At 46.5% G+C, this 72,089-nt stretch overlaps 1 protein-coding gene across 3 annotated transcripts; it reads left to right on the forward strand.

Moving 5' to 3' along the window:
• Window positions 1-4,008: 4,008 nt before the first annotated feature.
• On the forward strand, window positions 4,009-40,313 carry LOC139048464 (cytochrome P450 3A43-like). 3 transcript variants are annotated; one of them, XM_070522856.1, is made up of 6 exons: window positions 4,009-4,070; window positions 4,964-5,072; window positions 16,472-16,560; window positions 21,339-21,479; window positions 33,883-34,048; window positions 40,204-40,313. In XM_070522856.1, the coding sequence occupies exons 1-4, from the start codon at window positions 4,042-4,044 to the stop codon at window positions 21,475-21,477; spliced, it is 366 nt and encodes a 121-aa protein (XP_070378957.1). In that variant the 5' UTR covers window positions 4,009-4,041; the 3' UTR covers window positions 21,478-21,479; window positions 33,883-34,048; window positions 40,204-40,313. The 3 variants fall into 3 exon arrangements, with proteins under 3 accessions (XP_070378957.1, XP_070378959.1, XP_070378958.1); XM_070522858.1 differs by lacking the exon at window positions 4,009-4,070 and adding an exon at window positions 4,610-4,662; XM_070522857.1 differs by lacking the exon at window positions 4,009-4,070 and adding an exon at window positions 4,617-4,666.
• Window positions 40,314-72,089: the final 31,776 nt, after the last annotated feature.

Raw genomic sequence — 72,089 nt, forward strand, 5'->3', positions numbered from 1 at the left:
GACCATCAGGGCAGTCGTACGAGAGGAGCTTCAAAGGAGCTTCCCTTCATCGCAACCTCACGTGGCCACAGTCGCCGAACTTGTCAAAGAAGTTTAGCGATTGTTCGGAGTTCCCGAGTTACAACCACAATCATCGCAGCCCCAGCCAGAAGCGATGACCTACGCCGCCGTCGCCCGCCATCAATGTCCCCCTCCACGACCGCGCCAGGGCCCTACAACCCCGCAATTCCGTCGACCACCGCCGCCGCCGCCAGCACGCCCACCCGTCGCCCAGCGCAGCTACTCGAGGAAGACAGACGTTTGGCGCGCTCCACACCACCGCCCGCGCTGCTATCACTGCGGAGAAGCCGGCCATGTGTACCGCCGATGCCCATACCGCGACTTGGGACTCAGAGGGTTCGCCGTCAACGCGCCGCGTCCACAGCTTGGGGAGCGCCCACGTAAAATCGCCGATTACCTAGCCGCCACTCAGTGGAACTCTCGACGACCGTCCCGTTCGCCATCACCAGGCCGCTACCTGTCACCGCAGCGCCGACCATACACTGGTCCAGCTCGGGGCCGCTCTGCGAGCCCATATCCGGAAAACTAAAAGCAGCAACCGATGGAGGTGCGGTTGCTTTTCGTCGAGCTGACGAAGATCCTCCGCCGCCGACGAAGTCGACGAAGAAACCATCTCGACGACCTAATGACGACACGCCGCCGTCCCGACGAAGTCAGCAAGCCAAGACTACACCGACGAAAGACGACTTGACGACGCGACATCCCAGCTTCAGTTCAACACGACGCAGCCGTGATCCGACGCCAAGACCTAACTGCAACGCCAGACAAAGAACCACCGACCTCGACGTGCTTCTCGACGGCCACGCAGTCACTGCCTTAGTCGACACAGGGGCCGATTACTCCGTAATGAGTGGACACATCGCCGCCCAGTTGAAGAAGGTTAAGACTGCATGGGAGGGTCCCCAAATTCGGACCGCTGGAGGACACCTCATTACGCCAACTGGAATCTGCACGGCAAGAATTACCGTTCATGACCGGACTTACCCTGCCACCTTCGTTATCCTCCAACAGTGTTCGCGAGACGTCATTCTCGACATGGACTTCCTGAACCTGCACGGCGCAATCATTGACCTGAAGTCGAAGTCCATAACGCTGTCGGAAGATCGAGCGATACCGCCGGAGAACTCTAGTAGTCACCGTGCCTTAAGTGTGCTCGAAAGTCAAGTCAGCATCTCGCCTCGCGCCAGTATTGTCATTTCCGTAGGCACCAAAACGCCTGCCGACGTAGAAGGCGTCATCGAGGGGGGACCAACGTCTACTGCTAGACCGTGAAATTAGCGTCGCAAGAGGGATCGCTCGACCGCATGGAGGGAAAACTGAAGTGTTGCTGACAAATTTCAGCCAGGAGTTCAAGCACATCAACAAGGGCACGACGATCGCGTACATCGACGAAATTCTGGAAACCAGTAATGCGTTTGTCCTGTCGGATTCCGCCGCATCTACCCCGACGACCATGGTTCCCGAACCAGACTACGACATTAATCCAAGTCTCTCCGGGATTAAGCAACAGCAGCTCAAATGTCTGCTCCAACGATACAAAGGCTGCTTTTCGACGTCATCGAGGATTCGACAAACACCAGTCGCCAAGCATCGCATAATAACCGAGGAGAGCGCTCGACCACTGTGCCAGAGCGCTTACCCAGTTTCGCCGCGAGAACGTGAAGCTATAAGACAACAAGTCGACGAAATGCTGCGCGACGACATCATCCAGCCGTCGAAAAGCCCGTGGGCATCCCCTGTTGCCTTGGTGAAGAAAAAGGACGGCACCTTACGTTTCTGCGTCGATTATCGTCGACTGAACAAAATCACAAAAAAGGATGTATACCCCCTACCACGGATAGACGACGCATTAGATCGGCTCTGCAACGCAAAATACTTCTCGTCGATGGATCTCAAGTCTGACTACTGGCAAATAGAAGTCGACGAGAGAGATCGCGAAAAGACCGCCTTCATCCCGCCAGATGGCCTCTACGAGTTCAAGGTCATGCCATTCGGACTCTGCTCGGCGCCTGCAACATTCCAGCGCGTCATGGACACGGTGTTAGCAGGATTCAAGTGGCAGACCTGTCTTGTTTACTTGGATGATGTCGTCGTCTTCGCCGAAAATTTCGACGATCACCTAAGGCGGCTTGCGACACTACTAGAAGCCATCAAGTCATCAGGGCTCACTCTGAAGCCAGAAAAGTGCCGCTTCGCTTACGATGAGCTTCTGTTCCTAGGCCACGTCATCGGCAAGTGTGGAGTTCGCCCCGACCTGCAGAAGACAGCTGCCGTTGCAAAGTTCCCGCAGCCCATCGACAAGAAGGCAGTGCGTAGCTTTCTTGGCATGTGTGCCTACTACAGGCGATTTGTCAAGGACTTTTCACGTATCGCTGAGCCGCTGACACAGCTAACTAATTGTGACGTCGAGTTCAAGTGGGAAACGCCGCAGGCCGACGCATTTCAAGAACTCAAACGACGCATGCAGTCGCCGCCCGTACTTGCGCACTTCGACGAGCACGCCGATACCGAAATCCACACTGACGCCAGTAGCCTGGGTCTCGATGCCGCGCTAGTACAGAGAAAAGATGGTCATGAACACGTGATAGCTTATGCTAGCCGGTCGTTGTCAAAAGCAGAAGGCAATTATTCTACAACCGAAAAGGAATGCCTCGCCATCGTTTGGGCTGCAGCGAAATTTCGCCCGTACCTATATGGCGACCATCACGCTTTGAGTTGGGTAGCGAATTTAAAGGATCCTTCAGGACGGCTGGCGTGGTGGAGCCTAAGACTGCAAGAATATGATATCACTGTAACCTATAAGTACGGACGAAAACACTCTGATGCCGATTGCCTATCGCGCGCCCCCGTTGACTCGCCGCCGCAAGATGGAGAAGATGACGACGCCTTCCTCGGCATTTCAAGCGCAGAAGACTTCGCTGAACAGCAGCGAGCAGACCCGAAGTTGAAAACCCTCATCGAGTATATCGAAGGGCACACCGACGTTGTCCCTAGGGCATTTAAGCGAGGATTATCTTCGTTCTCGCTTCAAAACAACCTACTCGTGAAGAACAACTTCTCACCAGTGCGCGCCAACTACCTTCTTGTTGTCCCGTCAGGACTGCGTCCAGAAGTATTGCACGCCCTACACGACGATCCAACCGCTGGGCACCTTGGATTCTCCCGGACGCTGTCGAGAATACAGGAAAGGTATTATTCGCCGCGCCTGACCGCCGACGTCGCCCGTTATGTCAGAACATGCCGAGACTGTCAGCGACGCAAGACACCACCGACAAGACCAGCCGGATTACTAAAGCCAATCGAGCCTCCTTGCCGACCATTGCAGCAGATCGGAATGGACTTGTTGGGACCCTTTCCGACGTCAACAACCGGAAATAAGTGGATCGTCGTGGCGACGGACTACCTCACCCGCTTCGCTGAAACTAAAGCACTGCCGAAAGGTAGCGCCGCCGAAGTAGCGAAATTCTTTGTCGAAAACATCCTGCTGCGACATGGCGCCCCAGAAGTCCTCATCACCGACAGAGGAACGGCCTTTACAGTGGAGCTCAGCCAGGCCATTCTGCAATACAGTCAGACAAGGCACAGGAGGACAACTGCCTACCACCCACAGACGAATGGTCTTACGGAGCGGCTGAATAAGACGCTCGCCGACATGCTAGCAATGTACGTCGACGTCGAACACAAGACCTGTAATGCCGTCCTGCCGTACGTAACATTCGCTTACAACACTGCGGTGCAAGAAACAACACATTTCACGCCGTTCAAGTTGGTTTACGGAAGGAACCCGACCACGACGATCGATGCCATGCTGCCGCATGTAACTGACGAAGAGAATGTTGACGTCGCTAGCTATCTCCAGCGCGCCGAAGAAGCCCGAGAGCTCGCCCACCTGCGAATCAAGAACCAGCAGAGGATGGACAGCCGGCACTACAACCTCCGACGACGCTTTGTCGAGTACCAGCCCGGCGACCGCGTTTGGGTATGGACCCCGATACGCCGACGAGGACTGAGTGAGAAACTATTTCGACGCTATTTCGGACCCTACAAGGTCATCCGACGTATTGGCGGACTGGCCTATGAGGTCGTGCCAGACGGCATTTCGCATTCACAGCGACGTCGCGCACGACCTGAAGTGGTCCACGTGGTGCGTCGTAAACCGTTTTACGGACGCTAACGAACTTTCCTTATTTTGTTTTTTTCTTTGCTACGAGTGCTTATTTATTACTTTCGTTTGCAGCATCGGGTCGATGCTTTTTAAGAGGGGGGTATTGACACGTGTACTTGTCTTTATCGGGCGACACGTTTCACCGCCTAAGAAATGCTATCGCACAGCGCAGGACGCGCCTGTATGTGTGGGAAGTTTCTGGAATTTTGTCAAGGGTTCCATCCGCTGTCTGTGACCGAACCTTGTGTAATCTGATTGCATGTGGGCGCCACGCCAGTAATGTAGAACTTTGGGGAAGGCACGCGGGTCCCAGCGATTACTCTAGAACATTCGACGACTCACGTATAAACGCCGCCGCGCTTGACCCGATCATCAGATTTTCGACGATCACCGACCTTGTTCACCGCTCTTGTAGTGCTTTAAGCGTAGCCTGTTTTGTGGGTACAGGTTTTCCCAATAGCAGCTAGTTTTGTCTTTCACTGTATTGGTACTGTGTTCTTTACCGTCACTACGACATGACAATATATTATAGCGTTGACAGCTTTCTTTCAGTTTTTAACTATTTTCAGTGTTCGCGCTACTCATTCTTACTCCCTTGAGTCTGATTCCAGGAAATTCGTTCCTTAATTTAAACATTGCTATTCCAATGATGCGCTTTCTCAGGCGCACAAGATGTGCTCATTCTAACGCCGCGTTAAATACGAAATTGCGTTGCACACCATCCTTTGTGTCCTGCAGCATCGACAACATCGCTACACCGCTGGCCTTCATGTCGTACCTGCTCTCTGAACACCAAGAAGTGCAGGACAAAGTTCGAGCAGAGGTTCAAGCCCTACTCCAGAAAGAGGTACCCGCTTCTTACGAGTCATACCTAATATATTCTTCGCGTATTAAAAACACACTATGTGACAGTACGACCGTGATGAGGTAGTGGGGACTCAGGAAGCTCGTATATGTTTTAGCGATGATTCATAGAAATCACTCCGTGCCCATAGTCTTCATTGCACTTATGTCTATCTTTGAGAGTGCACAAATTAGCTCAGTTCTCTTTATTAACAATTCACGTAATTTTCACTTTCATGTGTGTAGCCGCGATGTCTATAGTAACTATACTGACATGAAGACGGAATTCAATTTAGGTTATTCGACTTACAAATTACTCGCGCGCTATATACATATGTCAGGTAAGGGTATTGTCAAATTCGGCCCTCACATTTATGCTTTGTCAGTTCCGCCGAGTGCGATGGAACACAAATAAGAAATCGCTGCCGAAATGTGCAATCATTGCTGATTAATGAGGTAATTACCAGGAAAGTTACTTTAAATATTCTTCTGAGCGTGTTGTTTTGTAGCTAAGAGGCCGGCTAAAGTTTGTCATCTGATAAAATCTGTATTCACGAGTAGGTTCTCGTGCTACAACTGTTCCTCATATCAGATGATATTTAGTAGTGTTCAAGGCATATCATTGGTGATGGTGTCTGGACAATGACAAACAGCACTTACGAAGTAAAATCTTTGTGAGTCCGGCCCCGAATTTCTTCAAGTTGAATGCGCTATTACTTATCGTTTTCAAAGCAAGAAAAGCAAAAAAAAATGGCAAGCTCACAAGCTCGCAGGTTTGACAGAGCGAAATTGGTCATTTAGGAGATATTCCGGCTAGAGTTAGGTTGTCAGTCGGCTGCTCCTAGATTGAAACTTTGGGTCAAGTAGTTGCATCTCGTCGTGGTCGCTGGCCTCCGGGAAGATGTCTCGCAGCATACATATGCCTTGTTCACGTTTCTCGACAGACCGAACCATGTCGAGCGTCGGTATGTTCGAGTCAAACCACAGTCGATCGTACACTGGGCAGGAACGTCCAAACTCCAGCGAGAGGAACTCACTTTGAAACTCAGCGTTGGCCCCCCCGGTGTGAAGCGCGAGTTCGGCGTCGCTCGTACTAGGCCTCCGGCACTGCAGGGTCTTGGAGCAATCGTCGATGCTTCGCAGCGCTCATGGCTCTCTCTCGACTGGCGTATTCTGGATCTTCCCGTATTCGCCACGAGCACGTGATACTTAGATTTCTCCTCTATTTCTGCGCATGCGCGAGGAGCATTAGTTGCGAGAGAGAAATGTGGGGACTTTCGGTGCTTAATATTTCATTTCGCCTAGGTACTGCGGGGAAGAAAGTTGTTAGCTCCGTTTGTCCCTAGCCCAGCTGGCAGCACATAATCGGCAGAATGTGTGGCCGGCAAGGCGAAGAAGCCGTGTCCGAGGTGAATTGTTATTTTGTTAAGACGGTAGCATATTAAATTTCTTTGTAGTCGCAGGGGGATGCCGTTGGTAGTGAAGTGTCTTCTCGGATGACTTTAGCGGCAAAGCATTACATCGTGCCGGTTCATTGTTTATTAGTGTCGTTGAGCGAGGTCAGCCTACCCCACACTTCATGAAATTCTCGGGAATAGAGACAGCTTATGAATCCGACTGCCATTCCAATGCGACTTTGATGCTTTTTTTCGGCAGTAGCATATTAAATTCTGATAGTCGCAGGGGAATACGTTTGGACGTGAGGCGTTTTCTCGGATGACTTTAATGGCAAAGCATTACGTCGTGCCGATGGATCGCTCATTACGGTCGTTGAGCGTACCCCAGACTTCAGGGGGATCGTGGGAACGGAAACAGTTTATGAATTCAACTGCAGTGCCGCTGCATTAGTTCTTAATGCAACTGAGCATACAACAGGCTTGGAGATTCGTGGGAATGGAACATTTTGCACTCTGTATCTGAACGTCAGGCACGTACACGGGGAGGAGGGCCTGGGGAGCCCCCCCCCCCCCGACGCCTACTCCACCATTCCTCACACACATTCCTAAAGCGCTCACAAATCCATCTATTCGGCAGTCAACATTTTGCTGCCTGTTACAGCGAGAGCTGTATATGATTAAACTTACATAGTTTTTTTTTCGCCATCCGTCAACAGAAAAAAACATCATGTGGGCCCATGCTGGTGATGGCGCAAGAAGGGACCAAGCTCAATGGCACATACCCATGTGGGCTCGGGAACTTGTAACGTACCCTTCGAAATCTTTGGGATGGACCCACGTATGGGGAGCACTCGACGCCAGCTTCACCTCCACCGCGGGCCTACCCAGCATTTCACTATCTTCGGTATCGGCCCACGTAGGGGGAGTGCAGGCGCCTCACCTTCACGGTGGGTCGGCCCGGCACTGCAGTGTATACCGTCGGGCAGACCCACGGAGGAGGTGAAGCACTTTGGTTTTCGTTTGAGAGCTTTGACTGTCGTAAGCTCTCGCTGCCATTCCATCTTCACAGAGTGAAATGGTTGTCAGTTTTTTCACTCCTTTTGAATGGTGGTAGTTATCGTCATCTCCTGGGGTGTGAAGGCCAGTTTCTCATCGATTCGGTGCCCGCGCGATTAACACGAGATGGGTTCAGCTGTCACCATCTATTCAACGATCACGCCCATCGCTGCTGCTTTGTTAGTCCAAGCTCTGTTTAGACTGATCCAAGTACCAAGGAAAGGATCCAGTTCGTAGTCAGGTGATTCCTATGCTAGTGGAACGAGTTGCGGCCGGGGAAAACGTCAATTGCGTTAATAGTTTGTATTTGCTTCATTATTTCCTCGAGTGACTGCTCGCCACGACGCCGACAGACCCTTGGAAGCATATGCCCGCGATATGGTTTGGATAAGGTGGAAAATAAAATAATGCGATACAGCGTCCATCTTCAGACCCTGCAATAACCGTTAAAAGCATACGCAATATGATTGTCACCCATTACTTCGTCTGGCTTTTCCCTACTTGAACGGCACTTTTCGTGCAAAATTGGCTACAGGAAAGAAGTGCCGCAAGCAGTTGAGAAATTAAGCGCTCAAATAACGGAGAGAGCCAAGACAACCGCCGAACAGGAAGAAAATGCGAAAATTAACAAGGCTAACCATTATGTGGAAAATATATTTATGGATCAACATCTCTTTATTGAAAAAGGAAGTAGAGAAAACACCGCAGGAAGTGGAAAACAATTCCATGTGTTTTGAATCACGCTTCCACAGTTATCAGTCGAGCCGCCTGACAGCGCTCGACTGATAATGCACCATCTGCTGTGCTAATGTGAGTGTTTTCCTAAGCTTCCGGCGGTGGACGCAGTACTTCTAGAACCGCAGCGTCCTGCGCTCAACGGGGTTTTACTGGAATGGGGACCATGCGTCGTTACGCAACTTCCCAAATAACAACACGAGTCGGCTTTGCACTTAAATTGGTATAGCAGTAAACGAGGGATATAAAATACCTGTGATTGTTCCGCAAGCGTATGTATTTATCTTTTATTCTTCCAGGACTAATTAAGAAACGCTACTAGAAATCTTTATACTTTCGCTTGCTTACTTGTTCCTGGTGGCGTTCTTCCTGCGCTTCTATCATGCGCGAGTCCATTTGATGTTGTTCTTTGTTTGCCAAGTAAAGGAGAGCTGCATCTCATAGGCGTACCTATGAGGGGCATTTTATATCAATTCTCTTTTGCGGGTTTACGCATCTATATGACGAATGGTGGCCATTATTCACATCTTTACTTGTAAAGCACCCGCCCCCCCCCCCTCATTTGCATAGATAGAGTTACCTTCGGTTAGCACCCAAACTCCCGCAAAAATATTCTGTGTACGTGCCTGGTGAAAGCACTAAAATTTGCGTCGCCATGCAATCTAAGCCGTAAATCGTTGTGAGAGCTGTACAGTCACACTGGCAAAACTCTATGCCCTGCGGATGAATACGGATGAATGCTAAAGAAAAATGGTCGCCATGCAATTTCTTAGCAGTAGACCCTTGCGAAAGGTGTACAGTAACACTGATTTTGGCTACGTGGTGCGGATTCGTAACGATTCTGAGGTGCTTGTGCGCAATGGTAATTAATGAAGGAGCGCGTATTACTAATCCCGGCTGTTACGATGTCTAGCTCATATACAGGCTGCTCTATGTGGGCCAAACAAGGGCTCAGATCGCTAAAACCGCGTGCGAAATACACTTGTCAGTACACTTGTTCGGCGTCTCCATGCTTGTATTGCGACCGGAGACGTGATGGCAGGCGGGCACGTATATCACACTATATCCTCCGACAGTGGCCGCTTTCCACTCTTGGTATACTTGCCTTGATACACGGCGCATGCTTGAGTGCGCAACAATGGTGCCTTGTGGCAAAGCTGATTTTAGGCAAATGGCATTATGCAACGCTCGAGTCATCTTCTCCGTCACTGCGGATAGAAAACACATACACGTTCAAGCTATTTGAGCTGCATCATTTTGTCGATGTTGACATCTCTTTACTAAATAAAGAGGATAACGTACGCACGTGTGGGTGATATAAAAGATTGATAAAAAGCCTCGTAACCTATGTGCAATTATTCAAAAAACACTATGCATGCACTTGTCAACGCTCCTCTAAAAAACAAAATCAATTCAGTGATGACCCTCTGCACGTGGATCCGCTCCTTTATAAGCACAGCCGGCTCATCAGTGCCAAAATAGTAGCTCAAGAGAACTTTTTAATGCTCATTATGCGACATTGATAGCGATTAATTTGTGGTCAGTGTAACGGTTACAAGCGCATGAGACAGGAATCCGGACCGACGCACCAAACACATTTATAATATATATCACACCGATAAGTTCTCGTCACATTGACATACTTCCGCAACAATGGTTACACTGAGTTTGATCTATCTCGTTCACACTAATATCTGTCGAGAGTTCTAAAATCGTCTCGCAAGTCCTCACGTCCTAATAAGTAACGTGCGGTGTGGCGCATACATGTCCGAGTCGGTGCAGCTCCTCCGCGTTGCTCGGTACACGACGGGCATCTCTGCTGAGGGCTGTCTCCGCTGAACAGGTCGGGCTTGAGCGTTGTCATCGGTGGGGGCGAGGTCGTACCCGCAGCATAGGACGGGACCGTTATCGTCGGACGACGCCTTTTCTGGCGACCACGGTGCACAGCCGCGGGCGTGGAGGATCAAACCCGGCTGTTGCAGGGCCACCGGTGTCCTCCTCTCGCTCAACTCTTCGATCTCGACGTCCTTGGTTTAGCGCCTTCTACGCCCGGTGCTTTAGCTGACTTCTTCTTTCTCCTCCTCTAGGGGTGTTCTGTCATTTGGCACCTCGCTCCTTGTAGGCCCCATCAGCCTTCTTCCTCTTCCTCTTCCTTCTTCTCTCTCTTCTTTTTCTTCTTCTCCTTCAGCTCGCGACAGTCAAACAGTGAAAAACGCATTGCACTAAACAGTGAGTCTTCGTCTTTATCCGCAATGCTTAAGTGGCGAACAGGAGAGCAAAAGGTGAAAAAAAAGTTTTCATACTAGGCAAGTGATCCATGTAGAGAAATTGCGCTTATAATTGGTTTATATCTTGACGCGCTTACTTTCTGAAGTCCAAATTTTACTGCAACTTAGTTTCTGTTGGCGCAGGTGCTTCTATTGCAAACATCCAAACTATGATTTATCAAATCAGGTAGCCGTCTTGTAGCTTTAGAAATGTTTCTCTGGTCCTAAGTCTTTTTTTAATCTGGAAGAGCTGGATGATTGCACAAACCACGTAGCCAATATCAGTGTTATTGTACAGCTTTCCCAAAGGTCTACTGCTATGAAATTACATGACGACCATTTTTCTTTAGCATGCGTTTCTTCCTTATCCATCCGCAGGGCGTAGTGCTTTGCCGGTGTGGCTGTACAGCTCTGACAACGATCTACGGCTCAGATTGCATGGCGACGCAAGTTTTATTACTTTCACATGCAGAGTACAAAATGTTCAATTCCCAGGAATCTCCAAGTGTGCTGTATGCTCAGTTACTTTAAGAACTAATGCATCGACATGCCAGTTGAATTCATAAACTGTTTCCTTTCCCGCGATTCCCCTGAAGTATGTGGAATGCTCAGCGGCACTAATGAACAATGCACCGGCAGGACGTAATGATTTGCCACTAAAGTCATCCAAGAAAGCGCCTCGCTTCCGAACATATCCTGCTGCGACTATAAAAATATAATATACTACCGTCGTGACAAAATGGCAACGAATTCACCTTAGACGCGGCTTCTTCGCCCTGCCGGCAGCGCATTTTCTCAATTCTGCTTCCAGCTCGGCTAGGGATGAATGGAGCTAACAACTTTGTTCCCCGTAGTACCTAGGCGAAGAGAAATCTCAAGGACCGAATGTGCCCACGCTTCCCTCTCGCAACCGCTGGACCTCGCGCATGCGCAGGAAGAGTGGAGAAATGCAATTATGATGCGCTCGTGTAGTCGCCATCTCTTGGCTTCGGCATCTCTGGCCAAGTAGGTCAGACCGGCCCGTCCTTGCCATTGTTTCTCCCGAATCGCAGCAATTCTAGCTTCTCGAGGCACAGCCTCTTCTTCGGCACTACGAACTTTCCTAGGCCGCCCCCATCGCAACCTCACCGAGCGCCGAGGAGCACACGCTTTAATATTAAGCGCATGTTCACTCCTAACCGTTATCACCGCGCATATGCAGAGCTCGGTGCGGCGGCGAAACCGGCTGCACGCAGTGTCTCCGGCGGTGGCCGTCGGTTCGCGTTATCACGACCTCTTGGCTTAGGCCTCTCTCGCCAAGTAGGTCCAATCGGCCCATCGTTGCCGTTGTTTCTCCCGTATCGCAGGAAGTCTAGCTTCGCGATGCACAGCCTAATCTTCGGCAGTACGAACTTTCCTAACCCATAACTGAGGTTTTTTTTACCGCACGAAAAGGGACGAAGGACAGTGGCAAGACGTGGACACAGCGCTGTGTCCCCGTCTTCCCACTGTCCTTCGTCCTTTTTCTTGCGCTAAAAAAACCTCAGTTATGGAATACCAACATGCCCTGACCTACGCTCTTTCCTAACCCGCCATGGTTGCTCGGTGGTTAGGGTGTTAGACTACTGAGCACAAGGTCGCGGGATCGAATCCCGGCCATGGCGGCCGCATTTCGATGGGGGCGCAATTCGAAAACAGCCATGTACTTAGATTTAGGCGCACGTTAAAGAGCCCCAGGTGGTCTAGACTTCCGAAGTCGTCCACTACGGCGTGCCTCGTAATTATAAAGTTGTTTTGGCACGAACAACCTTATATTTTTTTAACTTCCCTAGGCAACCCCATGGCGTTAACTGACCGTGCGCTGCGGAGCACAGGCTTTTATATCAACCGCACACTCATTACTGTTTTAGGCTTGTAGGGCAGCTCGGAAAAGCAAAAAAAGGAAGGAGGTAGGGGTAATCAAAGGGAACGGAAAACAGAGTGAGCGCTATTCTGTGAGTGAGCGCTAAACAGAGTGAGCGCTATTCTAGCGCTCACTCTGTTTTCCGTTCCCTTTGATTACCCCTACCTCCTTCCTTTTTTGCTCTTCCGAGCTGCGCTACAAGCCTAAAACAGTCACGACATACCAACTCGCCCAAACTGCCACGCTTTTGACGCACACTCATTCCTAACCGTTATCCCGGCACATACGCAGATCTCGGTACGGCGGCCGAACCGGCTGCGCGAAGTGTCTCCGTCAGTGGAATTTTGTGATACGTGGTCCATTTAACCCCCACCAAGAACAGTTCGCTGTTAAAAAATCCTAAGAGCACAGTCACAGGTCTAGATGAGGTTCCCGTTTAGCTGATTAATGTACTCGAACCAAAAAGAGGGAAAGTTCTGTTGAAAGCAGTTCGAAAATATCAGCGTCAAGCCCTCCGTACAGATGCTCGACCAACGAAGCTGAAACGTGCGGCCCCGATGTTTATCACTGGGTCAATTCTGAGGGTTCATGAAATGAAGGCTTGGTAGGCTGCGGGATCCTCGGTACGCAGTCGCTCCTTGTGCTCGGCTCCACGACCCTGTTCTTGCGCAAGGGCTGCAACATCGGCACAGCGCAGACAAGCTCGTTCCCGGTTCTGCTCGCGGCGTTCGTGATCAAAAATTGCCTGCTCCTCAGGAGTAGGTATGACCCGTGACCAACCCATTTCGGAGCCGGAGAGAAACTGCTGCACGCGCTCTTTATGTGTGACGGAGAGCAACGACGTCACTATTCGCGCAGCTAATCCAACACCACCTAGAGAGCACATGGCATTTTCACTATGATCCATGTTTGGCCTGGCCGAAATGCCTAGAATCTAATCGTGATGCTCTCGAGTAGGCAGCAGGGATTTTGACGTCACCGCTTTCATCAAGCCAGCCTTGCCAACAGAAATTTTCGTCCAGGTCGCGGGACGTCATGGATCGGAGTAAACAGGCATTGCGCTATCTAGGTGGTGTGGGTTAATCACCGCGCCTCTCTTTCTTCTTTATTGCGCATGTGCATTTGGTAGCGCCGGAAGAGCTTTCGGCGTGCAGGCGACTGACAAATGGATGAACGGATGGACGAACTAATCGGCTAGCCACAGAAGCTTCGCTGTAATAAAGATGCACGACAAAAGCCACAAGCTCAAACAATGCCTGCACTTCATCGACATACATGAACGCTGATGCAGGCGTTGTTTCCGCACAGATTCTATTTTGTCGCTCCAACCTTTTCTGTTCTTCTGTTTGCCTACTGTGTCCTCGCTTTTACACTCACGTAATGCATTTTGGTAACTACTGCGCCTTCTCATAGAACTTGGCATGACGCTGATACTTTCATAACTGTGATATTTAAGATATTCAGGAAAGTTACAAATGATTATCCGGTATAGTTTGTAAGTTGTATGCGCACAAATACTATGGCATGAGATTCTTATACGCGACAGCAGGTATACAACACTGTGAAGAATGGCTGTGAGTGTAATGAAAAAAGAGAAATTTTAAAGTAAGCGTAACGACCGAGAGGTGTGCGTACCAGTGTGATTAGAGGCAATTGCTTTGTGGAAAAAGTCAATTAAAGAAGCTGCAGCCCACCCTTGCTCTGAAACAAATCGTGAAGCCTCTCTTTTCATTTTATTTTATTTATGTCATTTATTTATCACCTCATAGCTAACGTTGCCATCGACAAAAACACAATCCGAAGCACTTCTATCATTACTTGAAATTTTGTTCTGTGAAACACTTATGCGATTTTACGGACTATAGGTGTTTGCTTGTTCGCATATGAGAGCTCTGATTTGTATAATTCAAGTTCATGAGGATATACGGCTCCGCATGGAAACCAATGAAATATGCGGGAATTTGCATGGCGCAGAATATTGAGTAATGCTTCCTTTAGCAAATATTGAGCGCAACCGCAATATTCACGTCAACTGTGACTTTTGCGTGCGATGTGGCCTCGACAGGGGTCATGCGAGTGCTTACATCGCGTTCCACTGGATGGCACTTTCTCAAAACACGTTTTATTCAAAAACTCAGCAGTCTAGTACCTTCTACAAGGGCGAATTCTCGCTAGGAGAAAATGCAAAGTTCCTGGCATTTATGTTAGCCAGGATATCTCACCTAGCACCCGAATAGCCTGTAAAAGCCTGATATAATTAAAATATCGCAGCTTTTGCATCGAAGATTCGCCATGGTAGACCTCCTGCTGTTAAAGACACATACGCATTTGACCACGCTAAACACGAGAGAGAGAGATCGAGAGAAGAATACAGGAAGGCAGGGATGTTAACCAGTCAATAGTCTGGTTGGCTACCCTACACTGGGGGAAGGGAGAAGGGGAAGAGAAAGAAGGGGAAGGGAAAGAAGGGAGAGAGAAGGTGTAGATACGTGTACGGACAGCACTTCAGTTAAAGTCACTCGAGCAAACCAGAAGCTCTGAGAAAACACAAAAGTGCCTTCATTGCCTTCTGAGCCGATGATCGGTCGGGACGGTGCTCTAATATTGTCTGTTCACTCAGAGGACGATCGTCTAGTTTCCTCAATGTGTCGGACAAATAGTGCCTTTGTGCTTGAAATTGAGGACAATGGCACAATATGTGGTCAATGTTCTCCTCGCATGCGCAAACATCACATGCAGGACTATCAGCAATTCCAATTAGTGCTGAGTAGGAATTCGTGAATGCCACTCCAAGCCACGAAGTTCTAAAACAAACATAGCAAGTGAAGCAACCAACCCGCTCCGTGTAGACAAAGCCTTATCATTCCTGTGTACTCACATTAGGAGGGTAATGTCTAAGCGTGAAAAATTAGGCAGCGTGAAAACTACTAGAATCCAAAACACTAACCCCACCCAAATCAGTATAAGCTAGTTCAATATGAGTTCCTCCTAAACTCATTCTAAGAAATATCACTGACTGAATACAAGAACATGCCGTTTCATTAGTACATTCTTATTACTCATACACTCATACACTACTATCGTAAGTAGCCTAAAAACCAGCATTTCTGCCTAGTCTTCAGTGTTTCCGTAAAATTGCAAGTCGTTCAGTGTACCAGATATTTTTTCATGTTTCTCTTCATTGTTCTTCCATCAATCCAACTCATCGCATCTGTCAACGCATTAGTCATGTTAAAGCTGTACACTCACCCCCCCCCCCTTACCCGCACCGTCACGCACCTTCAGTCGTTTTTTGTGAAGACAGCCATCGACTGGAACAATAATCGCTCAAATATCGTCCCTTACGTCAACACTGTTCTGTTCAAAGCCGCCGTTTAGCATGTAAACATAAACTAATTTTGTAAACGTCCACTCTGCCCACCCCTTATGTGAAACCCTGTGTGCTAGGCCCTTGACGTATTTTCGATAGGTAAATAAATAAACAAATCAATAAATAACTATCTTACCTACTTCGCATTCGCAAGGTCTTAGCGCGCATGTAAGTGTTTCGTAATAATGAAATATATGTAGAATTCTCTACGCCTCAATTTTGATGCTTGCGAGGAATTGCGAGTCATTCTCCGACACTAAGGGAACATTGCTTGAGCTTTGCGCGCGAGAAAATGCTTTTCACTGTCCTTTGTCATACACAGACCTTAATTAAGCATTGGTGGAATTATTTGTAGCTTGTATTCCTTTTACTAGAAGCTGTAAATTTTGTACTTTATTCTTTTCTATCAGGGCTCTTACGTGTTATATATTATTTTATCACACTTTCCTATTTCGTTAATAAAGCAATTCATGGGGAGTAACATTTCATTTACCCATTCCAATCAGTCTATTCATGTAGAATCACGTAACTCCCTTTGTAACATGTCCAGCTTTTATTAATGGTGTGTTCTTTTCTTTCACTTTATCCCTCTTTCGTCCGCTACCATTTGGCAAGCAGTCAGCTTACTTTATTTAACACATCTCATGACTTCATTTTGAGCATGGGTATTATGTACTGCTACCGGCCACTGTGCAGGGGCAGCTCACATACGACGGCCTCGGTGAACTCACGTACTTGGGCCAAGTGGTGTCAGAAACACTGAGACTCTATCCTGCGTTTCCTAGGTAAGATGCTGCTTCCCGCTTTTTCAATTCTTTCTGTCACTTTGAATATGTTCCCAGCGTAAATATTTCATCATTGCCTAACTTGCATTGTTCTTAATGATAAATTATTAGTTCTGTCATTGCGAGCGCACTTTACGCGGCGAACACTTACCAGTCTCGCTATCATTCAAGGAAGGACGCAGTGAGTGCAACACATTAGGAATTGCAACGCTTTTGCAATTAACCGTTTGTTCGACTTATTGAGCTCTATATCGACATGTCTTCAACTTGAGTTAAAGTCAGCGCCTGTTTTGTGTCGTATCTACTGTCCTCGCCTTTGCACTGTGCAGACATGTTGATGTTCAATCAGCCACTCGCCCAAGCTTCCGCTCAATTAGGGCATGAGTTCTACTATCTAGTCCTGCCCATAAATATGGAACCTACAGCGCCATTTTTCCATGGAAATTCATTTAGCTGCTTCGAAGGTATTCCCATTTTTGGGTGCCAAATCGAAGTTGGTCGCCTCACGCATGCTCTGCGTAAGCAGAGACACAAGAGAAAGAGCCCTATGTGAACCAGTACAAAATTTAACCTGTCACCCATTCATTGGAATAACATGCAGTAGGAATATTCTGTAGCGACTGACGCTCTAAGTGATCTAATGCTTACATTTAATTTTGATATGATTGTAAGACCTTAGACCCGTGTAAATGCAATTCTGGATCTCCTGTTTATTTCTGAAAAATTTGGCTCGGGAACAGTAGATGTTGAACCTATGATTTCTGACTATACCCTGTTATATTTCTGATGCACTAGATATGCGGAGCTGCAAAAGGAAAAAATTCATCCAGCCACAGTAAAAGACTATAATAGAGCCGATGCCATAGCAGTAGAGAGAGAGAGAGAGAGAGAGAGAGAAGGGAAGACGGAAAGGCAGGGAGGTTAACCAGACTGAGTCCAGTTTGCTACCCTACGCGTGGGGAGGGGAATGGGGAGTGAAAGAGGAAGAGAGAGAACTTAAGTGTAGGATGTCTATAGTCGGGCACTCAAGTCCGTTGCCTTCAGGTAGCGAAAAAGCGCTCTAACTGCTTTCTGGGCCAATGAACTGTGAGGCCAGGCTCCCAAGATCTTCGCTTCCGTGAATGGCCTGTCATCCAGCCTATTTAAGGCACACTGGAGAGTCTCACGTTGATTATCGAAGCGAGAACAGTGGCACAGAAGGTGACTGATGGTCTCTTCACACTTGCACGTAGCGCACATTGGTGAATCCGCCATTCCAATGCGGTAGCTGTAGGAGTTGGTGAATGCTACTCCTACCCACAGCCGACACAGCAGTGTTGCGTCACGTCGTGGAAGGTTCGCTGGTAATGTAAGTTTTAGTGATGGGTCGAGGCTGTGTAAACGACGCTGAGAGTTCTGTGGTGTATGCCAGCAACCTAACGTGATTGCACGAGCAAGACTGCGAAGCTCTCTTGCAGCGTCGACTCTGGATAAAGGTATAAGGAGTGTCGGTGAGCCAGCCTGGGCACGTCGGGCAGCGTCATCGGCGAGGTGATTACCAACGATGCCACAGTGTCCCGGCAGCCACTGAAATATGATATCATGTCCTCGTTCAGATGCGCGATGGCAAGTTTCGTTGATTTGTGACACCAGCTGTTCATAATTGCCACGTCGTAAACTTCGCAAGCTCTGGAGGGCTGCTTTCTAGTCACAAAATATTGCCCATTTGTTGGGCGGTTCTTTTTCAATGTATTCGACAGCAGCGCGAAGAGCGGCCAGTTCAGAACCTGTAGATGTCGTTACGTGTGAAGTTTTGAACTTGATGACGACCGATTGAGATGGTAGAACAACGGCGCCCGTAGAATTTTCCGAGACGGAACCATCCGTGTAAACATGAATTCGGTTAGCATATGAAAAATGCAGAAGTTCCAATGTGATCTGCTTGAGAGCCGCGGTGGTCAGGCTAGCTTTCTTCACTATTCCTGGAACAGCAAGGTACACAGGAGGCTTCTTCAAGCACCACATAGGGGATGGCGTTCTTGTTGCGGGTGAGTGCCTCAAAGACAAAGAGTGCCGGTTAGCCGCAATCGATCTGGAGAACGCTACCTTGGGTCTTTTCTCAGGCAAGTGAGCGAGATGGTGGTCAGGGACTCTGGAAATATGGCGAACATGCGCCCGGAGTGTGTCGATATCTATATAGGTCCTTATTAGGTTGTCTCTCGCGATGGCAATTGTTGCCACGGTTGAAGCATTTCGAGGTAGCCCCAGCCATAGCAGTAATCGATTATTTAGAAGACGATCTTGTTGTTAGCACAAACCACGTTGAATGTCTGTGGCAACAGTTTAATTCTGCAGTCACTTTCTGCATTCAACATTTCATACCGTCAGAAAGACTGCAAAAGCACCGTAAAAACCCCTGGATTAGTCGGAGGATGATACAAACGAAAAGGTATGCGCCTGTGAAAGAAGCACAAAATATTCACTCCACAATTTATGGAGCTAAAGTATGCTCTGCAAAGTAAAGTAAAACAAGCAAGAAGCACTTTTTTAGCAACACTATTGCCGACTTCAATAAAAGTGATCCTAGAAAGTTCTGGCCCTACCTCAGTCTAAGTAAAAAGAAATTAAGAAAGTCAAAGTTGACCATAAAATTCTGGATCTACCAACTTCAATTCAAGAGATGGTTAATCAGTACTTTCAATCTGTTTTTTCAATACATGACGAATATAACCTGCGGAATGTTTCTCCTCTATTAGAAAATGAGTTGATATAACTAGAGATGGGGTTCTTGTCATGCGATTGATGCTAGATAACAAGAAATTCTATGGCCCTGATGGACTGTCAAATACATCTTTAAGGCGTCACGCTCAATAAATTACAAATATTTTTACCACAATGTTTACCTTTTCTATTACTTCTGGTGTCGTATCAGCTGACTGGCGTACAGCCCATGTGGCGCCTGTCCATACAGCCGGTGACCGGCTACTCCCTAAAAATTACCCTCCTGGTTTTGTTACTAGTAGTTTTTGCAAGCTTTTGGAACACATAATCGTGTGTTTTATTCAGGAATTCGTTATTAAAAACAGCACGGCTTTCGAAAGGGTCTCTCTACAACCACACAGCTTATTTCGATGGTACACGGGATATAGACTGTGCTTTACCAGTCCTGTTAAATTGTCATTCGGTTTTTATACTGATCAAAAGCCTTCGATAGAGTGCCCCATGGAAAACTATTCTATAAATTAGAGTGCACAGGGTTACCTTTGTACATTATTGTGTGGATTGCCTCGTACCTATACGATAAAAAGCAGTTTGTGGAAATTGATTATTGTCCGTCTAGTGAGCTGTGTGTTACCTGAGGTGTTCCACAGGGGAGTGTTTTATGTCCTCTACTGTTTCTTTGTTATGTTAGTAATTTGGTGGACTTAGTGCCTCATGATGTATCAATACGAATGTTTGCTGATGATTGTGCTGTTTCTTTAAGGAAATATCACCCGCAAATGATCATTTCTTGTTGCAAAAACTCTTTTGGCAATCGATGCTGGCTTTATGCGCTGTGGTATCAGGCTGAATTCGCAGATAACTGTGCGTTTACGCGTAACAAAGAAAAAATGGGTGAATATTCTTACTGTCTTCGTGTTTAAAAGATATTGTGTGACATAAAAATGACACGGACATGAGAGAAGACGACACACCATGTGGTTCTCGTCGTCGCTCACGTCCGTGTCGTTTGTATGTCGCGCAATATCTTTTAAGCATGGATTACCAACTTGCCCGGAATACTGCTCTCATTAAGTCTTCGTGTTCTGTTGATTTTTGTTCTTGTTGACCTTCGCTATATTGTATGTATCATTTGTAACCCCTCCTGCTACGCCCATATTACTGGCCTGCCGGATTGTGTAAATAACTAAATTAATTAATTAAACTTCAACTGTTCAATAATGTTTGCGTATGTTTACCAAACGGTTAAGAGCCGAACATTGTTCTTCCCTAACAAGTCCACAATAACCACAATGAATTCTTGGTGTATGCGTATTTTTCTTTGACAGCCATGCTTTCTATTAAAAGAACCTTAACTGTTTTTCTTTGTAACTTCGGGGATATACTCAGTAGACGCCAACATTTAATTTCATAGAGTTTCAGCAACATTAATTTGCTTATGCATCTTTTCAGCTGTCTGCTTGTTGTCGATTCCGCTCTTGTCTAATCCAGCGAGAGACCGGTACAAAAAGCATAAAATCAGACGGAGCTGAATGAGGAACCAGTTTAGTTGTAGCAACCGATAAAGCTCGCTTCCTTGCCTAAATAAGGCTCCCCAGCCATGCTAAATCACATAAGGGCCCCGCTATTACCCATTCTCATCGTTTCCAATATGTCAAGCTCAATTTTTTTTATTTCCATCCCTGACGAACACCGCATTCTGCAGTTACTTATGACAACCGCCACTTTTTCAGTGCGAAGCTAGTTTCTGGCCTTAATTCTCGTGTTTTCGAACTCTTAAAGTGCGTTCGTATAATAGTCCTGTCCATATCGCATTCCTTTAGTCACCGTTCTTGTGCTTTGTCGATGCGAAATAAATTTGGGTGAAGGGCAGGGTTCCAATTGAAGAAAAAATAATAAGTAGCGTGTTTTCGTGTGCCAGAGACCAATGAAGTTTCAGTCACTGAAGCCGAAAAACGGGAGAATTGCGTTGTGCTTCCATTATGCTAGGTGCCTCTTCGCTGACTTGGCTGTCAGTAACTTCACGGATATTTCATTCATCGTCCCGTGTACTGCATGCACAATATCTGTCTTTACAGCTGGGTGCCCAGGACATGTATGGAGGACTACGAGTACAACGGGGTTCGCATCCTGAAAGGCATGAACGTTTCCTTTTACGCTCTCGATGTGCACTACGATCCCGTGCTGTGGCCGGAGCCGAAAAAGTTTGACCCGTAACGGTAATTTATTTTACCTCTACCATATTATGTGGTATAACTCTCGTATGAAATTCAAATAAAATGCTTTTTCTAGTCCGACATGCCGAAAGCAAAGGCAGCTGGACACGAAATACACAAAAAAACGACGAAGTTGTTGTCACGTAATTTTCATTCGAATACGTATGGTAATGCATACAAGACGCCGATAGCGATGTGTTCACACAAAATCACAATGCTGTTAAGTTGCTTGGCTGGCACGCTGTAAGGAAGCGTGCAGTAGCAAACGGACTAAAAACAAAAAATATCAAAACTCTCTATTCACGTATCGGTTTTCCCGGCATCTATTATCTTCGACACGTCAAACGAAGCCTCACTATCACTAATATGGCAGGTTTCTATTACATTTCAGTGTCAGAATAAGAGAAAAGTTGCTATGCTAATTTCATTGTCCGCTAACACAAGTCTGAATGCTCCAGGTAATGGATGCTTCGTGTCATACTCATCTTCTTTATACGTCCAATAATTATCTATTATGCGAAGCATATTACGAGAGCTCAACCCAGCTCCTCAGGCGCGGCGGTGTCGCCTTGAAACCACGTGACACCGTGACGTCACGACAGAGGAGAAGTGGCTTTGGCTCAACTCTTGCAAGACGGGCTGGGTGGGAATCGAACCAGGGTCTCCGGAGTGTGGGACGGAGACGCTACCCTGAGCCACGAGTACGATGCTTCAAAGCGGTACAAAAGCGCCTCTAGTGAATGCGGTGTTGCCTTAGAAACGAGCTGTTTCTAAGGCGTGCGTCTCTTGCTCAGGCGCACATTTCGTTGCCGCGCCGAACGCTGCTTTGCTCGACGCTCACCGCGTCCAATGCGGGGCGCGTAGTCGCTGCCCTGTAGCCCATTGTCTTACACCCCTTGGCGGGTCGACGGGAACGCTGTCGCGTTCCACTCTTGAAGGCGAAGCAGTAATGCATGAGTTGTTTCTTCGTCTAGCCGAACCAAATATAGCCAAGCAACAGCAGTTCACCAGGCTAAACAATGGTTCAACAACTAAAATAAAGGCTAGTATGCTTCGCATCCTGGGCTTAACCTTACCTAAGCCACAGCCATTTTTGTATTATACATCTGCATTTCTGTTTCTTCCCCTCGCCTGCGTAATTGACGTTCTGTTTGTGTCGTCGAACCATTTAAACTATTTGTATTTCTTAATGCACTTGTGCTTCTTTATAGCTATTGTTCACGGCTTCCTAGGCTATAGCGCAGAACGTTGTGTGTGAGACGATTGACTGTAAGCAATATTCTATGGGGTTTTTTGGAACTGTATTCTGTTTGCCATGCGACAAGGAGCAGCAAGTTCCTCCTAAGCGCGCCAATCTCTCCTACTACATCTGAAACAAAGTATCCATGGAAACCTAGCACTTTTTCTGAGTTCTGAATGCGAAAGCATTCATGTCAAATTGAGCATCGCTGAGCGCTACTTCCAGTCTTGCTCTCCGAGTAACGCACCATACCGGTGCGCGCTCCAGGGCCAGTAAGCAACTGCAGCTTCGGCGCTTTTGTCCAGTAGGCCGCTTGATGAAACCTTAAGGCAGCTCGAAGAAGAAGAGAAAACAACAGGAAGAGCGCAGTTTGTGTACTGGAGTGCTGTGTTTTTTTTTTATTACTGTCCTCGTCTTTTCGATGCTTCAAGCTTTAGTCAAAATGAACCAACTCACCCAAATGAAGTTTTTGCGGCCACTTGATGCTTTTGTATCAAACAAGAGCCCACGTTGGAGCCAGAATGAGGTTCTAGCATTCATACACCAGCTTCGCAGGCCTACGCAGGCCGCCATATGCAAGGTTGCTAAGTAGGCTAGCGTAGCGAGTACACGCGAGGCCCTTAAAGGGTGAGTTCCAGCATTGTCCTTAAATTTGTGCTGAGGGATGCAGTGGATGGGACAACGTCAACTGGGGCAATCGACCGGGAAGGGCCATGGAGGCTACTGTCGTAGTCATTCCAGCTGAGCATATGACTCGTCATGCCGTACTCCTGACGTCTTCTACGCTGACACAGTGTTTTAAGCTCTCTTATGCCTTGGTTCACTAGGGATGTGCTCACGGACGGGATACTCACGCAGTCGTTTCATTGTCCTCATTTCACCTTTGGCATCTGACTCGCATCACGCCGTCGCCGTCGTACATTCCTCAGGCATTCATTGTCATAACACCAACGTGATAATGTTGCTGTCGTTTGATTTCAGTCAAAGTACACTTTCCATGCCGTCATTACACAATCATCGTCAACACAACATCGTCGTGCACTTGTCACCACGCATTGGTTGTCATACCGTTGTGATGGGGTCGCGGGCGTTTCATCGTGGTCCTTCTATCTTCGTCAGCCGAGTCTGCAACCGTCGTCGTCTTACCATACTCGTCACGTCGTCATCATCACGTTGTCATTAGACGAATTTCGTGCATTCAGACTTGTCAACTCATTCTCGTCATGCCGTCGTCATTATACTGTCTACATCATTCTAGCGACATCATTCTGCCCACGTAATGTTATGCTAATCATGCCGTCTTCATTTATTCGTGATAGAGCCGCTATCGACTTGGCATCGTCGCCATCGCACTGTCGTCAGGCAGTTGCTCACAAAAACCCAATCTCGTTCCACTGCCGGCAATCCATCGTGGTCGAGCCAGCGTCGTTATTTCAGCCTTTTCATTCCGTTCTCGTGAAACACTTGTAGTCACGCCATTGTAGTCATGCATTCGACGTCATCCCATTCTCTTCATGCCGTCGTCTCGCTGTCCTTGTTAAGTCATCGTCGTTTAAAGATAGTCATCTCGTTGTCGTCAAACCGTCGTCATCATACTGCCTTTGCTTTTCCACAGACACCATTCAGTCTTCGCCATTCCATCGTCAGTGCTGCGTCGTCGTCCTGCACTTGTCGTCGCGTCGTGGTGCTTACTGCCATATTTGGAAAGCCAGTTTCGCAGGAAATTGGGCCGCTACCTGAGCGAGTCTATATCGTATATAGCCGAGGCAATGAAACTCTCAAAAACGTGACTTTGTTAGTAGGTCAGTATACCTTCTTAGGCCCCCTGGTGTCCTTTGTTTTCGTTCCTCTCTCTGTGATCTTTCATTTACGACTTTTTGCACTACCAAGATTAGGCGGACTAATACGGTGCTTCGCTACATTGCTTCAAGAACAATCCCATTACCATGGACTGTCACCGCAAGATGAGGGCTGCCGAATTTTTATTATTATAATTGTAAACGAACCTTTCAGTGACCCGCGTTTAGGCCGACCCTCAGCGTGAGGCACGAACTCTCAATAAGAGCGGCATTCACGAGCACAAGCGCTGAAGAGGACGACCCACTATATCGTACCATTCCTGCTTTACATGTACCCTCAGGAACGAAAAGGGAGCCACCTGGCGACCTAACAGCTTGTCACTGTCAGTGGGTCATAGTAGGTCTTCAGGCGGTTGACATTAATGTCTCGTCCACGACGGCGCATGTCCGAAGGCGGATCACGTAGTAGACCGGAAATGTGAGTTCGACGACTGGGTGGGGGCCATCATATTTGGGCAGCAGTTCCGACAAGAGCTGATGTGCAGTGGAAAAGACCGAGAGCCGCACAAGCGCTCCGGTGAGGAACGGGGGTGCAAAAGCCGTGCCACCGCAAACCCTGTTTTCGCGCTCTAGGCCATTTGAAGTAAAGGCCCGCACGACATCGCAGCAGTCATCGACACGTCTCGCTGTGGCAGCAACAGGCGCACACTTAGATGCGTCCGTCTAGTAGGAAAGGATTTTGTCGATTGTGTGCGATCTGTGCCGGCCCTACGGTAAGGAAAAAGGCGAAGAGCCAGCGGTGCTCTGAGTGCCAGCATTGTAAGCGTTGGTTACGAGTGGCACAATAGAATCTCAATTTGTGCGGTCGGAAGCTACGTACATTACAAACATGTCACCAAACGTACAGTTAAAGCGTTCAGTGAGGGCATTGGTCTGCGGATCGTAAGCAGTAGTTGTGCGGTGCACAATGGGGCGCTCTTTGGGGCTGGCTTCGACAACTTCGAACAACAAAACACGTCTGCGATCGCTGAGCAGCTCAGGTGGTGGACGCAGGGAGGAGGCAACATCGCTGTAGCAATAGGAAGGGGGCCAGTTTTGGCGTACCGCAAGAAATGGTCAACAGCCACAATGGCCAATCAGTTACCAGCAGATGTCAGACGACGTGGCCTGTACAAATCAGTGGGTATGCGTCCGAATGGCCGGGTAGGGCAATGCAGTGGTTGCAGACCAGCTGACAATCCTGGCACGAGCGAACGAACTTCTGAACGTACCTGAAAATCCCGTGCCAGTAGTACCACTGTCGAACGCGCAAGTAAGTTTTGAATGCTCACGAGTGCGCACGCTGTGATTCAGAGTAGAATGACGGGCATATTTCACAACGCAGACTGCGTGGAGACTAGCATCCACTCGCGGCAATCGGCGGTTGAAGAACGGCGGTGGAGTAGGTCGTCGCGAAGGGCGAAATGATGGGGTTGACGACGTAACGCGCGACTGGTTGTTTGTGGCAATGGATTTGAGAGCATGTCTATCACCGAGGCAATCCAGGTGGGGCTGTAGCAGAAGCGACGGTGCGAAGGTCGGTGGAACCAACGGCAATCTGGGATACGGGAGCAATGGGCATTGGGAGATCGCCAGAGTGCGACAACGTCAGAGTGCTGGCTGCCGCTACGGCAAAGCACGCGAATATCGTAGTCCTGAAGGCGAAGTGCCCAACTGGCAAGGCAACGTGAGGGCTCCTTCAGTGATGACCACATACAAAGTTCGAAATTCGTGGTGGTAAGTGACGACGTCAAATGGGTGATCATACAAATATGCCAGGAACTTATTAAGAGCCCAGATGATCACCAAAACATTCTTCTTTCATCACGATGGGGTTACTTTCGGCTTTCGCAAGCGTGCAACTGGTATAATCTATAACGTATTCAGAAAACCGGTATTTGCGCAGAGTGAGGAGTGCGCCGGGGCCAATACTGCTGACATCATTGTGCACCTCTGTCAGGGCCGTCGGGTCGTAGTGACGCAAGATTGGAAGTGACGTCAGCAAACGGCGCAGGATTGCGAACGCCTCGTCACACTCTGAAGACCATGAAGTGAGGGGCCCGCTGCTTCCAAGGAGCTTCATTACGGGCGATGTGATGGCGGTGAAGTTTCGAATTAAGCCTTAAAATAGGAGCACAACGCTACTAACAGGCGCAGGTCTTTGTGACGGATGTTGGTTTATGGAGTTTGCTAACGGCCCGAATTTTGGCTGGATCGGGGAAAATTCCATCCTTGGAGACGACGTAACTTAGAATTTTCAGCAGCCGAGCAGCAAATCGGTACATCTCATTTTTTTGTTGTATCCCAGCGTTTGTTAAACATCTTCAAAAAGACCAGAGCCATTGAAGCTTAGTGGGGAAGTCAGGCGCAAGAGCAACAACGTCGTCAAGATACCACAAGTTCATGTACCATTTCAAGCCGCGCATAACTGTGTCCATATGACACGCTCAAACGTTGCGGACACATTACAAAGTCCTAAAGGCATTACGGTAGATTAGTATAATCCGTCGGGTACGACAGAAGCTGCCTTTGGCGGATTGGCGTTTGCCATGAGTACCCTCCAATACCCTGTGCGCAAGTCTAGCGATGCAAAATAATTCTCTGTCTTGTAGGCTGTCGATTGCGTCGTCAATGCATGGGAGAGGGCAGACGTCCTTTTGAGTCATTATTTAGGCGGCGGTAGTGCATACAAAGTCATGTTTCTTCGTAACTAGTAGGACAAGGGATGCGCATGGCCTGCCGCAAGGTCATGTCACCTCGAGGCGAAACATGTCGTCGACTTGTTTGTTGATTACACGACGTTCTGCAGGACACACAGGACCACGGGTTGCCGCAATAGCGGTTGCACGCCAGTATTGACGCGATGTGTAACAGTTGGCATCCGGCCCAGAGAAGATTGCCCTACATCTAATGAAGAACAAAATTATTCTAGAAGACGCAAAAGCTGAGAACGCTTGACCGGTGTAAGGGCATCGTCAATAGAAGAACCGAGCACATCACTGGGTGATCTCTCACGCGTACAAACGGCACTGTGCGTACGGGGACAAGCACAGTAATTATCATTGAGCACGTGCCTAACTTGTACGTTTTCAATCGCTTCTACAGTCCTAAGACACTCCCCTCGCAGCCGCAACACAGGGTACGGAAATGGGTTGCGAACGAAAATGATGCTGTAGCCCTGTGCGATGTCCTCTGTCGCACAAGGAAGCAGCTGACCTGTCCGAGTGGTGAAGCAGGCAGATGGAGACACTAGTGCAACAGCACCTGAAATTCCACTGCAGGACACGGGCATGGCCATTGAGGCGTTCGTAGGAATGTAGGTGTCGGCTTGGACAACTTCCTCGAAGGCGTAGAATTGTCGGTGAGCGGCAATCCTAACAGCGACGAGGGTTCCATTTTGCCCCGTGAGCAATTACTAATGGCATTGTGGCACTACAGAAAGTCCCCGCCGAGGATAACGTCATGAGAGAACGAGGAAAGGAGAATGAATTCTATCGCGTATAGAACGTCGGCAATGACAACACGAGCATTGCAAGCCGCCAAGGGCTGAACATGCTGAGCACTGGCTGTACGGAGGGAGAGTCCACAAAGGGGCGTCGTGGCTTTCCGAAGCGGCAATAACAGACACCGTGGCTCCAATGCCCACGAGTGGAGATGCGCGAACCCCATGAACACATCGATTAGGTTCGAGGGACAGCGGGGAGGACTTTCGTATTTCGACGTTTTGGCAGCCCTCGCATCTTGCACTAAGACGATTAGTTTTTCTCGTCCCAGATTACGGGATGAGGTCGCATCGGCGACAGCGAGTGACGGCTCGGAGAAGGTGAATGGCGGGTAGTCGCTCTTGGACGCGATGCCGGCAATATAGACTACGGGAGGTGGCGTAATATGGGCAGTTGTACTGGTTTGTCCAGGGCCGTGCGGCGCTAGGCGGCTGCGCAAGGTTACAAATACGTGCGACTTGACCGGCGTAGCCGCACGCAAAGTATAATGGCCGGTTGCGGGAGTATACCACCGCCTCGCCGGGGCAGCTCCCATCCATGTAACAGGACGCATCGTACGGTGCGGCTGCTCACATGACTGCATGACGGCCGGTAGTCGCGGTCTAAGCACGAAGTCGGTAGAACCGAGAGGCAGACATAAAGACAATGGCTGGGTCCTTGCAACGACTTCAGCGCAGCTGAGTGGATGAAGCCGCCGGACCCTGTTGGGATGGCGCAACGAAGCGAACGTAGCTTAGTGAGTGGTGCAGCCGCAAGAAGGTGCTGCCTCTAGCCTAGCAAGACATTGGGGATTTGCTGCTCAATCGCCCGACGGAGCTGAGCCCCGAAATTCGATGGAGACTGTTCGAGATGCGGCGGCTGAGCGTGTAAAAAATTGTGGCAATTTTTCTTGCGCGTCTTTTCTGTTTTCTTCTGTTTGCTGTTCTCTTCCTGCGGTCTCGCAAAAATAATCGCGTCTTTTTCTTGTCATATTTCTACTTAAAAGAATGCTTAGACTGTTTATTTCACCAAGCGTGTAACCTCTGCTGCCCTTATAGATTCAGCTGTCGTGTGGTAGGAAAGAGTCACATGCTGATATTTCATTGTCACAGATGATACAAGTAAAAGCAAGCACGCTATGCGTTCAACATGTGACATCTGAACTTCGACAATACCAGCGACTACGCGACACATCTAACCATCTACTGCACTTGTTTACATAGCTGCGTTCTGAGCAGTATAATACGCCTTGACTTCAACTGCATCTTACTCAGACCTAGAGACAGATAGAACTGAAGATAGTGCAAAGAGCCCACCGTGTTGGTCGATATAACAAAAAGTTTAAACAACCGATTGTTGTTAGTTGCTCCTCTGACATGGAAGAAATGGATATCTTCAAGAACGCTAGAATATTTAAGGGGTCTCAATATAGTGTTGACGAGGATTATGTACCAGAAACGCATAATATCCGGGAACAATTATGAAACTATGCTAAAACAAAAATAACAGACGCCATCAGTAAGGTTAACCTAAGCTTTGACAAGCTTATTGTTAACGGTCAGGCCTTCATACGGGACAAAGAAAAAAGAAAGTCGTCACAGTTCTAAAGAAGCGACACCCTGTCCGGAAGACGGCCCCTGCATCATACAATGTAAGAGCGGTTGTAGTAAACTGCATTGTGAACAAAGTAGATAAATTTGCGGGCTTCATTGAATCCTTGAAAGCTGACTTTGTATTTCGGACAGAATCGTGGCTGATCCGGCCCATCGGTGATAATGACGTGTTTCTTAACCACTTTACCGCTTATCGAAACGATAGGGCACGAACGGGCGAAGGGGTGTTCGTGTTAGTTCGTTCTTCTTTACGGTCAACTTTGCTTCATATTGGAGATGATGACATAGAATCAGTCTGGAGCAAAGTGACCCTTGCTACCTCATTTATTACCGGTGCATTTTATCGCCCGCCAAGTTCTGATGTGACTACGCTGCAGCAACTGGATGAGATTGTCTCTAAAACATTGGACCAAATAATTTATGCCGGCGATGTCAACCTTCCAGACTTGAACTGGTCTCATGGAGATTGTATTACTATGACTGGCTGTCGTAAAAATTTGGAAATGAAACACTTTATTGATATATTTGGCATTACTCAATATGTGAGTGTGACTACACGCAACAATAACATTTTAGACCTGTTGCTCTGTAACTCACCTAAAGTTGTAGAATCGGTCACTTGTACGCCAGGTATCAGTGACCATCCCGTTGTCGTGGCTAACATTAAACACGCAATCAAACGACCCAAGCCACGTGAATCTAGGAAGGTATTTCTTTTTGATAAAGGTGATTATTTTGCCATTTCACAGGAATTATTTGTTAATTTGTCTGTTTTCGACTGTCTTTGCGAGAATTCTGATGTTGTACAAATGTGGTCTCCTTTTAAAACAAAAGTTACTGAACTGAAGGCAAAATACATAGCGAGTGTCCATTTATTGGGCTGAAAAACTGTAAGAAACCATGGGTGAAGCCTATTATTCTGTAAAGCAGTGATTTGGGCTTGTTGGTAAGACATCGTGAGGATTATAGCGCATTAAAAAGACAAGGACGAAGGTGAGACGTGACACACACAGGCGCTAACTTGCAACAATCTTTATATCGAGCAAGGGACCCATACATATATACAACTTTTTCGCGTACATCATACATGCGCTGTTTACAAAATACCTTTACACACTATTGCGCAGGTACGATAACTCTTTTTGGGAAAGGGCAATGGATGGTTTGGACACACAGTTATCGCCAAGCGTATCAATCAATTCCGCTTCTATAATTTCGCGAGTTAACCTACCTCGGGCTTTTCCCACAATGGAGCAGTCTTTGTATGCTGGAGCACACGTCGAATGGTCGCCATCATCCACCCCGGCAACAGTGTAGCTGCAATGCCTGCAGTGGGCATCAAGAAACCCGCCCCGCTTTTCTGCTACATTGTACCGGTGCTCCTTTAAACGCTCGTTGAGGCACCTTCCGCTTTGCCCGACGTAGTTTTTCCCACACTTTAAAGGAAGGTTATAAACCACTTCTTCCACACATTCAACAAACGGTTCCTGGTGTTTCTTTTTGCACGTGCGCTTGTCAGAGAGGCCTGGTCTGGTCAATCTGCACAGGCATTGCAATTTTGTAGCAGCTGAAACACAACCTTGACATTCGCACGTTGGCCTATTTTCTTTAAACGATGCGATAAGTCGTGGATATATGGGATGACAGCAACGCTCCTCTTATCTACACAAGGCACGCTAGCCGAATTATTTGATAGCTTCGACCTCAGCAGACCCTCAGCAACGCTAATAAGTACGTGTGTAGGGAAACCTGCCAATTGAAGACGGAGGATCTGATCCTTGATGCTTTCGGTCATCAGCACCGGGTATGACTTACACAATGCGTTTGACAAGCATGTCTTTGCTATTCCCCTCTTAACCAACTTAGAGTGCGCCGACTGATATGGGAGCAGTGGCTTGTTCGCGCGAGGCTGCAAGTTAGCGCCTGTGTGTGTCACGTCTCACCTTCGTCCTTGTCTTTTTAACGCGCTATAATCCTCACGATGCCTATTATTCTGACGTTATTAAGGAAAAGAAGACGAGTGTATAACGCATTTAAAGGAACACGAAGCAATTATCAATTTAACAAAGTGGTCAAAGTAACTAATGGCTATAAAACTAAAGTTCACATTCCAAAGGATCAGTACTTCAATCGACAAATCCAAAACGTTTTTTGTAAATGCGTAAAAGGATGCGGATCTGACTCAACGGTAATAAATGAAATTGTTCACCATAATCAGGTGGTATGCGATGATACAGCTAAGGCAGCTTGCGTCAATGATTTCTTTCATTCTGTTTTCTTTCCCAAAACAACCTTTAGAAAATTTCATGGGAGAGCTGAGCCATTAATGCAACATGTCGCACTCAGTGTTGGTGGTATCCAATCCTTGTTACAAAGTATATCTGAGACTAAGGGCCCCGGCCCATATTTTATTTCTCCCCGCCTATTGAAGCGCTGTGCCTGGCCAATCGCATCCTACCTCTATCTAATCTACACTAAATTTCTTTCCTCTGGAGTGCTGCTGGAGGACTGGAAAATGGCACATGTACTTCCGGTTCATAAGGATGGTCCAAAAAAATTCGTAAACAATTATAGGCCTATCTCTTTAACATCCATTTCCTGTAAAATATTAGACCATATGTCGTGCAAAGAAATAATGAAACATTTATTACAACACAGATTATTAATTAATAATCAACATGGTTTTCGCAAGGGACTGTCCTGTACAAAACAGCTAATCGAATTCTATTACGACCTGGTGGCTGTGGTGGATGAGAACGGGCAACCAGATTGTGTCTTCTCAGATCTTCGAAAGGCGTGTCACGCGGTTTGCTACTCATTGCTTCTTCAAAAATTCATGAGGATAATGTCAATCAAGAAGTGTGTAACTGGATTGCCAATTACTTGTCGCTGCGTCGGCAATGCGCAATACTGAACGGCGCTACTTCTCCTTGGGTCGAGGTCACATCGGGTGTTCCTCAAGGGTCTGTTATATGGCCTCTATTGTTTTTAGTTTATATCAATGATATTGCTGCCGGGATATCTTCGCGTTTACGCTTGCTTGCCGACGACTGCGTAGTGTATAGAAAAATAAAAATTGAACAGGACTCAAGTGATATGCAGGCTGATCTTACTAACATCGTCCCATGGTGTGAGAAGAGGAAAATGCAAATAAATACAAAAGCTGTGTTCATGTGTCTTTCACGCAAAAAAAAGAAAATAATAGAAACCCGTTATTTTTTTAACACTGATATTATTGACCAGAAATCTATGTATAAATATTTGGGTGTGACGTCTTCAAGTGATTGTTCTTGCAATGCAAATGTGAGTAATGTGGTTGCAAATTCTGCCAGATCGCCAAATTTCATTCGGCGAAATTTGATATCTTCTCCTTTTGCTCTAAAGAATATTGCTTGTATTTCATTCGTTCGTCCGATCTTGGAGTATGCGTGTTGTGCTTGGGACCCTCGGCAGAAAACCCTGATCGACCAAATCGAGAAAATACAAAACAGACGTTCTTGGGCGATACAAGAGAGAGGAGAGCTGCACTGCAAGACAAGTGAGCTCGGATGGGAAGCGCACTCATCTCCCCCAAGAAAAACTGGATCAAAAATTGCTCTTTAGCATAGATGGTAACAAAACCGGAATTAATAGAGACACTTACCTAAACCACATCTCTATGTATCTAAGAGAACAGATCATGACTTAAAACCCGAGAAATACTGAACTAGAACAAACCTTTATGCTAATTCATTTTTTGCACAAACTATAGCAGAGTCCAATTCACTGTCTTGTGACCAAGCGTGCTGTATGAATGAAGATGTGTTTTCTTCGAAGTTGTAACCACCCTGCTTGCCCGCCCCCGGGCAAGGCGGAGTATCTCTGAATAAAAAATAAAGCTAGGGCCATTTGGCTTACGGATACTATATATTCCTTCCTATAATTGCTTGCTGGAGGACCATACCACAAATGCTGATAAGGATGGCAAAGAGACGAACAAATATAATTTCCCTCCCATTATTAACGAGAAATCTTTTACTTTAGCATGTGGGGTCCTATAAAGTATCCTGTTAAAACACCGATCGTGTTAAAGTAGGCAAAAAGTCTGTTTTGAACCTAAACTTAAACAGAAAATAATGTGGCTTTCATTGAGCTAAAGGTCCTGTAAAAATACAAATTCTTCTTTTCCCCTTTCATGTTTATTGTGATAGTGTATTTATGAGATTTCGTTCTCTACACTACACGCTGCCACAGATTCAGCAAGGCAAACAAGGAGCGCATACATCCCTTCTCGTACTTGCCCTACGGAGCTGGACCACGCATATGCATGGCAGCCACGCTGGCCCGGGTGGAATTCATGGTCGCGCTTGCCCTGCTCGTGTTGCGGTACAGGTTACTGCCTAGTGGCAAGTACAAAGACGTAAGTACCACTAAGCCACCGCTGTTTCCCTGATTCTTCAAACAAAATTATTGAAGCCCCGCAACCTGCCATTCCTTCAGGTAGAGCAGCAGGCGCCAGAGACATGGTTGGTGGCCCATACCGGGCAGACTGTGTTTCTGCAGCGATATCACGCGCCGTGATGCATGTTGGGAACAAACGAGGCTTTATCATTAGGACGCAGGTTTAGAGTGGGAGTTTCTGTCGAATTAAAATAAAGCGGGTGAATCTTTCTTGCTCTGGAGCCAGTGCACTTTATTTCATGACTTTTGTTGCGCTGCAAGGCAGGAGGTATAGTGCAGTGATCGTAGCGAGAATCTTTTCAATTCACCTGAACAATTTTCTACAAGTCTTGCAAGTGTACACAATTCTCAAGATTTGGGTGACGGGTGTACAATTCAGTAACTTAGCAATAAAAAAAGATATGTCATTTATCTTAAGGTTACCTCGTATTACGCCAATTGATATATAATACATCTCGTTGAAATACACAAAAATATTGTGAGTAAGACCTTTGCATCGCCATCGTAAACATTGTAGTATTTAATGTGAGCTTGTAACTTCATATGCATATCAAGTTTTTGCGCTATATCAAGTTTTCCGCTTTCAAGTGGTTAACGCTGTACTAGATTCCGATGACAGAACTGCGATATCTCTTATTCCCTGGTCCTAGTGTCAATGTCGTACCACATACTACCATTCCGTCCCCTATATCTGGGGACAATTCATCCGCAGAATATGGGGACAAAAGTAGACAGCAACAAGATGGTGGGCTCAAATGGATCTTTTCGCATTTGGCAATGGAACTGCAGGGGCTTTCTTAAGAAGAAAGCGCCTCTGCAGCAGTACATTCACAGCAATTCCGAAAAACCACATGTAATCCTTATTCAAGAAACCCTATCTGCTGAAGTCAATTGGTCGGGATATCAATCGATTCTTGGTCAAACTGGGAGGAGAGGTGTATGCACCCTTGTAAGTCATAAGCTCACATATATCACTCACGACCTGCAGATGGCCACCCGTAAGGCAGAGCATGTGATGATAGAAATCATACCAGGCCGATTAAAACGCCAGAGCGTTTTCATTCTTAACGTGTATAGTAGCCCCAATGACCTTCACCAGCCTTTCAAAGCTCTTCTAAGGAGGGCAATCAACCTCGCCGGGACTTATCCTTTGGTGATAGCCGGGGACTTCAATGCCCCGCACTACGCGTGGGGCTACATGTACAACACGGTCAAGGGAAAGGAGTTATAGCAGAATGCTACAGACTTGGACCTTACGCACGTCACTGATAAGTCTTTTCCGACCAGAATGGGAACATCTTCGTGCAGGGACTCGACTCCGGATTTAACGTTCGTCAAGAATTTTTCAAAGGCGCAATGGACTAACACTGCTGTTGATCTTGGCAGCGATCATTATATCCTCGCTACACACTTTCCAACAACACCTAAGAGGCCGAAGGAGTTCTTCTTCACGGATTGGGACAAGTTCCGCAAGATAAGGAATGAGCGCCAACCTCCAACCACCAGACTGAGCCTTGAACAGTGGATGGACCAGATCAGGGAAGATATCAAGAGTAACACTCACAGAATATGCACGGACCTTCCCGTGGAAAAGATGGATAGTCGCCTAGCCCATCTACTAGAGGCTAAGCAGTCACTCCTCAATCGATCGAAGGGCCAACGGCTAAATCGCAGACTACGCAAAAAAATTGCTGAACCCAATAGAACCACAGAGGAGTACTGCCACACCCTCTCAAAGCAACAATGGGACGAGGTGTGCAACTCAGTTCATGGTCAAATGCGGAATGGTCGAAACTAGAATCTTTTGAAGCATCTTCTGGACGACGCCAACACAAGGTCCAACCAGCAGCATGTGATAGCAAAGCTTCTGCATACAGTCACACGAACCAAGACCACGCAGGAAGTCCTGCAGAGACTGGTGGAGAAGTACCTCCCTGTTGGTCCCCGGCAAGGGACATCGGTACCTACGCAGACTACCTTGGGCCACCCAACTCCGAGCTGGATGCAGACATCAGCACGGAAGAGGTTAGGAGGGCGCTGCATGAGCTTAATAGCAAGTCCGCTCCTGGTCCCGACGGCATCACAAATAGGACCCTCCGTAACCTGGATAATCACTCGATAGAATACCTGACAGAAGTCATCAACGAGACATGGAAGGAAGGCAAGGTCCCTGAAGCATGGAAGCGTGCACTTACAGTACTGATCCCCAAACCTGGCAAATCATCAAGCCTGGACAACTTACGACCAATATCGCTCACATCCTGCGTTGGCAAGGTCGCGGAACATGTCATACTCAACAGGCTCACGAGGTTCATCGAACACAAGGAACTCTACCCCCACACGATGATTGGCTTCAGGGCAGGTCTGTCCACACAGGACGCCATGAAGCTCATCAAGAGTCAGATAATCGACAATGACACGCGGGACACTCGGGCCATCCTTGGATTAGATTTGGAGAAGGCTTTGGATAAGATAGCCTATCAATTTATACTGCAATCGATATCCGAGCTTCGTCTGGGCGTAAGATTCCATTATTACGTCAGGTCATTTTTGCACCGAAGAAGAGCGAGTCTCCGCGCAGGAGACATGATCGCGGAAGAGGTGGAGCTTGGAACAAGGGGCGCTCCACAGCGCTGGGCGATCTCGCCCACTTTGTTTACCCTGGCCATGATCGGCCTTTCCAGAACACTATCACGAGTCGAGGGCATCAGGCATACCATCTATGCGGATGACATTACCATTTGGTGTGTTGGATGAAGTGATGGACAGGTTGAGAGTGCGTTACAGGAGGCCATCGAGGTCACGGAGGGCTATCTTCGACCCACGGGATTAAACTGTTCGGCTAAGAAGTCAGAGCATTTACTATACCGCCCCTTAAGAAGAGGTCGTAAGCCCATGGGCTGAAGACCACTGTCTGACAGCACCATTTGTCATCACGCGAGCAAGGAAGACAAGATTTCTAGCGTCGACGCAATAAGAATAATTGGCATGGTAGTCGAATCTACTGGCTCTAACGCGCAAACGATAATCAAGCTAGGTGTGCGTAACACTCTGGAGGAGATTGCAGAGGCTCAGGAAAGAGCGCAACTTGCCAGACTCTCCACGACCACCGCCGGTAGGAGGATATTACAAGAGCTCGGCTACCCACCATCTGCAGAAGCACCAAGAAAATGCCAGTTACCACGGGGCATACGAGATTTGATCTCCGTATCGCCGATACCAAGAAATGTACACCCTGAATATAACAAGGGTAGAAGAAAAGCAAGAGCTTCAGCCATACTCAAACAGATCTAGACAGAGGGGCGTAGAGCCTGCTCTGTTGACGCGGCCACACATTGGAACGGGTGCTCCTTTTCTGCAGTAGTGGTGGATTCCAAACAGCGACTCACGAACTGTGCATCTGTACGAACCGGAGATCCGGCGATAGCCGAGCAGGTGGCCATTGCCTTGGCGATGCTTGATGACAGCAGCGACGTCATCTACAGTGATTCACGGTCGGCCATTAGGGCATTTCAGTGTGGAGTTATCTCAGAACAGGCTTTTGGGCTGCTTCGTAAGGCAGGTCCGGATAGAATCAAGTATCACATGCTTACTTGGTTCCCAGCCCACGTTGGGCACATGGCGGCTGTCCCCACGAACCTCAATGAGATGGCCCACGCTGCTGCGCGCGCACTGACTGACCGCGCTGGCACTGTAACGGCCGAAGAGAGAGTTACGCATGGTAGGGACGCGCCTTCCACTTATAATGAACTTCTTAAACACTTCTATCTCTCGCGGCGACAATACGCTCCTCCTCACCTCAAGCTCACTAGGCCTCAGGCACTGACATTCAGACTGTTGCAGACAGAAACCTATCCCAACCTCTTCACGTTACATGCGATATGTCCGGAGATTTACACTGATGACGCGTGCCCTGCTTGCGGGGATAGATCAACACTTTCGCACATGCTCTGGGGATGTATCTCTATAGCAAGCCCTGACCTCAGCTCAGCTAGGTGGGAGGTGGCCCTCCGCAACCCACTCCTGGCTGAGCAACATTGGTCTGTCCAGCAGGCCCACGATGCGGCTGGCAGGCTAGGCCTGTCGGTCCCGACGTGCGAGCGGCCCGCGACGTGCTAATACGCGTTCTGCAGGACTGCAAAATAAAAGTTACTCAATCAATCAATAAACTTTTCTGATACTTATCATTTTCAGCAGTTCTTAACAAACATAAGGCGCAAAATACAAATTGCGTTTGCTTCATTTCTTTAGCTAAGCTTTCGCTTTCGAGTGCAACAAAAGTTATTAATATTGCTGTAATGGTTGCCTCAGAACCACTGCTATGTTGCATGTGTATTTGAATAGGGAAACCAGAGTTTAACCGACCTAACGCTTCTTCTGAAATCGACGGCAGCCACATCAGGGGCGTCGCTCTCAGCGAATCATACTTCCGATATGATGTACCAATGGATCACTCGCTGGATGTCGAAAATGATATCATGCACTTCTTCAACTATTAGGTGTCAGCTATTTGCCATGCGCGCCTTTGTGAGCTTATGCTTTCACCGTGTGTGACGTGATTCAGTATGCTTCGTGATTCCGTGAGGGTGTACATAACGCCATGAAAAGGAAGTATTCAACTTCTACTTTATCGCTCATATTTGTAAATCATACAAATCTCAAAGCTTACGATGTTGGGCATCAGGAAAGTAGAATAATCTATAACCCGCTAGTATAAGAGCTTGAAGAGCTCTTTCATGAAATAATTATGGGTGAAAATCATTACTCAATATTGCGATATCATCAGCTATTTGTTGTAGCATTTTTGACATTTGGACTGGTTGATGGTGGACCACATAAAGTGAATGTTATGCGAGACAATAAAAACGTGCAATTATGGACACCAGAGGAGCTTTTTAAGCAATTATAAGTTTATTCAAACAGCAAAATATATTTGAAAGCGAGCATTATACACTGCCCAATATGCAGAACTTATCAAAAGCCTGTTCATATGAACGAAAATCAGAAAGAAATTACAAATTCAAACAGAAACAAAAATTAGATGCAGCGTAGGCTTCAGAATTGGAGAAATGAAGATCATATGACTCAGACACGGCTCATCGCACATCTACATAAATTACCTCGTTCCGCGGTACAGCTACTGAAGCTACTCCAATACTTGTGTCACCAGCTTTCTGCATGCAAAACATTTCCATGATTTTTCGGGCCAAGTTATCCTTGTGTGGGTACAAAACGAACTAGTTCCTCAAACGATCGCAAGCAAATGCAAGACTTGCAGGGTGCAACTAAATGTGAGCTATAATTTTAACGTAAATTATGCTTATGCTCCCTTAGCCTTATATTTAAAAATCGCCCTGTCTGACCTACGCATTACTGCCGGCATTATGTGGGTTTTTTGCAAACGACTCCACTTCGACACTCAGTCAATTCTGAGATGCTTTGTTATTAGTGGTTAGATTTTTATTTCATGGGTACTAAAGCTTCTTCTGAAGTTGTGAACTTAGGATCGTACATGGCCAAACGTATTCGGTGCACCATAGATCACTTTTACGCTGAAATGAGAGCATTTATTTTGCAGACCATGAGACACTTCGGGAACGTAAGGTATAACTGGAATGTTCATTTTCCTGGACAATTATACTGACATGCTGCAATCAATATCACCGCATCGTTAGGTGGTGTTAAAATCTCCAGTTACCCTAAGGAAGAAGTATCACTAAGCACTTTCTACGCAACGTACGACGGCATCTTCAGCTATAAAACAAATACATGAATGCAACCTGCGTTGAGGTGTCTCATAATTTGGGTCATACGAATCCAACAGTTTTTAGGGATTTCTTTCGGTGGTTCACGCCCATCGAGAACATCAAACTGCATTAGTGGCCATAGCAGACATCTAATGTAAGGAATAGCAAGACATCACCAGGTCCCCATGCCAAAGAACTCACCACGAAGCCTACTCTGACCAAACTCTAGCTTTCGTTCAGGACAGCTTAGGCACAATATGAAACGAGCTAATCTCAAGGTTTTCGAATCTCAATGTTCCAAATAATGCTTGGTTTTGCTCGATGCTCATACGATTGTCTCTTGTTTTCTATATTTCTTTTGTTTCAGGAGCCACCGAAACATTTGAAAGCAAAGTTGGAGGATTTTCCCCAAGAATCTATATTCATAAAACTACAGAAGCTTTAAAATCCAGAAACAAACTTAGAAGAATAGACAGAACACACGTCATGTTCATTATAACTGGCAACTTTTTTTCATGCAATAATTAAAGAATTGATTCTCTTGAACAGCAAGATGCGCTCATAAATTACCGCAATCACTCGCCAATAAAGTATTTCGAGTTTCTTCCGTTTCTTCAATTCCACATTTTTATTCATGTCCATTCTTTTATTACTCGTTATGGTTGTGTAATTAGCAACAAACAGCTACATACTTTGAAACATCTGTGCCAAAGATACCAAGAAACCAAACATAAAAGGAATTTGGCTGGAACTCAGAGCAAACGAGTAGAACTTATTGAGCAACGATGGTGTAAAAAATTTTTTTAAAAGAAGACAGACAATACAAATAACAATTTTTATCCGCATCATTACTGGGTGGGATTGATCATGGGCCCACGAGAGCATTGCGTTATGTGTATTTGAATAGAGAAATCAGTGTTGACCCGAAGTAAATTGATCTTTGTGTTACATTCCTTCTCATTGGTTAAAATTGTACTGACGGTTCATTTGTACATTTACTCTTCACTTTTGTTTTGGGAATTGTTTGGTTACAAGACCGAGTGTTCTTTTTACCCATTTGGTTCTCGCAGCTGGTGGACTCCATTGCTATTGCGCACAGTAATTTGGTCCTTTTGTTCTTACGTCTGCAAATGCAATTATTCTGTATTTTGTATGCCCCTCCTGCCTGGGCCTCAATGAGGCCTGCAGTATTCTATAAATAAATAAATAAAAGTACAGCTTGCTCCTGAACTTTGATAGTACGCAACAAGAACATGGGTCCCATTCCCAGTGAATGAATAGTGGTGCCATGTTTAGTTCTCAGAACACCGGGCAAAAGGAGCACGCGCATCAAATCAGGAAACTAAGCCTGAGAAAATGAATATTTGATACCTATCTACAAAGCCCACAACAAACCATATTTTCAGATTTCTCTACACGTCAACCTGAACAGGCCCCACGCTCTCCAAACGAATAGTTCCTGGCACAGTTCGCCCACCCAGGACGCCGCGCATGCTTTCTACGAGTTGTATATAACGCCTCCAAACAGAGTAACAATGCAAGTACAGCACTTCTTACTTAGCTCTTTATTAACGAGCTCACGTCAACCTTTGCCTACTCATAACCTCTGAAATACTCTCCATCACTTCCGCATTTAAACATCGTGCATCGCTTGGGACTTTCCGGATCCAAAGAAAACATGTGCTCAAGGTTCTCGAGTGCTTCTGATAGAACCACTAACAGCTCTGCTATAAAGGAAAGTGTCGCTATATTCAGGTACGAGTATCACTCTCTCAGCGCTATCGCCAATGGAGAGTTGTGCATACAATGTAAAAATTTTTGTTCTCATTAGTACCAGCAGCCTATTTTTTATGTCCACTGAAGGTTGAAAACCATCCGACCTCCAATTATTCATATCTTGCCTAGCCCTTTCGAACGTGCACCTAGACATTTGCTAATTTAATCACCCCACCTAACTTTCTGCCATCCTTGACTGCGCTTGCCTTTCCTTGGCACCCATTCTGAAACTCTAATGGCCTGCAGGATATATCTACTCGAAGCATTACATTGCCTGTCTATCTGTACATTTTATCGACTATAGCCGTTTTCTCTCTGATCCACACAACTCTCTTTCTGTCTCTTAACGTTACCCCTAACATTTTAGTTCCATTGCACTTTGCGTTGTGTTTAACCTGTTCTCCAGCTTATTTGTATCAGCAGGAGAATGCGATGATTGTACACTTTTCTATTCAGCGACAGGACAAGCTCCCAGTCAGGATTTAGTATTGCCTGTCGTGTGCCCGCCAACCTATTCTTACTATTCTCTAAATTTTTTTTGCTTGCTGGCCATGGTCTCCTGCGAGTAATTCACCAAGAGAAGCATATTCCAGATCGTTACTGGTTATCATGGAATCTTGTTCCGTTGCGAGGCCATGGAACATTATCTTTGTTTTCCGCGAATTAATCTTCAATCCCCCTGCTCTGCATCCGGACAGGCAGCTATTGAAAACTGAACCTGGCGACGCATAACTCGCGAAACCTCTCGAGTAAGCCTAACATAGCAGGATTCTTGGAGGAAATAACCATCATTGCCTGGGATAATATTGGCCTTAGTGAGGTTAGAAAAACTGGTGAGGCTAGTAGGGTGCTGACTAACCACCACAGATTCAAAGGTCTTGCGGTATTCTGTAAGTGTTCACATAGTGGTAACATCGACTTCGTTTGCTGCTTAAGTTCCGAATACTTGGCCCACTGTGCGCGTCAGAGAGAGACAGGCGCCAAGAACCAATCAGCATTTCAGCGGTAAGCAAAATGAGCCTGTCCACTAGGTGGACACTTCTTGAATACACCCCAAATAATAGCGGCAACCCGGTATTCACGACGAAGATGATGATGATGATGATTTATTGTCATCCGCTTGCAAACGATGCGGTGATAACCATTGTACGCCTGCATGGTTTAGCTTTTTAAGCAATCTATAATTGCTTACCAGTGTAGCATTTTTGTTATTATCTCTTATATCATTTCTCCATTCCTTAAAACTTCTATATCTGCCGTGTATGGTTACTGATGTTAGCCTGCAACATACTCCGCCCTATAAATCTCTTTCGTCCTTTTTTTCCTTACTACACAAACGCGGCACCGCGACCGCGATCCTAATTTTTCTATCAGCGATACATGCGAGCAAATTTCAAATCTACTGTGTCTGCTGCGCACATCGGTCGCATGTTACGGTATCTTTGAAAGGTGTCGTCAAAATAACGCCGTAAAACGAGATCACGAGGCCATTGTTCTGTGCTATTCTGGATATCAACTGGATGGAAGAGTTGTGAGGCGTCATTCTATCGTATACCTAGTGCCAATGAGATGGAGAAGAGGCTTATACTATCAATGGGCAAGCCCATAAAGGGATCAATGTTTGTATCTTCGTTTCCATCCAAGCCAGGTGAATACTTTTTGCAAGGTATAATAATTAACTTGCATGACTTAGTCTTCTTCCTCGGGGACAAAGCGCTTTGACTAAACTGCTGTGCAGCTTAAGCTCGTAACTGTTTTGCTTCGTACACAGACCTCCAACATTCAACTAATAAATATGCAATAACGTTCCCTTAAAACGTCAAATGCGAGCAGACATGGTTGTCGGGTGGTTGGCCTACTTTCGCGCTGGGTTAATTAGCGAGTTCTAGCCTATCAGGCATGGTACCCGGCACATAACTCGTTCCACATGTAATGCGAGTGGTAGAACATATTTTAGCATTGACATATCTTGAATTATGCTGTAAGGTTGCACCGGACTTGTAGCACACTTCGTTAAGACGTTCATTAGTATGTTTTTCATGTTCTTTCTCACATTGCCGACGAACCTCGCTAACCACATGTATGGTTCATACCAAGATCGCATAAGCATGTTACGACCAGCTCGGTTGAAGTCCACTGCACGCAGGTGGCTAATTTGAGCTGCCTCAATAATAAAACAGTGAGGCCTAGCACAGAACAGGAAATGGGCGGGGTGGAGGAGGGGGGTACTTTTCTACTGTGTACTAAGTGTACTGTCCATTTCACCACTCACTGATTGGATAGCAGAGGTAGCTGGATCATATCGACACGTGTACTTGTTTCTTTATCTAGCGACACGCTTCACCGCCTAACGAATGTTATCGCACAGCGCAGGACGCGCCTGCATGTATCGGAGGTTTATGGAATCTTATCGATGGTTCCATGCGCTGTCTGTGACCGAACATTGTGTAATCTCATTGCTTGTGTGCGCGACGTGAATCACGTAGAACTTTGTCGAAGGCACGCGGGTCCGAACGATTGCTCTAGAACATTCGATGACTAATGTATAAAAGCCGACGCGCTTTCCCACTGATCACATTTTCCACGATCGCCGACCGTGTTCGCCGCTATCGTTGTGCTATAAGTGTAGCCTGTATTTGTGGGCATGGGTTCGCCCAATAAAAGTTAGTTTTGTCTTTCACAGTATTACTACTGTGTTCTTCAACGTCACCACCATGTGACAATATCAACAAAACTGTTGGTCATGCTCTGTCTATTCAGCAAGCGCTGAAATGGAGAGTCCGTTCAGTGGACACTTACAAAATATTCCTCCTTCTCCCTGAATTCCTGACAAGGGTGCACGAAGCAGTGCAGATAGCAGCTATTCAGTTTGACCCAGCCACCTGTTTATGGTGTCCACAAGTCGTAAAGTTACTCCTATAAGTAATCGTTCTATGCATGCAGCCTTCGACACGCAGAATAACCACCAGCGCGAGCATAACATCTCTCGATGCCATGTGTCAAAGCATTATGAGACGTCCGCGTGGCGCTTTCGCTAAGCAAGCGTGTGCTCCTTTACTTTGTAACACGTTTTCCAAACTGGTTATTTGTGAGCACTCGTTTTTCGCTATATCGCGAGCGCTGTAATGCTCGTTTGGATCTCTGCACGGAAAAGCAGACGAGTCACCGCAATGAATAATATCAGTTGACTACCTCGCGTATCACGCAAAAGTGCAATTCAAGCCCTTTTCACCTCTAGCAGTAAATTGGCCCGGCGCTCACGTCTCTCAATTACTCTGATATTCCCACTGCGGAGGAACATTCATCGGCTCTGACACTTACTTCACTGAATCCTTTACAGAACCACACCGAGATTTCTGTGGCTCCGCTTGCATTGCGGGCTTTTGTAGGCACATGCTGACGATTTCCATTGCGCTGTCACTTATATAGACACCCCAGGCACACTCCCGCAGCCGTCAAAGTCATCGTCGACGGCGTAATGATGCTCCGAATCATCTCCAAGTGCGACAACATCGTGGCCGCACGCCGTATGGTGGTGGTGTGTGTGTGTGTGTGTGTGTGTGTGCGTGCGCGCGCGCGTGTGTGCGTGTGTGCGTTTGTGCGTGTGTGCGTTTGTGCGTGTGTGTGTGTGTGCGCGCGTGTACGTGCGCACGTGCGTGTGTGTGTGTGTGTGCGTGTGTGTGTTTGAAAGCGGGCGAGAGTAAGCCGAGAGTCGGGCTCGATCTCGCGCGCGAATAGCGCGAAGGGCGCCGTCTTCCGCCATGCGAAAACCGCCGAGGTAGTGAAGGGGGCGTTCTACTTCAGCGGTGGTTACGCATCACGTGGCTGAGCGCGTGCGTGCGGGCTCAATCTTGAAAGCTATCTGCGATGAGGACATATTCTAGGTGCGCCGAGGGCTGACAACTTCGTTGTATTCTCACCGTTTACTTCGCATTGAATCAACAGGCAGCACAAAGATCTATTCGCTCGCTGCTGCTGCTGTGCTTCCTCACGCCATAGTTTTGACAGCAATTGGTGGCCGTGGCCATCGAGTGAGATGTGTTCATGTTTCCCTGCGCGTGCGACACACCAGGCTTGTCAGTTTAGTTAGTAAGCGAATGCTAACATGTTTAAAAAACCGATACAACTGCTATGTTAACTTCGTACAGCTCTCCAGTAATCGGTTATCTTTATCGATCTTTCACCCTTCCGGGTGAAATAGCGACTTTATTCTGTTACGACGAAAGTCGCAGACTGCTTTCTCAACGCAAGATGCTGACCTTCAATGACCTAGCATGATTTAAATTGCGGGGCCGCTCAATACCTGTGATAACGCTCGATACGATTGGCGCAGTCAGGGATTCAGCAGCCTCTGGATGGATAGAGCAACGGGAGAATGAATGACAACAGCTAGTCCTCATACACTGCGCTGTTTCTCCTCGTGCCGTTGACCGAAGCCACGGACGATGATGTATGGGGTTTTATGGCGCAAGGGCCAGGTATGGCCAAAGAGCGCCATGACTGTGGCAATGAGTTTGCAGTGTAATTATTATTACTGTGTTGGTGTGACATGGCTGTAAAATGGCCTTAAAATATACGCTCTAAAGTGCGTAAAATCTATATAATACAATTATGGCGATGACGTATGACTTGTACTATGTACATTTAGATGCATTTAAAAAGTGTGATACGTTAGGTAAAATATATCAGATTATAAGAAATGCTAGAGCACTACTGCCTCCTTAGAGCCCTTGAGACACAATGGCCTGGAGGCATGTGCTATATAAAACAACTATCACAGCGGCATCCTTTGGAAAGAGGATGCGCTACGAATTTGTTGGGCTCATAACATGTAGGACAACCTCATTTAAAAAATTGAGCACTATTTTGGTGTTGAAAAATGGTTCCTTACCACGAAAAATAGCTGGGTGAAGAGGTATGCAATAACGATATGCAAGAGGAAAATGTTTCTTTCTTTCAGATTCGGCTTTGCGACACTCCAAGAGGACGTGGAGGACTGTCAGCCTCTCACCACATCGACCACAGGTTGGCGGTTCATTTCCAGTAAGCAGAAAATTGTGTGTACTAAATATGTGCCCTATTCTGAGGCGGCAGAATAGGACATCTGTTCGCCGTGATTTTGTTGGGGAGGGCCAAAAACCTAGCTGTGGCTTTATAAAGTGTAGTTTATTGTTTATTTCTGAGTTCCACATGCGTTGCCAGTGTTGTAGTTTCATAGGCAAGAAGGGTTTCACATCTGTGACAGGGGCAGCAGCTGTAGGAAAAGTGTTTAGTGATGTAAGTGATGTGGCCATTTTATCAGCCAGTACATTACCCTCGATACCTCTATGACCAGGCACCCAGCATATTACTACGTGTATATGTGACATGTAAATACTGCATAAGCGGTAGTAAAGTTCGACAAAAACAAGATTTTTAAGCCTTTGTAATGAAATTAGGGCTTTTTCGAGACTTAGCGAGTCTGTGTATACAATTGCTCTGCCGAGTTTTAATTTCTGTATATGTTTTACTGCAGACACTACTGCATAGGTTTCTGTAGTAAAGATGCTTGTTTGCGGGTTCGATAAGTCAGATATAGAAAGAGAGGGACCAACAGCAGCATAAAATACACCAGCATGTGATTTTTACGTGTCTGTGTAGTATTCGGAGCAGCTGTACTTCAATTGAAGTCCACGAAAATGCATAGTGATTTCGAAGTCAGGTGCGTGTTTTGTGACCTCTACAAAGGATACGTCACAGTCTATCACCTGCCACTCCCAGGGCGGTAATAGCTGAGCTGGAGGCATTAGGCGATGTTCGAGAACAGGGACATTCATTTCCGTGCTAAGCACTCTTGCACGCAGGGAGAAAGGAAGACTAATGGAGGGTTTATTATGAAAAAGTGTTTCACGCATCAAGTCATTCACAGTTTTGAAACAGGAATGTTCTTTATTGGAGCGCACATTGAGAAAATAGGTAAAGTTGATGTACGTTCTCTGAAAATGCAGTGACCACTCGTCTGACTCTGCATATAGACTTTCCACCGGGCTTGTTCTAAATGTGCCAGTGGCCAGGCGCATACCCAGATGATGAACGGGGTCTAACATCTTTAACGCACTCGGTGCAGCAGAGTGATACACTACGGCACCATAGTCCAATTGTGATCTAACTAGGCTTTTAATTTAGGAGGCACATCCTGTCGCTATCCCATGTAGTGTGGGATAGAACTTTAAGTAAGTTCATGGTTTTTAGACATTTTTCTTTAAGATGTTTTATGTGTGAAATTAAAGTGAGCCTGGAGTCGAGAATAACACCTAGAAATTTCTGTTCTTTCTTGAAGAAAATTTGTTGTCCACCCAGTTCTACACAGGGATCAGATACCAGGCCTCTCTTTCTTGTGAAGAGAACACAGGAGCTTTTGTGCGGGTTGATTTTAAATCCATTTTGGTCTGCCCACTTGGACACCTTTTTTAAGCCCTGCTGTGCCTGTCTTTCACACACTGTAATGCTGCAAGATTTGAAACCTATCTGTATATCCTCTACGTAGACGGAATAAAAAATTTCCGGTGGCAGTGAAGGACGAAGTGTGTTCATTTTAACGATAAAGAGAGTGCAATTGAGTACTCCTCCCTGGGGTACACCTGTTTCCTGTATAAAAGGTCACGACAATACGCTGCCGATTGTCACGCGGAAGCTACGATCCGACAAATAGCTTTCAATTATGTTCAGCATATTTCCACGGACGCCCATCTCCGACAAGTCTCGCAATATCCCGTAACGCCATGCCGTGTCATACGCTTTTTCCATGTCAAGGAATATCGATAGGAATTACTGTCCATGTATAAATGCATCGCGGATATTTCCTTCAATTCGCACCAGATGATCGGTTGTCGACCGCCCTTCCCTGAATCCACACTGATAAGGATCGAGCATATTGTTGAGGGCAAGGAAATGTATAAGTCTGCAATTTATCATTTTTTCAAAAATCTTACACATACAATTTGTTAGTGCTATCGGATGATAACTTGATGCCAAGGAAGGGTCTTTTCCCTGCTTTAGAACAGGAACTACAATCGCTTCTTTCCATGTGGATGGTAGGTATCCCGAAGCCCACATAGTATTGAATAGTGTAAGAAGTGTAACTTGTGCGTCAGTATGTAGGTTTCTGATCATGTCATACATGAATCTGTCAGGTCCCGGTGCAGTTATTTTACATGTGTTCAAGGCAGTTCTCAACTCGGCAATACCGAAAGGCCGGTTATACGGTTCATTCTGCCTGGACTTTCGTATGATTGGCTTACGCTCTACTATTTCTTTATGTTTAAGAAAGAATTGGGAATAGTACGTTGAGCTCGACGCTTGCTCAAAGTGCTCGAGTGGGCATGGGAACAACGCTACAATGCGGCTGACAAACATCTTCCGCTTCTGCCTGTTTCAGCTCGTGACAGCATCCAGCCCAAGCACCGCTGCGGCGCCTTATCGGTGCTGCAATGGCGCTTTGCCACACGTGTTGCACACTGAAAACCCAGCGCCAAGTGACGCATCCTCCGGCGATCCACGAGTTGCCACGCCAGCGCCAGTTCCTGTGACTCTCCCTGGACGGTCTACTGCATCACCATCGACATCAACGCCCCCGCTCTACTTAAACTACTGGCACCGTCCGCAGCAGTTCAGTGGGCATGGGAACAACGCTACAATGCGGCTGACAAACATCTTCCGCTTCTGCCTGTTTCAGCTCGTGACAGCATCCAGCCCAAGCACCGCTGCGGCGCCTTATCGGTGCTGCAATGGCGCTTTGCCACACGTGTTGCACACTGAAAACCCAGCGCCAAGTGACGCATCCTCCGGCGATCCACGAGTTGCCACGCCAGCGCCAGTTCCTGTGACTCTCCCTGGACGGTCTACTGCATCACCATCGACATCAACGCCCCCGCTCTACTTAAACTACTGGCACCGTCCGCAGCAGTTCAGTGGGCATGGGAACAACGCTACAATGCGGCTGACAAACATCTTCCGCTTCTGCCTGTTTCAGGTTTGTTACACATCTTCTAAACGCTCAGATAACGCGTTCCTTGTCGTGTTCCCATGCCCACAGCTGCTTTTGAACCATGTGCATGAGTGTTTTTGCGTGATGAAAACGTTGCTGTCCGGGGATGTCGAGCTGAATCCCGGGCCGAATTCTAATAAATCCGCGAAAGCTTCAGGTGATGACAGTTCTGTTTTGACACTGCTTCATGATCTTCGGGACCGTTCCGCCAACATAGAACAAGGACAGGCGCGCATAATTGATTCCCTGCAAAGCCTTACAGCAAATCAGAAGGAACTAAGTAAAAACATTACAGAAATCTCCGCCCGCCTTAACGCTGTTGAAAATAAATTGCAGTTGCTCGACGCAGTTCGGGAGGACATGACCACAGTGAACGAAAGTGCTGAAAGAGCATTAGCTCAAAATGAGATACTAAAAATCCGTTTAAATGACCTTGAGGATAGGTCTCGTAGAAACAATATTGTATTTTATAATGTTCCAGAGGGACCCAATGAAACATGGGCAGAATCCGAGGAAAAAATAAGAGGTATTGTTCAAAAGAACATGTCCTTAACCTTAGCCGAACTGGACATTGAACGCGCGCACAGGATCGGTAAGGCTGTAACGGGGAAAAAGCGACCAATAATTGTGAAATTCACGCACTACAAAACTAAAGAACAGGTCATGGGCGCAAAAAGCAAGCTAAAAGAGTCCGATTTCTCGATTAATGAAGATTTTGCTCCGGACACCAGGCATGCACGGAAAAAGCTTGCTGAATTCGCAAAGCAAACTGAGCCCGGTGAACCGTTTAGTCTTCGTTTTAATAAGCTTATTCTGAAGAAAAAATGCTATACCTACTGCCCTATAACTGATAGCGTTCGAGAAAAAGATGAAAAACTTGTTGTAACTAACTCTGGTCCTTTGTCTCCTAGATAGCTCAACGAACATGAGCACCGACCTGCGCAAGCACCACATAACGTCTCAGTTCTTTTTACTAATATACGCAGTGTCATTGCCAATCGTGATAGTTTATCTTGCACGGCCGATACTACTGCAGCCGACATCATTGTACTGACAGAAACTTGGCTCAATGAAACTGTAGATAATAATGAAATATTTTCAACGGAAAAGTGTTACCGTGTATTTCGCTGTGACCGTTCTTTTGGTCGCGGCGGTGGTGTATTAATCGCTGTGTCCGACAATCTAGAATGCTTTGAAGTTAGTGTTGGTACTACACTGGAGTTCAAATGTCTACAGGTAACAATTAACCATAAAGCTCTATTATTTTGTGCATGCTACCGCGCACCATCTACGCCCGTCGGCTTTTCTAACGACCTTCATGATATTCTGAACATAATTCAAACAAAGTTTCCTGGTCGTCCTATCTTTATTTTTGGTGATTTCAACTTCCCGAACATTAACTGGTCTAGCCCTGCAGTGGACGGTGACGGATCTTCCGAGTCGGCAAGTTTTTCAGCCCTCTGCTCCTTCTTCTCGCTAACACAAATGGTTACTCAGCCGACAAGGACGACAGCTACCAGTTCTAACGTATTAGACCTTTTGCTAACGAGCGCCCCAGATTTTGTTTCCGAGGTAAAATACTTGCCAGGCTTAAGTGATCATTGTTTACTGCACGTCACGTTGAATTTACCGTCGAATAAAACGCCAAATAAAACGAAAACCATTTACAATTATGCTAAAGCAAATTTTTCTGCAATTAATGATGGCCTCCAGTTCTTTCTCGACGATTTCGTCCTGGCATTTGCCGAACGATCTGTTAACGACAACTGGTGCATGTTTAAAGAAAACCTGCATGATTTAATCGAATTGCACGTCCCTCGTAAAATAATCACGACTAATCGTAGGTCCCCATGGTTCACTCGTTCCTTAAAACGCCTCGGGAACAGAAAAAGGCGGTTATATGTCAGGGCGCGGTCGTCCGGAAGATCGGAGCATTGGTCAGCTCTAAGAGCCGCAGTTGGCACTTATAAAAAATCGTTAAAAGATGCTAAACAACATTTCTTTAATGTCACACTGCCATCATTTCTTTTAACTGACACTAAAAAATTCTGGAACGTTGTTAATGGGTCAGATCAGCCATCAATCTCTCTCCTGGATTCTCATTCAAATCCCATCCCTAACAGTGATAGTGCTAATGTACTTAACGAGACTTTTGCTAATGCATTTTCTGTCCCTTCTAGCGCATCACCACCTGACTATACTCCCGATATCATATTTCCTATGGATCCCATTCGTTTTGACTTTGAAGGCATTATAAGTATCATAGATCGTTTAAAGTTATCCTCTTCATGTGGTCCCGATAATATCAGCACTAAAATCCTGAAAAACACTAAAGTATATTCTTCCATCATACTATCGAAAATATTTGAGCAATCCCTTCAAACTTGTGACGTCCCAGACGACTGGAAATTGGCTAAGGTAGTTCCACTCCATAAATCAGGCGACAAGCACCTATCACTCAACTATCGGCCAGTATCACTAACCAGCATTCCTTGCAAGATAATGGAACATGTAATCTTGTCATCCCTAGCAAACTTTCTTGAGTCATCATCCTTTTTTACTCATGCGCAGCATGGATTTAGAAAACACTTTTCTTGTGAAACACAGCTAATAAATTTTACAAATGATATTAACTTCATACTTGATCGTGGCAGTGAGGTTGACTGCATCTATTTAGATTTTTCCAAAGCATTCGACAAAGTCTCTCACAGCTTGCTTCTTCACAAACTAAGTAAACTTAACATCGACCAAAATGTACTACGATGGATTGAATGCTTTTTGTCTAACAGGTTCCAATACGTGCACGCTAACGGCATTAACTCATCACCGGTATCTGTGACCTCAGGCGTCCCACAAGGTTCTGTTATCGGTCCCTTGCTCTTTCTGGTATATATTAATGACTTACCTAACAACGTAACATCCACAGTGCGACTTTTTGCGGATGACTGTGTGGTTTATCGGGAAATAAAAAATACTAATGACACTGTACTACTCCAGGAAGACTTAGCTACTATATCTAACTGGTGTTCACAATGGAAGATGACACTTAACGATACTAAATGCAAAGTAATGCGTTTTTCGCGTCGCGTCAATCCGTGCCCCGCTCCCTACACTATTTGTTCCTCCCTGCTAACACCGGTAACATCTTACAAATACCTCGGTGTCATCATAACGTCAAACCTAGCTTGGAAGGCACATATCATTTCTATCATCGCGTCCGCTAACCGCATGCTTGGATATCTGAAACGGAATTTTTCCTTAGCCCCGACACCTATTAAACTTCTTCTGTACAAATCGCTTGTCCGCTCCAAATTAGAATACGCTAATTCAGTATGGGACCCTTTCACTAACTCTCTTATCGACGCCCTCGAAGCCGTACAGAACAGAGCAGCCCGTTTCATCTTTCGTAACTATGATCGTTTGTCCAGCGTCACAGAAATGAAAAACACATTGTCACTAACCCCTCTCTCAACGCGCAGAAAAATATCACGTCTGTGTCTGTTTTTTAAAATTTACCACATGAATTCCACCCTTAAAGATACATTACTCACGCCGCCAACATATGTTTCATCCCGCTTAGATCATCCATGCAAAGTTGGTGTTTCACAGTGCCGTACAACATCCTGCAGGGATTCTTTCATTCCAAAAACATCATTGGACTGGAATCAGCTACCACGTGATATTGCACTTTCGAAAGATTTTGATGAATTTAAGAAGAAATTATCAACATATTATTGCTTGCCATAGCTTTGGTTCCATTTGCATTTTTCTCGTTATCATGCGCATCCTTCTGTATTTTCCCCCCAGATTTGCTGTGTTCATGTTTGTGCTAATGGTGGCGTTTTTCAATTTTTGCGATTTTCGACTTTTCTGTGCGTGACTTAGCGTTTTTTGGTAATTGTATAAATTTTGAACTCGCTTCATGTTCTGGGTAGTGAATTATGTATTTGTTCCGGTATATATATATATGTTTTATATATATGCGTTGTCTCCTTTTGTACAAATTTATTGAAATGTGTGTACCACTCCCCTCAATAATGCCCTCTGGGCCATGAGGGTATCTGAAATAAATGAATAAATAAATATAAAGTGAGTCTGACTGATCTTGCAGTGTATTGCCCTGTGTATTTACCAGAGGGAGTGAATACGCTTGTCGCCCTCTAATTCTATTTACCTTGTTCCATACTTTCGCCTCATCTGTATAAGAGTTTATACCCGATAAAAACTTCTCCCAACTTTCTCTTCTAGCCTGTCGGTGGGTTCTCCTGTCTTCGGACTTTACTTTCTTAATGTTGACAAGATTTTCTGCTGTGGGCGAAGCGCGTAGCAACCCCCACGCTTTCTTCTAATTCCTACGTGCGATTCTGCATTCATCGTTCCACCACGGGACATGCCGTTTGCACTTACTTCACGTATGCATTTACATGTGGCATCTATTATGAAGGCTGTGAAGTACTCCACAGAAGCATCGATTTCTAAAGAAGACATGTCATCCCATGATATACTAGTTAAGTTTAGGAATTTCTCCCAGTCTGCTATATCAATCTTCCACCTAGGAGCCTGTCGTGGATATTCATTTTCTTTAAGTGTTCCTAATAGTATGGGGAAGTGGTCGCTTCCGTAAAGATTGTTCGTATCTTCCCATTCGAGTTCAGGCAGTATGGACGGGGAAACTATGCTCAGATCAATTGAAGAAAAGGTATTGTTTGCCAGACAGTAATAAGTGGGTTTCTTCTTATTCAGAAGGCACGCACCAGAAGAATAAAGGAACTGTGCAACAAGACGACCTCGTGCATCTATACGAAAGTCGCCCCACAGGGAGCTGTGCGCATTGGAATCGCCAAGAACAACATAAGGTTCTGGGAATTGATCTATAAAGGATTGTAATTCATGTTTCGTTAATTTGTAGTGTGGGGGTACATAAAGCGAGCAAATGGTGACTAGTTTATTTAAAAGAGCAGCTCGAACCGCCACTGCTTCAAGGGGCGTTTGTAGCTGTAAACGCTGAGAGGAAATACTTTTATGAGTAAAAATGGCAACACCGCCTGATGATACGACAGCATCATCGCGATCTTTGCGGAACTTGACATACGGTCGGAGAAAGTTTTTGCGTTGTGGTTTTAAGTGTTTTTCCTGTAGACACAGCACTTTTGGACTGTGTTTTTGGATAAGCTCTTGCAAGTCATCAAGGTTCCTAAGAAGACCTCTAACGTTCCATTGAATAATTTGTGTATCCATATTGAAATTAAATAAGTGCTGTGTGTATGGAAACGGAGCTGATGCCTTAGGCTACAGAGCTCTTTCGAGGGCCTGTAACTGGGGTTCTCCCCTTTCTGGAGCGTTCGAGGGAGCCTCGCCGCTCCTTCGGCGTTTGGTGCACCTTGAGGACAGGTGTAGTGTCCATTGCCTCTTGTGAGGCGCCGGACACGTGCTCTTGCGAGCGAGAAGTTACAAGAGAGAGTCCTGCCTTGGAGGGCAAGACCCCTGCGACCACCAGCCCGGAGGTCGATAGGGTTCCCTGAGGGATTTGGCTGCGCCGGCCGTTGCCGGCGCTCGAAGGGGCCGGGGAGGTTGGAGCAGCCTCGGCTGCGCCAACCTTCGGGGTCGACGGACCCATTTGCTGGTTTGGCGTAGCAGCGCAAGCTGCAGCCGCCGACGGGGCGGATGACGTCACTGCCGCCTCACTGGGTGTGGGTCGGATAGCCGCCGGAGACCGTTGTGGCGCTGCCCCCTGACGCGCCACTTCGGCAAAGCTGGTGTATGGAAGGTATGCTACCCGCCTGCGTGCCTCTTTGGAGGATATGTTTTCCTTTACTTTGATAGTAACTATTTCTTTTATGCGAAGCATATTACGAGAGCTCAACCCAGCTCCTCAGGCGCGGCGGTGTCGCCTTGAATACCACGTGACACCGTGACGTGACGACAGAGGAGAAGTGGCTTTGGCTCAACTCTTGCAAGATGGGCTGGGTGGGAATCGAACCAGGGTCTCCGGAGTGTGAGACGGAGACGCTACCACTGAGCCACGAGTGCGATGCTTCAAAGCGGTACAAAAGCGCCTCTAGTGAATGCGGTGTTGCCTTAGAAACGAGCTGTTTCTAAGGCTCAGGCGTGCGTCGCTTGCTCAGGCGCACATTTCGTTGCCGCGCCGAACGCTGCGTTGCTCGACGCTCACCGCGTCCAATGCGGGGCGTCCAAGGCGAAGCAGAGTAACGCATGAGTTGTTTCTTCGTCTAGCCGAACCAAATATAGCCAAGCAACAGCAGTTCACCAAGCTAAACAGTGGTTCAACAACTAAAATAAAGGCTAGTATGCTTCGCATCCTGGGCTTAACCTTACCTAAGCCACAGCCATTTTTTCGTTCTTGCAAGACGGGCATGACCGTGAGTATGCCGCATGCTCGCCATCACAGTTCACGCAGTGTGGAGCGTTTTCGCATGTTTCGGTGGCATGGTCACGGGAACTACATTTTGCACATGTCGGCCAGCCTCGGCAGTTCAGGGAACTGTGGCCGAAACGCCGGCATATGAAGCAGCGGAGGGGATTTAGAACATACGGCCTGACTAGTAGCTTTACATAGCCGGTGTCGAGTGTCTCAGGCAGAATGCTTGAGGAGAAAATCAGTAGAAGATGCTTGGTTTTTATTTCCTTCCCGTCACTCATTAGCATGATTCTTTTGACATTGATCACGTTTTGCTCATTCCAGCCTTCAAGCAGTTCTACTTCTGTTAACTCCATCAAATCGTCGTCAGAAACAACACCACGGCTGGTGTTCATAGTTCGGTGTGGGGTTATTGTTACTGGGATTTCCCCAAATGACTGAACTTTAGGAAGATGTTCAAGCTGTTTCGGATCGGGGAGTTCCAGAAGATCGCCGCTAGCCATTTTTGTTGCTTTATAGCCTGCACCAAGAGTTTCAGTGAGATTCTTAGACACTAACAAAAAATAAATCATTCTCATGGTCTTTTCAGGTTTTTTTTAATGAACTACATGGAATAGGGGGAAGTTTGGCAGTTTGTTTCCAAGAAATTGGAAAATATCTTCGGTGCGCCCTCGTTTGTGAAGGCGATCAGGTAGTCGGGGAAAAGAAGTGGCCATTAGTAGAATGGCGTTTTCGGCAGGGATGGCCACCACCCACCATGGAGCCCAACCAGGGGACGACACAGGACGGAAAATATTCAGTTCTGCGCACGCCAGCGGTACAACCCCGCTATAAGCGAATACATATACCCAAGACTGGATATAATGCACAAGATTAACGCTTGCTGCCTACGAAGCCGGAAGTAACACGAAAATAAAGAGAGGACCGGAAAGATTGAAAGTGAGAAAAAGACGAATATTGGAGGGAGAAAGAGACAGGAAAAGGCAACTACCGATTTCCCCCGGGTGGGTCAGTCAGGTGGTGCCGTCTACGTGAAGCAGAGACCAAAGAGGTGTGTTGCCTCCGCCGGGGGGCCTTAAAGGTCCAAACACCCAGCATCGGCTCAACCGCCAGGATCCCCCTTTCCCCGGACACGGCTAAGCCGCGCATGGTTACACGCGGGAAGGTCCAACCCTCATGTGCTCAGGTACGTGGTGTCGCAACACACCAAACGCCTGCTTACGCAGACGCCCCTGCGGGGCGAAGCCGCGGAACCAGTATTGTCTTCTAAATTTAGAAAACGTAAATAATTCGAAGTTTATGCACGGTGTATTTAGTTATATTCCACACACTACAATGCCTTATCGTGAGAAAATTTTGTGAGATTTTAAAGGTGGAATACGATGAGCCGGGCACTCCACGTGCATAATATGAAGTCAACGCTACCCAAAAAAACGCACGTCACTTATGCTATAGCAAAAGTACTTCATTGATTTTGCGTGATTGCTACGGCTCCAAGGATAAAGCGTAATAAATTGAAGCGATGTATCGCAGAAACGGTCGCGTTAAGCGACAGTGAGGCTAGTGTGCTTTGTCATCATATGTGTCCTTTTCCGCTACACATAATTCAAGTATGTGTCCGAGGTATATATGCTCTGAGAGTAATCGGATCGCTTTTTTGGAACTCGCCAATGGTTGCAAGCACATGCATTGCCAGAATCTGCATGTATATCCCTAGCCTATCCCAGCATCGTCCATCATGAATTTTATGCTGGGCATGATGATAAATGTGTTGGGCATGTTGGAAAACATTATGGGTATCCTGGAATTCATCGTGCGTATATTGAATGGATGGTGGGTGGAGTGGTAGAATGGTGGGATGTACTGATAGGGTGCATACTTGGTGACTTGTCTCAATAGTGTGCGTGCTAGGTGAATGGTGGGTGTGGTGGGTGGATGGTGGGGAACATACTTGGGGAATTGTGTAAATGGTGGATCAATGCTGGGTGTGCTGGGAGGATAATGGGTACATACTGGGTTGGCTGTGGAAATGGCTGGTGCATGACAGATGTGCTGGGTGAATGGTGGGTGAACGTAAGGTCCCTCTATAATTTCCAAGGTAGCGCCATCTGCCGCGCGCGCCACCTAGGAAGTTCCTGTAGCAGATGGCACCCACGCTAAATCGCGGCGCCGCGGCATTCGTGAGGTGAAGAAATATCTCCAAACGCGCGGAAATAAACCCTTCTGGTGCCTGACTGTGGCGAAAAATGAAAGAAGGACCCGAACTGCTAAATTTAGTCCTTTAATTTTAAATAAGTGCTCTGAGAAAATAGCTCAAGACAGCGTAATGAGGGTTTGATCGCCTCGATTCCGCGTGTTTACATTTCGTTCGCTTGCGCTCAATCACCGCGCGAGCCTCGGTGATTGCTTACGCTTAATCCAGTATGCTCTGTGAAATCTTTTGCATGTGAGTGTGCTGCGTACACATAGCGGTTGCATTGAACGAAGAAGTCGTGTAAAAATGAAGGCTGACAGTCGCTTCGACCGGAAAACTTTCGACATAACGTCGCTCAAACGTGCGATTCTCAAAGCGCGCTGCCCTCACGGCAACTAAACAACATCCTGTGTGTTTGTGGAAACGAGTGCGCCAACAGTCTTCTTGTCGCTGAGTGTGTCTGTCGTGTAGCGATTACACGACAACTGCTGTGTCTTGTGGTTCAATGCTACGAGCAAGTGCAACTGTCGTGACATGATGAAGAGGCGGTATGGATCGTGTCAGCGTGTCTCCTCGATCGTGTTCGGGCTGCCAGCGCGATCTGATCTCGCGGCACACCAACATCGAGCGTAGTGTGTGCGCGTGTGTGAATGTGGTTGACTGTTCTCGTGAACCGTGCGACGTCGCCGCGTAAACTCGAATCATGACGCGCATTGTTGTGTTTATGCCTTTTCGCCTCCGTGCACCACTCAATCCCAGTAAGAATTAGAGGGCCCTTATACGAAACGCACGCGGATTGACCCAGCTATTACTGCACTGTGTTTTGCTGGCAATCCATGTATCGCTTGTGGCGTTTTTCTTATGTTCATTTGCAGTTGTGTGTTTTTCATCAGTAAAATGGCATTGCCCATTGCTGAAACATCTTCGAATGTAAGGGAAACTTGGAACGAGCTCGCAGCTGTCTGTAATGTACTTCGATATACTGTATTACGCTTTATTATTTGACGGCCAGTAGCTGTGCCTATGCAGTATTCGTTTTTAAAAACAGAATAATGCAGGCACTTAGCAGTATATTTATTCACATATGCCATGCACAAAATACAATTAGGATATTGGAAATTACTTTTTGGACATGTTGTAAAGCGCAGTTAACAACGCGCGCACAAACACAGGAAAGTGTGAAAGTAGAATTCGCTGCTGAATTTTATTTTTTATCGCACGTAACGCGATGCAGACATTTGTCAGCGAGTTAATGCGTTTCTGCCCCACTATTTACTCGCATGCTAGGTCATACTGCACTTGCTAAGTTAATGGGCTCGTAATGCACTAAAATCAGTAATCTCCACAAACTTCGGCCATCAACATTCATGCGCGCGAATGAAATAATACTGCAGCTCTGCACACACAGGTGCATACTTTCTCTCGCACTTTCGTATCGCTCTACGTTACTTTCCTCGCATAGTCGTGCGGTTACCGGCGGTTCAGTGTTTCCGTCCATTTCTATGCAACCAGAAGTACCTTCTGGTTAGGTTCTGTTTGCTGCGCAGGATGCGAAATAACTTCTTGTCGTCCTCCGTCTGATCTCGGCACCCATCCGCACAGCAACAAGGCATTTCGGTCCTTCGCATCCTAGGTCATACCGATCTATTCAGCGGGCTCACAGCGAACTAAAATAAATACTCACCACAAACTTCGGCCCTCAACACTCATGCACGTGAGTGAAATACTATCACCGCTCGACACACGCGCATGTATACTTTCTATCGCACCTTTGTATCGTTGTGTGTTACTTGCCTCGCATAGTCGTGCTGTTACCGACGGTTCAAAGTCCGTCCGTGCAATTCTGTGTAACCATAGTTTTCGTCTGGTTAGGTTCTGGGTGCAGCACGGGATGCGAAATAACTTATTGCCATCCTTAGTCTGGTCTCGGCACCCAACCGCACAGCAACAAGGCATTTCGGCCCTCCCGGAACGAAATTATCGCAGCGATGTGCATAGAATAACAGGCGAAACGCGCGCACTTCGCCCGGCGCGCAGGAACTTTCATGGCGGCAAAGGGGCGGAGCAAGGTCACATGTCACCGATCAGCCAATCGCAGGCGTTGTCGGCTAGACCAAAGCCTGGCGGTACTTTTGAATGATTGAGGGACTTTAGGTGAACGTACTGGGTGACATGTAAATGGTGGCTAAATGGTGTGCGTGCTGGTTGCATGGTGGGTGCACTCGTTCGATCATGGCACACACAGGGGAAGAAAAACGAGTGAATATATGTGACAGCGAGAACATAACAGGTGTGTCAATGGTAGTCACATGTGCAGGGATGATGGCGGTTGCCTAATGTGTACATGGTTGTTTGATTTGCCAAATGATACCACTGGATGTACTCCCATTTTTTACTTAAACGTACATGCACATTGGCTTTTTTGTTATGGCATTTATTCAAGTATTTCAGTATATTATTTCATGGTCCATGCCTAATTATTAACTATTGTATCCTGATAAATTTCTGTCTAGTATTCATAATGTTGATTTTACTATTGTAACAATTTGAGTTTAAAGTGATGTTCAGTTTAATTCAACTTGAACTTTGATGGAGATGGTAAACAATGATGTCTGTGCTACGATACTATACTGGCTATGGTAAATTGCATATACCCGTCAGCATACTGGCAAACACTTTGTCTTCATGACTTTTGGGAGAACAATAGCAAGCACAGAATCCTGATGGCAAACAGAAATTTTATTCTTATCTAATTTGTGTGTAATGGGTACAAATTTCATTTATTGTACACTCAGGGCGGAAGCATTACAGAGGGGAGTGGCGAAAAAAAACATTTCTCTGAAAAGATACACTTATACATGGAGTTATATAATGTACCCATACTAATACAAATACTCTAATTAACAAGCAAATCAATACAAATCACCAAACTACTAATGACAATCATACAAATGTGGCACATAAAAAATGCGACATTGAAGTTTCCAGAGTGGTAACACATATAATTCCAAACTAAATTCCTAAAATAGCTGAAGGACAACGTTCTTCAAGGCAGCCACTATTGTGAAAACTCTGTGGTTAAATGGTTCTCAGGCTGTAGATGAGCAAACTTGCATAAATTAGGTTATTTACAATATTCTTTCTTTCAATGCGCTGTCTGAGCCTCTACATGTGTGTGGTTTAGGAGGAGGAAAGAGAAAAGAAGAAGGCAGGGAGGTTAACCAGAATAACGTCCGGTTGGCTACCCTACACCGGGGGAATGGGAAAGGGGAAAGCAAAGATCACAGGGAGAGAGAGGAGGGAAGGAAAGAAGGAAATTGCGGCAAGTTCGCTGACGCGTGTGGTTTTAAAGAAGTTGCCTTAATAGTCACAGGTGGTCGCACAAACCTGTCGTCCTTAAGAAACACAAAAGTGCCTTCACCGCTCTATGGGCCGACGGGCGATGGGGGCGGTGTTCCAGCAGCACCTGCACAGAAAGCGGCCGATTGTCCAGTTTTTCGAAAGCTTTGGCAAGTTTTTCTCTCTCTAGGGCATATCTTGGACAGTGGCACAGCAGGTGGTCGATGTTTTCTTCGGTGCCACAGACCTCGCATGCTGCACTGTCAGTCACTCCAATTAATGTAGAGTATGCCTTTGTGAAGGCCACTCCTAACCAAAGGCGACAGAGAAGCGTAGCTTCACGTCGAGGAAGTCCGGGTGGAGGTCGGAGCTGCAGGGAGGGGTTTAGTCGATGTAGTCGTGTCAGTCGTAAGTTTTGCGAGTTCCACTCGGTCACTGTGAGGCTACGTGCCAGGTGTTGAAGCTGCCTTGCAGCGTCAGTCCTCGAAAGCGGAATCGGAACGCTGTGCTCTTCTTGATGAGCTGTGCGAGCAGCGTTATCGGCGGAATCATTGCCACTGATTCCACAGTGGCCAGGTACCCACTGAAAAACGACTTCGTGGCCTTTTTGTTGGACGTCATGGTGAAGTTTCACGACTTCGTATGTCAATTGGTCATGACATCCGTGTCGGAGAACTGACTGCGTGCACTGTAATGCCGGTTTTGAATCACAGAACACAGCCCATTTTCTGGGTCTTTCCGAATCAATGAATTCCAGTGCTCGACGCAGGGCCGTTAGTTTTGCCGCCGTTGAAGTCGTGACATGCGATGTCTTGAACCACAGTGTCATTCCTCGCGTTGGTATAACCACGGCACCACCAGAACTGCACGACGTAGTCGATCCGTCGGTATAGATGTGCACGTGGTTGCTGTACTTTTCATGCCGAAGAAGTAGGCTCAGCTGTTTTAGAGCAGAGGCCGGTAGATCTGTCTTCTTCTGTAGTCCTGGAATCATTATCTCAACTTGTGGACGGCTCAAACACCATGGAGGAAGCGCTGGCTTGGCCGCAGGTGTGTACCCTGAGGTAAACGACGCACGATGTGCACTGACAATACCGCTAAATGTAGAGCAGGGCCTTGCAGCAGTGAGGCTCGCCAAGTGGTGGGAAGGGGTCCTAGCATAATTCCTGAGATGCATACGCATTGTCTCAACGGCAATGTGCGTCGTGATCGGGTAATCCTGCGCTAGGGCAATGGTTTCAGCCGTTGATGCACTGCGTGGTAAGCCAAGACATATCTTAAGGGCTTGGGCTTGAATACGCTGAATCGTACGCAGGTTATTCTTGCAGGTGTTGGATATTGCAGGCAGACTGTATCGCAGGAATCCAACGAACAACGCCATGTACAACTGTAACATAGCGTGTATAGATGCTCCCCAACTTTTTCCTGCAAGGCACCTGAACAGGTGACAGATAGCAGTCAGCCGCTTTTTCACGTAATTGACGTGCGGAGTCCAAGACAGGTCTCTGTCAATTACGACTCCCAAGAACCTGTGACTTCTGCTGTATGGTATAAGTTGTCCGTTAATAGTTACGCCGTAACCAGACATTGGTTTCCTCGTGAGTGCCACCATTGCGCACTTTCCGCATGAAAGTTCAAGTCCTTGTTGACGAAGGTAGCACGATGTCTTTGTGGCTGCCTTCTGAAGCCGAGCACGAAGCTGAAGTCCTGTCACACCTGATGCCCAAATGCAGATGTCCGCATAGATGGAAAGTCGCACGGTGCTTGGCAGGTTGTAAACTAATCCACTGAAGGTGAGATTGAAAAGACTCGGGCTATGCACTCCTCCTTTAGGGACTCCTCGGCTACCGTAATGCTCGGACGTCGGGCCATTTTCTGTGTGCATGTAGAATGATCTCCTCTGTAAGTAGTTGCACACCCACGTATACATCTTACCACCACGTCCGACGGCTTCTAACGTGCTAAGGATTGCTTCCTGGGGGACATTATCATAAGCTCCTTTAATGTCTTTAAACAGAGCTTACAGGCCTTTTGGTGTTGCACAAAGGTTATCAAGTCAACAACGCTGTCTGTTGACGAACGGCCCCGTCTGAATCCAGCCATAGCTTGTGGATAGATTTCATAGTACTCTAAGTACCATTCCAGACGTGTTAAAACCATTCGTTCTATTGTTTTTCCGACACAGCTCGCAAGTGCGATCGGACGGTATGAGGAAATGTCCAAAGGCTACTTGCCAGCTTTGAGAAGTGGAATGACGCGAGTTGACTTCCACTCTTGCGGAACCGTACCCGTCTGCCAGGAGTCGTTGTACAGGAGCAAGAGTGCCTTCCGAGCTTGGTCTCCTAGGTTACACAGGGCACGGTATGTAATGCCATCAGGTCCTGGCGCTGAAGAACGCCTGCACAAAGCCAGCGCAGCTTCTAGTTCTTCCATAGAAAAAAGGCATTCCATGCGGGGAACGCGTGAGAACGGTGGGTGGTCGAGGGTTCCCGTACCCGTTCCATCGGAATTCGCCTCACCAGCAATCTTTCTGCAGAAAGATTCAGTGACGTCAATATCTCTACATTATAGATAAAGTGCCAATGATTTAAACGGGTGGCGCTGACCAGAGGTTATGCGAAGGCCACGAACAGTCCTCCATATAAGCGACAAAGGTTTTCGCGGATCCAGGGACTCGCAAAGGGATGCCCATTGTCGCGAAGCCAGCTTGTTCATGTAACGCTGTATTTTCTTTTGTGTTCGTCTAGCCAATCTCAAATCATGATTTGACTTCATGCGTCTATATCTTCGCTCCGCACGACGGCGAATGGCTCGAAGTTTTGCTAGTTCAATGTCGAAATCGGTGCGGGAAGAACTCCTCGAAAACAGATGCGTGGTTGTTTGTATGGCATCCTTTATCGCACCCTGTAGGTTATAAGAGGTGCCGTCACGACAACAGTCTTCCATTATTATTTCGTATTTAGGCCAATCGGTGCACTGGACGGTTCTGGAAGACTTGGAACTAGTCAAATCTTGACTCTTCAAATAGGTTGGGATGTGGTCGCTACCCCGTGTTTCTAAATCGGAAAACCAGTGCACTCTTCTCGAAAGCGACCGTGACACGAAGGTGAGGTCCAAGCAGCTGCCATACGCTGATCCACGCAGATAAGTAGGGCTACCATCATTTGTCAAGCAAAATTCCCGTTCAGAGGCAAAGGACACCAACGTTCTGCCTCTAGAGTTAACTTTGGAGCTTCCCCATAGGTAATGGTGGGCGTTAAAGTCACCAGTGAGCACCCACGGCTCTGGAGTAGATGTCAAAATTCCCCGTAGGCGCTCACAATCTAGACGGCTTGCTGGAGATAAATAGTCTCCAAGAATTGTAAACGTGAGCTTTTTCTTCTTCACTGTTAAGCAAACGTATTGATTTGCTTCGTCAGGAGGCACTGGGTGATGTACATAAGTCAAGTCACGGCGTATAAACACAACCTTGCTGCACTCTCCGTGGGTAGAGGACATAAAGCACTCATACCCGGACAGTCTGATGGGAGCTGACAGGTGGGGCTCGCAAATCACGATAATGGGGAACTGGTGCGTAAAAACAAACTGTCTAAAGTCGGACATGCGTGACTTAAGCCCTCTGGCGTTCCACTGCAAGACAGATGCATGCTTGACTTCCTCTTGAAACAACGGCATCGCTCGGGCCATGGTTTTACCATAGAGCAGCAAGCACCGGACTCAAGGTGTCCAGCACCTGCAGTGCGCTCTGTGCCGACGGGGTTTTCATGCTGCTCAGTAGAATGCGCATGGCGTCCATAAGTGACTTCAGCATCACTATGACTTGGCGATCCTCAGTCGTCGTCCCATCCGCGGTTCGTGAAGTCGTTGTGGGCGGCGCACATTGGTGTGACTCCGAAGCAGGTTGTGCTCTTGAAAATGTAGGCCACTCTTCAGGAAGTGAGCGTGTTGCCGCAGTCTTCGTTTTCGCAGTATCTGTTTTTGTGGAAGTCGGCGTTGATACGGTAACCGCTTTGCCGGAAGATGGTGTATATCTTTCAGTAGACGTAACTCTTGGTGCTGCTCTTCGGGGCCGATGTCGTCGTCGCCTGAGAGTAGCGGCAGCCTCTTTGTGTGTCGAATGGTCCCGTACCATACGTTTGAGTACTGCTCGCTCGTTCCTCACCCGCGGGCAATCATTGGATGAGGCCTCATGAGTACCATGGCAGTTAGGGCACTTTAACACAGTTGCGCGGCAGGCATCTGCTGAATGAGATTCGGCGCACCATGGGCACACGACGTTATTCCTACAGACACCTTTTACGTGTCCCATCTTGCAGCATTTGTCGCATTGCAGGGGCTTCGGTACGTATGGGCGGACTGGATGGCGTACGTGGCCAACTTTGACATGTGAGGGAAGGCTGTCTCCATCAAACCACAGCTTCAGGCAACGGGTGTTGCCAAGTCTTGTGATGTGCGTGATAAGAGTGCCTTCTGTAGTTGGCTTTATTAATATCGGTAAGTCGTCGGTTGGTATAGAAATATCGACATCATAAATGACGCCGATATTCCCATTGCAGCCGGTAGGTATCATAGATCGCACCTGTACTTTGTCGATCTCCGTTACGTGCCGCAGGCTTTGCAGTGCACTACGGTGTAGAACATCGACTGCAAGGACATTCTTCCGTGCGTTTATTCTCACGTCCTTTATCTCATTTGGCGCGACTCCCTCAAGAAACGCAGAAAGGACTTGCCTGTTTAGGAGTCGCAGATTTGACACTGGGTCCACAGGCATGAAGAGCATAGTGTGCGGCCAGCGCTGTGATGTTGTCTTCACGGTAGAGACACTTGGCGACGATGACCTCCGCAGTAGCCTTCTTTTTGTGGTTCGGCTCATGACAAGCGTGAAATCGTCGTCCGACTAGTCGACGCTGTCCGAGTACAACTCGGTTGCGTCGCTGTCCGTGTCACTTGACGCATTTCCACGTTTCCTGGACGCGACCGCACGTGATGGCTTGGCTCCAGGAAGGTCTTCGAGGGCTTCTTCGTCCATTGCCACAACACGGGAGTGGCAGCTCCCAAAGTTTGGAAAGAAACAAAGCGAGACAAAGGTACAAGCGTTCTATGATAGAAACACTTCGTCGTCGTCCTCGTGTGCGGTTTAAGGTGTCAAAAGAACAAAGTGCTGGCAAGGATGTTTATTTTCAGACATATACTGTGAAGTATTGAAGCTCTTAAGTGCTTTATTTTGTACAGTAATTATACAAAATTCAAGTATGCTACAATATAAATGAATAAATCTTGCTCTTCCCGGTGAAATGAAGGATGGCCCAGATGTTGCAGCGCTTATTCCTATGTAGCAGGAATATAACTGTCAATCAACAAGCTATTCAACATACATTATAGAAGACGAAGCAGTACGCTCCAATTCTTATGAAGTAATACATTGTTTTGAGAGATTAAGCGTGTGCTATTCCAGTAAGCACTACATTGCAATGTATTTGTAATGGATTGCTTTAATTAAAAAAGAACATCAGAATGTACCGAAGAAACATATCTTTATAAAAGTACACATTAAAACAAATCCACCACCTTGTTTTGTGTAGCATGCTAAATATGAAACCAGACTTTATGAAAGAACATGGAATGCTAATAGGCCTTGTAGAGTGAGAATTGCACGTATCGTATGATATCTTGTGAAATATAAGCCATTTAATTCTAAGAGAAGATGAGTAGAAGTATTTTTAAATTAAAATTTATAGTTTTCGCAAAGCTTATTTGGGAATAACAACAAGGTGTATATGCAATACCAAATATTAGTTATTCTTCAAGCGTGACACATTTAGGGATTATAGTATTACTTTTAAAAGATAATTCTTTCCCGGCTACTGGATAATTGCTTTTGTTTCTTGTTTCCTTTTCTATTATTACCAGTGCTAGACATACCATCATGTATTTTCCAACAAAGTACCAATTAGTCTATACACTTTTGTTGGCATTTTATATGCGTCGTAATTGGGCAGAGTCCCCATACTGTATAGAGGCTTCTGGAACATCTAATTACTTTCATGCATAACCGAAACCTACACAATGGCCTCCAATTTTCTTATATCACACTGTCATAACACCATTCTGTCTAATGCTCTCACCTTTGATTGCATTTCCATCTTCTTGAAAACCAAATTCTGCTATTGCAATACACCACAAATAGTCTGTCCTACAAATAGTGTTACACGCCCATTTCATATACTGCAATAAGTCACCATTCTACGCCTCGAATGATGTGGCCCGCAGTAAAGCCAATTCTGTAGGGCTGCGCTATTTCAAAAATACTCTTTTGAAAAGCAAAGTGCCTGCCGAAAGACAAATCTTGATACTTGATGGCGAAGGACCAAGCACTGAACACACCTATCGAGCGACATTCTAATGTGAATTTTATAATCACTGAATGGGCCAAGAGTTATAAAGAATTACACTTGGTGCATTTCTTCAAAGGCTACTTTTCAATGTTAAGTTCCGCCTAAACAGTGAGTAATTGCCCAGATGTGCATGTGATGTGTTACAGTTTCTAAAGCAGAAGTTGTAGTATTAATTTTGTAGCATTACATAATTTATTGCAATTAGCTGAGATGTTTCACGAAGGATAAATAGCCCTATCAACACAAACCAGCCATGATGAAAATACAAATAAAGTGGCGGAAAGTAAACTGTTTGTATTAGACTCCACAACTCAAAACAAAGGATGTATAAGTGACTGGTAACAAGCCAGCAACTCAATAACAAAGACAAGGGACAACACAAATGTAAGCACCATATATTTTCTTAGGTTGCCCATACCAAATATGTGCAACAGCGGACCAATATAATAAAAAACAGTATATTACAGGGACATCCTGCAATCACAAATGAAGTGGTGGAAATGACCAAAATTCTCGTGGGGAAAATTTTGTAGCAAGTGACACAGAATGAACATAACACAGTAGAGTATTTCAAAGTTCTATAGTATGGACAAAACAACATTTACATATTTCGGTGCAGTGGTGAGCAGACATATTCCGACAGCATGGTGTTAAGTGGATGTGGGTCTAGGAGCTGTGATGAATCTACTGAGTAAATGAAATGGTGGCAAAACTATGCGAAAATGAAAAGAAACTGTGAACTCAAACTATGCAGTCACCGCCATCAAGATCTAGGCTTGCCGTCGTTCGTCATGTACACCGTGTCTCCCATGACATCATGAAAATTACGGCCAAGGCAGGAGTGAGGGTGGCGTGCAATGCCCCTAATAAACTGAGCGGGTTGTGCAAAATAGTCAATTGGGAGGATACTGTCGTACGCAAAAGGTGCTACAAGATGTATGTTCGCGGCTTTATTGACTGTACAATGCAAGTCGTCTATAAAATCCCGCTTGATCGTAAACTTTGCTATTTCGGGCAAACGGGGAGGTGCAATAATGATCGCCTGCGTGAGCATGCCACTTCACTGAAAGGAAACCCGTACAGTCATCTAGCTGCCCACTGTAACTCGCATCGTTGAACCCCGATCTCTAAGAAGTGCGAAATAATTGGCAGATATGCTGAAAAGCATGCGCGGGAAATCTTTGAAGCATTTTGCATATTCAAAAGTGGCGACGCCTACGTCAGTTTTGCGTCCCTGACGCACTCAACAAAAGATCTTGATTACCTTGTTGGCTGACGGTTATCCTTCTTATCCTCCTTTTTATTTTCGTTGTCACATTCATGATGTCTTCATACGCTGCTTCTGCAAATAAAGCATATGGTTGCTAGGCAGCACTCTGTCCTGTTTACTCGTTCGTCCCGTGTTGCGCTGTTCATGTCTTTATTTTAAAGATGAACCAACCAGCCCCATTGAGCACACTACTAACATGCAATCAGATTACACAAGGTTCGGTCACAGACAGCGGATGAAACCATCGACAACATTCTAGAAACTTCCGACTTATTCAGGCACGTCCCGCGCCGTGCAATGGCATTTGTTAGGCGGTGAAACGTGGTCGCCCAATAAAGATAAAGAAGTACACGTGTGATTATTTCAAAGGAAGGAGATAGTGCAAAGGAAAAATTGCATGAGACATGTGCCTGCTTCCTATGACAGAAAAAAAGAGCTGAATTATGACACCACATACAGTAAGTAACATTAAAACAAAAGTTTCAATGAACACGAATTTACGCATTGGCTTGCAAAATTGCGGGACACACGATACAGCTGAATCAAAATTAATGGTACATTTTCTCTCTCTCTGTCGCTGTATATATATATATATATATATATATATATATATATATATATATATATATATATATATATATATATATATATATATATATATATATATATATATATATATTATTTATTTATATATATATATATATATATATCGTGGTACAAGGTAAACAGAGCAAGTATTGAATTCCGTCAGCTTCGATCGGTGGAGCGCTCTTCATCAGGGTTTACAAAAAGATGGCAGTTCGGCCCTGGTAGTGAAGACACCAGACCGGGTGCCCGGTCGTTCTCAGATGCATCAAACCGAAAGGAACAGTTGTGACAGTGATTGATTTTCGGCGCTTTGGTAGATTTACAGCTGCCTTTGGCAGCTATGCAGGGCAAGAGGAAGGCGGAGTCATATGTATGTACAGCAAGGAGGTCATTGAGGGAAAAAAAAAGAAAAAAAAGAAAAAGAAAAAAGCACACAGGAGGAGGGAGACGCAAGTTGGAGGGTGATGGGGGTGAGAAGTAGCGGCAGCTAGGTTCCCGTGCACCCGAGGCAAGGAGGGAGAAAACGGTCGCTCCGCAGCACCAGTGCGTGGGCTGCCGTTGTAACGGGAGAGAGGGCAAGTTGAATCGGTTGGCGGGGGGCACAATAGAGAAGGGGCCCAGAAGGAAGACAGAAGAGCGGCAAGTTGTGGAACGAAACACTGTGTTTCGTTCCACAAGTTGCCGCTCTTTGTTTTATCCTAGTGTGCTGCTTACGCGTGGTTGCTTTAGAAAACAAGCAGCTTTAAAATATATTAATGTAATGACTAATGGATGCGTACCATTCCTACACTTGGCAGAAAAGCATCACAGAAAGTGGTTAGTGGTTATGACAATGAAAATTTCTGCTTCTGACTTTCATTAAATCAATCTTGAGTTATGCGTTAAAAGCCGGTATGTATGCCTAAGATTTGTGTTCCGTGATGCTTGATTTTACTTACTTTACACTATACTAAACATTATATGATAACTAGATCAGAATTCCTCACTGTGATGGGAAGAAAGGCTATTTCCTAAATACAACCATTGGGGTTACAGGCGGCTTGGCAGTTCTGTAACACAGAAAAGCACAGCCACGTTCACTCACTAAACGTGTCATTTTAGCAGTAGTGTGACATAGGAGCCTATTTTTAATGACCAGATTGTTGCTTATATCGTGTTCTGTAACATTGTCCAGACAAGTGCACATAAACATACTACATACACAATTTTTTGATGGTAAAGCCAATTACCAAGCTAACAAGATACTGTGAAATCATACTTCAGCAAGCTGATATGATAATTTTTTTTGCTTCATGAAGTACAAGCTATACGCGATGGAGGAATGAGATCTTTCGTAGTGATATAAATACTTGAACAAAGTTATTATACACGGCACAACCTATATTACTCCTGGATTCATGTCGAAAATATGCAACAAGTGTTGAATAATATCTCAAAAAAAATCGAGGACGGTTAAGCTTCGCCTTCAAGAGTGGAACGCGATAGCGTTATCGTACCCCCTTCGCACCGCTTACTCAAACGAGCTACGCGAGCCAAACGTCGCGATCGGCTTGGAGAGCCTGGCCGCAACGCGCCATGAAGGCGGACGCGATCATGGGGCGAGTGGCGCGCCACGTGTCAAGGCAGCGCCGCACATCGCGAGGAGGGGGTCTTCTGTGTTTGCCGCAAGATGGCTCTGCGTGTGCGCAGAGTGCAGAATAAATGTAGCGGAAACGTACTTCGCTGCTCCTGAAGCTGCGACTTCTGTAATTTACATGGTCGTAATTACCAATAAACACTGCAGTATAACTTTCTACAGCACCTTTATAAGGCAAAACTGCATTCACTAGAGGCGATTTTGTACCACTTTGAACTATCGAACTCGTGGCTGGGTCGCACTTCCTCTTCAGCCACCGAAGTGAGTGGACGTGGAATGTCGGGCTCATCACGAGCAGTCTTAGCGGCCCAGCCCGGACGCGGTAGCAGGATGGTAGCAGATGTCGACAAGGATTTTGAGGTTATTTTGCCACATCTTCCAACAGGACGCGTCGTTCTGAACACACTGTTCTTCCATGGAGATGTACGAGCGCGGCCCTTCAGGGTCGCCGATTTCCGGGACGCTATGCACGAGGAACGGCTGCTCCCTGACGTAGTGGTTTTGGGTGCCTACCAGACCAACCATGTGTGGGACATGACATTAAACAGCCCAGAGGCGACGAAGCAGTTGGTTGGATTGAAAGAACTTCAGGTCGAAGGTCGACGCTGTCTAGTCGTCGACCCGTAGGCGCAGCAGGTGAGGCTTCGGCT

This window comes from Dermacentor albipictus, chromosome 8 (genome assembly GCF_038994185.2).
Source record: "Dermacentor albipictus isolate Rhodes 1998 colony chromosome 8, USDA_Dalb.pri_finalv2, whole genome shotgun sequence".
In the NCBI taxonomy this organism is placed as follows: Eukaryota; Metazoa; Arthropoda; class Arachnida; order Ixodida; family Ixodidae; genus Dermacentor; species Dermacentor albipictus.

Coding starts and splice junctions, on each gene's coding strand:
- LOC139048464 (XM_070522856.1), top strand. CDS start 4,042: ATGGACCCCGATACGCCGACGAGGACTGA. Junction 4,071..4,963: donor GATACGCCGACGAGGACTGA/GTGAGAAACTAT, acceptor TGTGTCCTGCAG/CATCGACAACATCGCTACAC. Junction 5,073..16,471: donor AAGCCCTACTCCAGAAAGAG/GTACCCGCTTCT, acceptor GCCACTGTGCAG/GGGCAGCTCACATACGACGG.